Source organism: Capricornis sumatraensis, chromosome 2, assembly GCF_032405125.1.
Source record: "Capricornis sumatraensis isolate serow.1 chromosome 2, serow.2, whole genome shotgun sequence".
Lineage (NCBI taxonomy): Eukaryota > Metazoa > Chordata > Mammalia > Artiodactyla > Bovidae > Capricornis > Capricornis sumatraensis.
The window spans coordinates 104,724,972-104,797,060 of NC_091070.1; the positions used below are offsets into that span (position 1 = coordinate 104,724,972).

The 72,089-nt window shown below is 43.0% G+C and overlaps 1 protein-coding gene across 1 annotated transcript; it reads right to left on the minus strand.

The window, feature by feature from the left end:
• Positions 1-12,115: 12,115 nt before the first annotated feature.
• On the minus strand, positions 12,116-34,394 carry MGST3 (microsomal glutathione S-transferase 3). The gene is made up of 6 exons (XM_068965831.1): positions 34,318-34,394; positions 17,816-17,939; positions 16,618-16,691; positions 15,764-15,821; positions 13,132-13,204; positions 12,116-12,351 (listed from the first exon to the last, which is right to left on the minus strand). The coding sequence occupies exons 2-6, from the start codon at positions 17,930-17,932 to the stop codon at positions 12,215-12,217; spliced, it is 459 nt and encodes a 152-aa protein (XP_068821932.1). The 5' UTR covers positions 17,933-17,939; positions 34,318-34,394; the 3' UTR covers positions 12,116-12,214.
• Between the last annotated feature and the right edge of the window lie 37,695 nt (positions 34,395-72,089).

The window sequence follows — 72,089 nt, forward strand, 5'->3', positions numbered from 1 at the left end:
ACATGCGGCCCTGGGAGGGAGCTGTGAGAGAGGAAATGTTCCCTCATTCTGGGAAGCCCCTTCAGTGGCTGGGGGATCAGCCGGCACACACAGGGAGCTGCAGAGGCTTGGAGGAGAGTGCAGCGGCTGCACCGTGGCAGGCGGAACAGAGACCTGCGCAGACGGTCCTGGCCAGGGCAAACTGAATAACGAAGAAGGATGAATAAGTGATCTGGAAGATGAAATAATGGAACTCGCCCTATCAGAACATCAGACAGATTAAAAAAATGAAACCAATATTTGAGACCTATGGGAGAACAAAGTGAGCCAATCTACACATGATAGGGATCCCAGAAGGAGAAGAGAAAACGGGGTCAAACATGCAACTGAAAGAAATTAGCTGAAAACTTCCCAAACCTAAAGAAGGAAACACATATCCAAGTATAGGAAGCTGAGAGAGTCCCAGACAAGATGAACCCAAACAGACCTCCCCCAAGATGTAATTGAAATGACAAAAGGTAAAGTGAGGGTCCTAGAGGCAGCAAGAGAAAAGCAGTTACAAGGGAACCTCCATAAGACTATCAGCCAGAAGGGAGTGGGGAGATAGACTCAGGGTCCTGGGAGAGAGAAATCTACAACCTAGGATACTCTACCCAGTTAGAGTATCATTTAAAAGTGTTGGGCTGCACCCCATGGGCCCACAAGCCCTGCACTTGCCCATCCTTGAGACCAAAAATGAGCCTGGAGTCAGTGACTGACATCAGTGGTTTAATGGATGGGGGATCTTACATGTCTAAAGCAAGCTCCCACCGAGTGCAGCAGAAAGGGGGCAGGACATGGTGGCAGTCTTCACTCCCGAGGGGAGGATACCAGTTATGAAGGGATTGAGGTTAGGTTAGGTTGTCTTACCTGTTACCAGGGAAACTAGCAGAGGGCCATGCTCCTCACCGCTGCTTTGATAAGCGGTCACGGAGGAGAGACTCTGATCTAAAGATTAGAACAGTCACTAGCTGCTGTGGGGGCAAGGGTACAGGAAGGCCAGTCATGTGAGTAGGGTGCAGGCCCTTGTCGAGCAGGGGGTGTACATGAAGCAGGAGAACAGCCGTCTTGGGGACCTGCTTGTACACTCCATGCCTACATCCCCTGCGTGACCCACACAGTCCATGTCCACCTCTCTTCCGTGATCCTGGGACAGGTATGTAGGGGGCACTGCAACCAAATACCACAAACACAGATGGCAGCAGCCAAAGGGTATCAACAGTAAGCTACCTGGTGTGCCCAGAACAGTCATTTGCCAGAATGGGGACAGATTTTGGAGCCAAGCACTTACTGGGTTAGCAGAGAGGAAGCCAATAGGAGCAGCAGTGCCCTGTCTGCTTACAAGAAAGGTAAGGCCACCCCTGGTATTCACAAACCCAGAGCCACTCGCATGGGGCCGGGAAGACCCTGGCTCTGAAGGAAGTATTCACAAACCCAGAGCCACTCGCATGGGGCTGGGAAGACCCTGGCTCTGAAGGAAGCATTCACAAACCCAGAGCCACCCGCGTAGGGCCGGGAAGACCTTAGCTCTGAAGGAAGCATTCACAAACCCAGAGCCACCCGCATGGGCAGGGAAGACCCTGGCTCTGAAGGAAGCATTCACAAACCCAGAGCCCCCCGCCTGGGGCAGGGAAGACCCTGGCTCTGAAGGAAGCATTCCAGTGCTCTAGCCAGAAGTGTTTTGTTAGCAGTGCACACATTAGGTCTTCCCAAATGAAAAACAGTTATTGCTCCCAGTTGGACTTGTGTGTCCAGCCCTATTCCAGCCCACACAGCATAGCCTGGGATAAGGGGCTCATGGGCAGTCACCCTGGCAAAATGTGAGCGGTACTGTGTGGTAACGTTTGCTGACAGGTCCTTCTGGCATATTGGCATGTGTGAGCAGGAGCTGGTAAGAGTATTCCTCCTCCCCTACGGTCAGTCCTCCCCCATGTGGTCTCATGAGCCAGATCAGGTTTTCACAGAAGTCCAGAGGAAGACAACAGTGGCCTTTTGCAATATCCCTAGCAATCGGATTGATTTCTCAGTGAGGTTCTCAGACTTCCTCTGTTCAGGCTAGGGATGAGATGTAAGACGTCTGACAGGGACAGCACAGGGAAGATAGGACTGTTAAGCAAAACACAAGCAATGTCCACATTCTGAGAGGATACCACAGCTGTCCTGGTCTGGGCTGCAGTTCAGAAAACTCAGGTTTTCAGTAATATGCAGGAACATGTCCAAAATCACATCTCCAGTGGCCACCTAGCCTTACTTTGGGTGTCTGAGCCACAGCTCCTCCATCTGGACTTTCAAATGTGTTCTCCTCCACAATGGCCAAAGCAGCTGTGCCATGCAGGTTCCACTAGTCAGTAAAGTTTAAATTAAACCATAGATAAGTCATAATGACTTCTCCATATATCTGTATGTGAAGATTTTTCCCATCATTTCCCTTTTTGATTGCAGTTTTCTGATAAATCAAAGTATAAGTCCTTCAAAGCAAGGGCGAATGCTGCCTGCACTCCTGTCCAGACCATGTTCCTGCACCCAGGCCTCCTTTATACTTCTCTAGTTTGCTACATTGCCCGAAAACTGATCAGATACTGTTGATAAGCTCTGTGGTATGTTGATGGGGAAACATTTTAGAGGCTACGTGCTTTGTCAGTTACACCAAATTGTTACCAATACGGTTTCTGTGCTTTTAGCAATAGCTTAAAGCAAGTAGTGTTACATATAGTGAGTAGTTATACTCTGTGACAGCTTCACTACAGAATTTTCTTTTCCTCCTGAACATCAGGGCAAAAGTGTGGCTAACAGAATAACTTTCATAAATCTAGACTTCAGTTAACAGTTCAGTTCAGTTCAGTCGCTCAGTCATGTCCGACTCTTTGCAAACCCATGAATCGCAGCACACCAGGCCTCCTTGTCCATCACCAACTCCCAGAGTTCACTCAGACTCATGTCCATCTAGTCAGTGATGCCACCCAGCCATCTCATCCTCTGTCATCCCCTTCTCCTCCTGCCCCCAATCCCTCCCAGCATCAGGGTCTTTTCCAATGAGTCAACTCCCTGCATGAGGTGGCCAAAGTACTGGAGTGTCAGCTTCAGCATCATTCCTTCCAAAGAAATCCCAGGGCTGATCTCCTTCAGAATGGACTGGTTGGATCTCCTTGCAGTCCAAGGGACTCTCAAGAGTCTTCTCCAACACCACAGTTCAAGTGCATCAATTCTTTGGCGCTCAGCCTTCTTCACAGTCCAACTCTCATATCCATACATGACCACTGGAAAAACCATAGCCTTGACTAGACGGACCTACTAGAATTTAATATCCCCTGAAATGTAGTATTTTTCTCTCCAAAATTACCCTCATTTCCACTAAACACAGCCAAATCAAGACAGATTTGTCAATTGACTGCACAGGCTCCTCGAAACTGGCTGTGGTGGAACTCCTCAGGCATCTCAGACTGAATTCCCAAAAGACCTTTCGAAGCCAGGAAAGTCAAGCCAGGGTCGGCTATCAGACTCTGCCTCAGTGGAATCCCCTCTTACAGACAGCCCCCAAATACTGAGATTCTTGAACATGCCAAGAGAGTCTCCTATTCACCTGATAAGGTTGCTTGGAACCCAAGAATCTCCAATTTCTAAAGGGACCAGGCAGAAAGGAAGAATGTTTCAGTTCTACCCATAGGTATAGTTTACCAAATTGCTAAGTTGCTAAGTCATAATTAACTTCAAGGAAGGGCTTCTCTATAACTGGAAAACACAGATCATACTCCAGATTAAAAAAAAAAACCCACAAAAATTATAACCATTTTCACCAGTTAACTTAGCTACCAATCTTTCAGCTTTTTATGAAGTCATCAGGTTTTCCTTTAGGATTCTCTGGTTACTTACCCAGTTCAGCAATATGATCTAAGATTTAACAGAGACCTGCACTTGTCAAAAAGTCCTTCCTCTGAATCTTCTTGAAGTACTTTTTGAAGAAGCATCAGAGTACAGCAATAACTGCCTGTAAATGACAGAAGACTGTAAAAGGCCCAGTTAAACTTGATTATGATGTAATCAATACAGGAACTCAGTTACAATAACTAGAATTATGACTGATTATAATCTTGTGCTTTAAAAACCTTCAGTTCAGTTCAGTCACTCAGTTGTGTCTGACTCTTTGCGACCCCATGAATCACAGCACGCCAGGCCTCCCTGTCCATCACCATCTCCCGGAGTTCACTCAGACTCACATCCATCGAGTCAGTGATGCCATCCAGCCATCTCATCCTCTGTCGTCCCCTTCTCCTCCTGCCCCCAATCCCTCCCAGCATCAGAGTCTTTTCCAATGAGTCAACTCCTTGCATGAGGTGGCCAAAGTACTGGAGTTTCAGCTTTAGCGTCATTCCTTCCAAAGAAATCCCAGGGCTGATCTCCTTTAGAATGGACTGGTTGGATCTCCTTGCAGTCCAAGGGACTCTCAAGAGTCTTCTCCAACACCACAGTTCAAAAGCATCAATTCTTTGGCACTCAGCTGTCTTCACAGTCCAACTCTCATATCCATACATGACCACTGGAAAAACCATAGCCTTGACTAGACAGACCTTTGTTGGCAAAGTAATGTCTCTGCTTTTGAATATGCTATCTAGGTTGGTCATAACTTTTCTTCCCAGGAGTAAGCGTCTTTTAATTTCATGGCTGCAGTCACCATCTGCAGTGATTTTGGAGCCCCCCAAAATAAAATCTGACACTGTTTCCACTGTTTCCCCATCTATTTCCCATGAGGTGATGGGACCGGATGCCATGATCTTCGTTTTCTGAATGTAGAGCTTTAAGCCAACTTTTTCACTCTCTTCTTTCACTTTCATCAAGAGGATCTTTAGTTCTTCTTCTCTTTCTGCCATAAGGGTGGTGTCATCTGCATATCTGAGGTTATTGATATTTCTCCCAGCAATCTTGATTCCAGCTTGTGCTTCTTTCAGTCCAGCATTTCTCATGATGTAATTTGCATATGTTAAATAAGCAGGGTGACAATATACAGTCTTGACGTACTCCTTTTCCTACTTGAAACCAGTCTGTTGTTCCATGTCAAGTTCTAACTGTTGCTTCCTGACCTGCATATAGGTTTCTCAAGAGGCAAGTCAGGTGGTCTGGTATTCCCATCTCCTTCAAAATTTTCCACAGTTGATTGTGATCCACACAGTCAAAGGCTTTGGCATAGTCAATAAAGCAGACATAGATGTTTTTCTGGAACTCTCTTGCTTTTTTGATGATAAAAACCTTAGTCTCTGGCAAAAACCAAGGAGCAAGTAATTGTGAACTGGTTTTCATTCCAGCATTTCCTGATTGGAAAACTTATGCTTTAGTGTTCCTCTCTTAAGCAGGCGAAGGTAGGTAAGCCTAGACTCGGCTAGCAATTAATGTTCCAATATCTTATCCTATTTGAAAGGACCCAGATAGTCAATGAATTCTCTTCATTTATCTTAGTTTAAATTGTCAAAACCTGTTTTAGACAAGCATTCACAAAACATAATTATTCCTAGGGAGTTTACCCAAAAGCTCTTATCTCATGTACATTTCCTCAAAGTTTCATCATATTAAGTTGTTTTCCTTGCAGACAGATTTGCAACAGACATAATAAGGTCTTATTTGATCTCTAGTAAACCTAGGTATACAACAGAAGTAGAAGTATCACATTTATCACTGATGACTCTAAAGACATATCTGTATTAATCAAACCAACAAGCTTAAGTAGCTTCAATACCAGCTGTCGATTCAGTACTGAACATTTCCTGGGTCATGTGAACCTGAAATTGAAATTCATTCTAGCCAGTTTCTTTTATACTTCTGAAAATTTATTTAAGTGCTTAATTTCTTTTAAGCCAGTTAAACAGAGCTCATCCAGAAACCAATCTTGGCCATGCCATTTGGAGACACAGACATGCCAAAACCAGTTTTAGAATGTCAAGAGTCTCATCTTGGGCGTCTTCAGGGTTTTTTGTTTTTGTTTTTTTTCCAGTTGCTAAATAGCCAATTCAATTAAAACAAATAACAGTAATAGTAATACATATCACTCACATTCATATACATCAGTTTCAGAGGAACATGAATCGTCATTCAAGTTACTAGGACTTCCAACAAGGGTCAAAACCAGGGAGAGACAACAGGACTTAGACTCAGGTACTGGGGACTCATGTGCACACACCCAAGGTAAAAGCCAAACCAGTTACCAAAGGTTCAGTTGGATAAAATAGCCGAGCCATTAGGGGCCATTACTCTCCATAGTCTCTTGGTGGCTCTCATTCATCAAAGACAGCCACTCCTAGGATTGGCCCACAACTTTCAGGATTACCCCTGCAACTTTTGGGCCCCACACGCTAGTGGACAGTCTCCCTCCAACTTCCACTATTCATCCTTATTTCCCAATGTCTGTGCTCATGGGAGTTGGGCTGTATGTTGCAGGCCTGCAAGCCCTATACCTATCCACCCCTGAGACTGAAGAAAGAGCCGGAAGTCAGCGACAGAGACCTCAGTGTCTTAATGGCTACGAGGATCTTACATGTTTGAAGCAAGGTCATGGAGTGATACCCCACTGTGTGCGGCAGATCGCAGGCAGGACATGGTGGCATGGGAAATTCTACCAGGCAAAAAAGAACTTATACCAATCCTTTTTATTTTATTTATTTATTTTTTACCAATCCTTTTTAAACTCTTCCAAAAGACTGAACAGGAGGGAAAACTCCCAGAGTCATTCTATGAAGCCATCATCACCCTGATACCAAAACCAAACAAAGACATTATCAAAAAAGAAAATTAGAGGCCAGTATCTTTGATGAATATAGATGCACAAAATTCTCGACAAAATATTAGCAAACCATATCCAATAGTACATAAAAAGGATCACACACTGTGATCTAGCTGCATTAATCCCAGGGTCCCAAGGATGGCTCAACATGTGCAAAGCAGTCCACGTTTGATACACCACATCAACAAAAGACAAAAACTACATACCATTTCAAAGGATGCAAAAAAAGCATTTGATAAAATTCAGCGTACATTTATGATAAAGACTCTTACCAAAGTGGGTATACAGGGAATATATCTCAACATAATAAAAGGCATTTATGACAAACAGCTAACATGATACTCTAATGAAAAGCTGAAAGCCCTCCTGCTAAAATCTGGAACAAGGGAAGGATGCCTATTCTCACCATTTCTATTTACAACAGTACTGGAAATCATAGCCACAGCCATCAGAAAACAAAAGGTATTCAAACTGGAAGGGAAGAGGTAAATTTGTCGTTATTTGCAAATGGTATGATAATATATGTATGAAATCCTAAAGATTCCACATGAAAAGTTCTAGAACTGATAGATGAATTCAGCAAGGTAGCAGGATAGAAGATTAACATACAGAAATGAATTGCATTTCTTTACACCAACAGTGAAATAACAGAGAGGGAAAGTTTTGTTTTTTTAAAAAAACATCCCTCTTAAAATCACATTAAAAAAATAGTTGGAAATGCACCTGACCAAGAAGGTGAAAGATTTATATGCTGAGAACTATAAAACATTGATAAATGAGAGTGAAAATGATTAAAAGAAATAGAAAGATATCCCATGCTCTTGGACTGGAAGAATTGATATTGTTAAAACATTAGGCCATTGTGCCCAAAGCAATCTACAGATTTAATGTGAGCCCTATCAAATTACCCATGATATTTTTGACAGAAATAGAACATATAATCCTAAAATTTATATGGAACCACAAAAGACCCTGACTTGCTGAAGCAATCGTGAGGAAAAAGAACAAAGCTGGAAGCATAATCCTTTCAGCCTTCAGACAATACTATAAAGCTACAATAATCAAGACAGCCAGACATCCTGGAGTGTAAAGTCAAGTGGGTCTTAGGCAGCATCACTATGAACAAAGCTAGTGGAGGTGATGGAATTCAATTGAGCTATTTCAAACCCTAAAAGACGATGCTGTGAAAGTGCTGCATTCAATATGCCAGCCCATCTGGAAAACTCAGTAATGGCTACAGGACTGGAAAAGGTCAGTTTTCATTCCGATCCCAAAGAAAAGCAATGCCAAAGAATGATCAAACTACCCCACAATTGTACTCATCTCACATGCTAGCAAAGTATTGCTCAAAATTCTCCAAGTGAGGCTACAACAATACATGAACCAAGAACTTCCAGATGTTCAAGCTGGATTTAGAAAAGGCAGAGGAACCAGAGATCAAATTGCCAACATCCGTTGGATCATAAAAAGCAAGTTCAGTTCAGTTCAGTTCAGTTGCTCAGTCGTGTCTGACTCTTTGCGATCCTGTGAACTGCAGCACACCAGGCCTCTCTGTTCATCACAAACTGCCAGAGTTTACCCAAACCCACATCCATTGAGTCGGTGATGCCATCCAACCATCTCATCCTCTGTCGTCCCCTTCTCCTGCCTTCAATCTTTCCCAGCATCAGGGTCTTTTCCAATGAGTCAGCTTTTCACATCAAGTGGCCCAAGTATTGGAGTTTCAGCTTCAGCATCAGTCCTTCCAATGAACACCAAGGACTGATCTCTTTAGGATGGGCTGGTTGGATCTCCTTGCAGTCCAAGGAACTCTCAAGAGTCTTCTCCAACACCGCAGTTCAAAAGCATCAATTTTTTGGTGCTCAGCTTTCTTCATAGTCCAACTCTCACATCCATACATGACCACTGGAAAAACCATAGGCTTGACTAGACAGGCCTTTGTTGACAAAGTAATGTCTCTGCTTTTTAATATGCTCTCTAGGTTGGTCATAACTTTCCTTCCAAGGAGTAAGCATCTTTTAATTTCATGTCTGCAATCACCATCTGCAGTGATTTTGGAGCCCAGAAAAATAAAGCCAGCCACTGTTTCCCCTTCTATTTGCCATGAAGTGATGAGACCAGATGCCATGATCTTAGTTTCCTGAATGCTGAGCTTTAAGCCAACTTTTTCACTCTCCACTTTCACTTTCATCAGGAGGCTCTTTAGTCCCTCTTCGCTTTCTGCCATAAGAGTAGTGTCATCTGCATATCTGAAGTTATTGATATTTCTCCCAGCAATCTTGATTCCAGCTTGTGCTTCTTCTAGCCCAGCGTTTCTCATGATGTACTCTGCATAGAAGTTAAATAAGCAGGGTGACAATATACAGCCTTGACGTACTCCTTTTCCTATTTGGAAACAGTCTGTTGTTCCATGTCCAGTTCTAACTGTTGCTTCCTGACCTGCATATAGGTTTCTCAAGAGGCAGGTCAGGTGGTCTGGTATTCCCATCTCTCTCAGAATTTTCCACAGTTTATTGTGATCCAGAGTCAAATGCTTTGGAATAGTCAATAAAGCAGAAATAGACATTTTTCTGGAACTCTCTTGCTTTTTCGATGATCCAGTGGATGTTGGCAATTTGATCTCTGGTTGCTCTGCCTTTTCTAAAACCAGCTTGAACATCAGGAAGTTCACAGTTCACGTATTGCTGAAGCCTGGCTTGGAGAATTTTGAGCATTACTTTACTAGCGTGTGAGAGGAGTGCAATTTTGTGGTAGTTTGAGCATTCTTTGGCATTGCCTTTCTTTGGGATTGGAATGAAATCTGACCTTTTCCAGTCCTGTGGCCACTGCTGAGTTTTCCAAATTTGCTGACATACTGAGTGCAGCACTTTCACAGCATCATCTTTTAGGATTTGAAATAGCTCAACTGGATTTCTTCCTCTACCTTTGTTCGTAGTGATGCTTCCTAAGGCCCTTGACTTCATATTCCAGGATGTCTGGCTCTAGGTGAGTGTGAGTGATCACACCATTGTGATTATCTGGGTTCTGAAGATCTTTTTTGTATAGTTCTTCTGTGTATTCTTGCCACCTTTTCTGTGTATCTTCTGCTTATCTTAGGTCCATACCACTTCTGTCCTTCATTGAGCCCATCTTGGCATGAAATGCCTTATCTCTAATTTTCTTAAAAGAGATCTCTAGTCTTTCCTATTCTATTGTTTTCTTTCATTTCTTTGCATTTATTGCGGAGGAAGCTTTCTTCTCTCTCCTTGCTATTCTTTGGAACTCTGTATACAAATGGGTGTACCTTTCCTTTTCTCCTTCGCTTTTCATGTCTCTTCTTTTCACAGCTATTTGTAAGGCCTCCCCAGACAGCCATTTTGCTTTTTTGTATTTCTTTTTCTTGGGGATGGTCTTGATCCCTGTCTCCTATACAATGTCACGAACCTCCATCCACAGTTCATCAGGCACTCTATCAGATCTAAGCCCTTAAATCTATTTCTCACTTCCACTGTATAATCATAAGGGATTTGATTTAAGTCATACCTGAATGGTCTAGCGGTTTTCCCTACTGTCTTCAATTTGAGTCTGAATTTGGTAATAAGGAGTTCATGATCTGAGCCACAGTCAGCTCCTGGTCTTGTTTTTGCTGACTGTATATAGAGCTTCTCCATCTTTGGCTGCAAAGAATATAATCAATGTGATTTCGGTGTTGACCATCTGCTGATGTCCATGTGTAGAGTCTTCTTTTGTGTTATTGGAAGAGGGTGTTTGCTATGACCAGTGTGTTCTCTTGGCAAAACTCTATTAGCCTTTGTCCTGCTTCATTGTGTATTCCAAGGCCAAATTTGCCTGTTACTCCAGGTGTTTCTTGACTTCCTACTTTTGCATTCCAGTCCCCTATAATGAAAAGGACATCTTTTGGGGGTGTTAGTTCTAGAAGGTCTTGTAGGTCTTCATAGAACTGTTCAGCTTCAGCTTCTTCAGCGTTACTGGTCGGGGCATAGACTTGGATTCCCGTGATACTGAATGGTTTGCCTTGGAAACAAACAGAGATCCTTCTGTCGTTTTAGAGATTGCATCCAAGTACTGCATTTCTGACTCTTTTGTTGACCATGATGGCTACTCCATTTCTTCTAAGGGATTCTTGCCCACAGTAGTAGATATAACGATCATCTGAGTTAAATTCACCCATTCCAGTCTATGTTAGTTCCCTGATTCCTAGAATGTCGACGTTCACTCTTGCCATCTCATGTTTGACCGCTTCCAATTTGCCTTGATTCATGGACCTGACATTCCAGGTTCCTATGCCATATTGCTCTCTACAGCATCGGACCCTGCTTCTATCACCAGTCCCATTCACAACTGAGTGTTGCTGTTGCTTTGGCTCCATCCCTTCATTCTCTCCGGGGTTATTTCTCCACTGATCTCCAGTAGCATATTGGGCACGTCCAAGGTCAGGGGTGGCAGCTGAGAAGAGCTACCCCACGTCCAAGGTCAGGGGCGGTGGCCGTGAAGAGATACCCCATGTCCAAGGTCAGGGGCGGTGGCCAAGAAGAGCTATCCCACATCTAAGGTAAGGAGCAGCAGCTGCACTTTGCTGGAGCAGCCGTGAAGAGATACCCCACGTCCAAGGTAAGAGAAACCCAAGGCAGCTAAAGCTGTTTAAGTCTTCTGTATTTTGTTGCTAAGGGTGTCCTCCATTTGTACCTATGCAATCAGATCTTAGCATACACACGCAGAAAATTAGACCCATCTTTATCAACTCTCATAATCTTAGTCTGTCACTTGGTGGCTCAGACTGTAAAGTGTCTGCCTACAATGTGGGAGACCCAGGTTCAATCCCTGGGTCAGGAAGATCTCCTGGAGAAGGAAATGGTAACCCACTCCAGTATTCTTGCCTGAAAAATCCCACGGATGGAGGAACCTGGTAGGCTACAGTCCGTGGGGTTGCAAAGAGTAAGACATGACTGAGCAACTTCACGTTCAGTTTTTAACTATTAGAAGCAATCTTCAGGAGAGATTTTTTAAAATCCTATTGTCATTCTATATATTAGCAAGTGATAAGAGAATCTTACATCCCAACTAGCACAAAAAGACTTTCCCTCAAGCCTCAGGTTTTCACTGCCATGTCATGATTGCGGGGGCCCTTCCCAGGTGGCTCAGTGGGCATGATTACAAATATTTTCACAATTAGACATTTTCTCAGCTCACACCTTAAGTAAAGATCCTCTGGCAGGGTAGAAGGGGTGCTTAATTCCTGTGGCCCCTCGCTCATTTAGTAGGAACAGGATACTTATATTTTAGATAAAGACTCAAAAAGAATTAAATGAGAGAGTCAGGGTTAGGTAGGAGGCTCACGCCAGCGAAGATTTTATTCAAGAAAAAAAAAAATGTAACTGAAAATAAAAGTCACTCAAAATGAATGAGAGTTTCCCAAAACCCTATAATTCTTCAATGGCAGCTCTTGCACCCACTGTTCAAGCTGGTTCTAACCCAACCAAGGTGCTGGAAGGCAGAGCACACGGTGGTGCCCATGAGGCCAATGAGGGCGATGAAGCTCAGGGCTCCCCGCTGCCGCTTTCTTGGTTCTAAAAAAAAGAGGAAAGAACAGAAGTTACTGGGGACGCTCCACAATTACAATGCTGTCAACATCCACCAGCCATTCTATCAAGGCACTTGGGGTTGTACATTAGACCATTTGGTCTTAAGAGGTCAGGCAACTCTTTAGCCTAAGCTGTCAACTGTCAGATACTGCATGTAAAGCGTCACAATAGTATTGGACTTTAAAACAAATTATAGGATAATAATTAGAGCACCTTTGCTTTAGGATCTTTGGGAACCTTTTTCCTCTTCCGAAAGGTAAGCACAGCCAGAAGAGTCCCTTCCCCACTCGTCTCTCAGAAACACCATTTATAGTACTGCTGAGGAGCAGGAGACCTAAAGTCTGCCTGCCGGGGTTTGAATCCTGGCTTTCCAGTTTACACTTAGTAGCTATGTCTTAATCTTTCTAAGCCTGTTTCCTCATCTGTATATTAATACTGTCTATGTCATGGAATTCTTATAGGGCTAAACGACATATGCTGAGGTCGTTTATAGTGTTCTAAGGAAGAGCAACAGACACACTGAAAACGTTCAATAAAAATGAGCTTTGTTATTAAATTCTATTCAAAGGTTAACAAAAGTAAAGAAGATAACCAGTCTCTCAGCTTGGTTATCAAGTTACTTTGATAGCTACAACTTGGTTATCCAGTTACAGAAAGACAAAGTAAATTAAGGTACTTTGCTTTCTGAAAAGCCTTGCTAAGCAGGAAGTGCAGTAGCGCAGGATTTTAACTTTGTCTCCTTGGCAGACAGCAGCGTGTCCTTACCTCCAGTGTAATAGCCGTAAGCATAGAGGACTCGTCCAACGATCCAGGCCAAGCCCAAGCCAGAAGCTACACGCTAAAATAGAAGGGCTCTGTCAGCGTTTGCATTCAAGAAACAGGCAGATGTTTATTGACATCGAGGATTGATTACACACTTTAATAAAAAGTTAACGATTTCACGATATGGTAAAGTACTCCCTACCCAAGTGAGGGTAGAATGAAATTGCTTTCAGTCAGGAGAATCAAAGCACTGTGGTCCTTCTGTGCACTGCTCGCAGACCTGACTGCTGGCCTGCTCCTCGGGAGGTGGGATGGCAGGAAGCGCCGGGCTTGCCCTGGAGGAGCCAGGGTGCTAGAGCACGGTGCCTCTGCTCTGGAGAGGCAGGCCTAGGGGCTGCAGGGCAGCAGGAGAGGAAGCCAACGGAGGGGCAGGGCTGGGGGCAGCGCTGTGGGCAGCGGCCTGGGCGCTCCGCTGCTGAGTGCTGCTTCATCAGTGGGGGCCCCAGAGCGCTCCGAGGGGCTACGCTGCGCCCTACGCCTAAGTGTGGGGCTTGCCCAGAAAAAGCCAGAGACGGTGCTATGTTCTGAACCCCAGAATATGCAGCCTTGTGGGGGGACAGTCTCCCTGTTTCCAACACCCTTCAGAAGACAGAGGAAAAACTCATGAGAGATGGAAAAATCCTTCCATTTGGCCGCCCTCCTGGGGTGACGAACCATGTGGTCCAAAGGAGGCCAGGGAGAAGAGAGAAGAGGTGAGGACGTGAGTCACTGGGTGCCACAGTCCTCAAGCATCTTTCCAACTCAGCACTGTCGTCAGTGGGGTGAGGTTCCTACTTCAGGGTTTTTATTTATTTGTCTCCATGATTTTAGGGAGTGTTAAATATTGGTAGGCGTATGAAACAACTATCAATAAACACCCAGGCACATATGTCTCTATCTAGGAGGTCTGTAGCCTCTATTAGGTTACTCTGTAAACCCAGGAGCTGCATTAGGCACTTGTCCTCAGAGTAGTCTCAGAGTATTTTTAAAGAACTAAGCTCAAGGAATGGGATCCTGGGGTGCAGGACAGGAGCAGAGGCTTATGAAGTCTCAGAACCCAAAATGTGAGGTACCGGTCCTCTGGTCACAACCCAGTGGAGGGGACATTTGGCCCGTTGAAAGGAAAGTTTCTGTCCAAAGCAAGACCCAAACAGCAACTAACCAGAGAACCTTGCTTTATTTAGATAAGGTGCAGTACAGACCAAACCTAGGGCTCACAGGGCCACAGCAGCCTCCAAGGCGCCGAGGTCCCCCCTCAGTCCTGCCCTCACCCTCAGCCCACCGCCGAAGCCGTGCTGCTCACTGCACACCAGGCAGACCAGACCGGCTCCTGCTCCAGGGCCTCCCCTGCCCATCCCCGCCTGGGGGTGTCTGGAGGCACATGCTCCCTCCAAACTGCCTAAGTGTCACCTTCGCAGCGAGGAACCCCTCCTGACTGCGCCGCTCAGCACTGGCCCCCCAGCATTCCCTCTCCACCATCCCCGCTTGTGCTTCCTCTGTGGGGTGCACCACTTTCTAACATACTACACGGTGCATGAAGCTGAAACTCCAATACTTTGGCCACCTGATGCGAAGAACTGACTCATTGGGAAAGACCCTGATGCTGGGAAAGATTGAAGGTGGGAGGAGAAGGGAACGACAGAGGATGAGGTGGCTGGATGGCATCACCGACTCAATGGACACGGGTTTGGGTGGACTCCAGGAGTTGCGGATGGACAGGGAGGCCTGGTGTGCTGCAGTGCATGGTGTCGCAAGGAGTTGGACACAACTGAGTGACTGAACTGAACTGACATCATGTATTGGGTTGGCCAAAAAGTCTGTTTGGGATTTTCTATAAGCCATGTGGGAAAACGCAAATGAACTCTTTGGCCAACCCAATACTTGCATTACTTTCTCATCTGTAACCCCAGCTAACAGTCAGTGCATGAGACCAGGACTCTGCCTGTTTTGGTCGCTGCAGTAACCTCAGGCGTCCAGGAACTTTCTGCTGCCTGAATAAACACAGCAAAGGAAAACTCAATAAACATGAACAGGAGCAGACAGTCCTGGGTTCAAATTATGACTTTTTTAGTCTAGTTATTTGATCTTGAGAAAGTTATACAGTATTCAGGAGGTTTCTCATCTGTTGAAAAAAAAAATGGGAAAAATTCTAGCTGCTTTAAGAAACTTTGTAAGAAGTGAAAGTGAAAGTGAAGTCGCTCAGTTGTGTCCCACTCTTTGTGACCCTGTGGACTGTAGCCGATCAGGCTCTTCTGTCCATGGGATTTTCCAGGCAAGAGTGCTGGAGTGGATTGCCATTTCCTTCTCCAGGGGATCTTCCCGACCCAGGAATCGAACCAGGGTCTCCCACATTGCAGGCAGACGCTTTACCGTCTAAGCCATCAAGGGAAGCTTCTTGTAAGAAATAACAGAATTTAAGTCTTTAAAAATATGTGGTGCCTAGACATCAAAGATGTTCATTAAATGTTCATTTCCTCTTCTCTCCCCAAAGGCTCAGTGAATTAAATCTACTAAATCTAATTGGATGCCTCCCTCCTCTACCTACCACCCCCCTCAAAAAAAAAAACCACCTGTGCTGTGTGTGCTCAGTACTTACTGGGTGGTAAACACCTCCGACAGCTAGAAAAAATAAGAAGGGAGGGTACACTTCCAACCTGGAATAGATAGAAAAAAACTTGTTTTTAAGAAAAGCACCCTACTTAAGTATGTCCATGTAAAACTAAGAACTTTTTACATTCTTACTTGCCAAGTTAGAAATTTGAGAGTAAAAATAATCACTGAGTAGAGGCGGAAGGCCAGACCACTAAGATCATCCACCTTCTTTTGCTTTGCTTGGCATTAGAAGTAACTCAGAAGACAGTGAATCCAAGACCTCAAAGCTAACAAAGTGATGAGGTGAATCAGAGTCACTTGCTTACAGAGCTCAAAGCCTCTCACCCCTAGGCTGGGACATTCAGCATCAGTTTAGAGAAGACTTGTTGCAAATACTGCAGAAGAGTACTGTAGTTTTAAAGACATGTTGGGGGAGGGATGGGGTGGAGGTTAGGGTTAGCAGATGTCAGCTATTATATGCAGAATGGATAAACAACAAGGTCCTATCGTATAGCACAGGGAACTGTGTTCATAGTCTGGGGAAAACCCTCATGCAAAAGAATGTAGGTATAACTGAATCACCTTGCTGAAAATAACACAGCAGAAATGAACACAACAAGGTAAATCACCTTCAATTTAAAAAAAGAAATGGAAAGAAAACTTTTACCCAGTCTCTCACCATCCTAACAACTCTTAATTCTGCTTAATATTTAATCTGTTCATAAACACATTTTACGATACTTTTAATGAGTATCCATGATCATCATCGCAATTACTCAGCAAACCAAGGGTTGAGGTGTAGGACAGAAAGCACCCACTCTGCAGATGTCTCAGGGGCCCAGCAGGGCCAGCACTCACGTGTTCTGGTGAGCTCGCTGAATGCAGTTGAAGATGTGCCCGTTTTCGGGGTCAGTGCTGTACATGGTAGGATACTGTGAAAACAAAGTGCGTGTGATCATATGGCCAAGAGTAGCATTCAGTGTTGAGAGTTAAAATCAGTCTTAAAGACAGTGTATCCCAAAGCATCTTCTGTCATAACTTTGGTAGATGATCATTCAATTTCTGCTTAAATACATGCAGTGAGAGAGGTCTCGTTCTCAGAGGCAGATTCAGCCTGGGTCTATTAATATCCAGAACAAGGATGTATGTCTGTGCCATTCAAGGGATGGAGGCGGCATGCGCGAAATTCAGTGCTCTCGTTGACATTATGCCGCCACTGGTCACTTTGAGATGTACTATGAGCAGCAACTGGGAAACAGCTCTGTGCCAGCAGTCAATCAGACACCACATTCTTTAAGGTTCCCTTACTAGGGGAACCGAAACTGTGTGTGAGAATGGTAATGGATGTGTGCATTGAAAAAAAGAAACTAGACATGGGAACTTTAAACGGAGTTCTACTTAGGGAGCCCAATTATAATTTTTCAACAGAGTAGACATTTCAAGCTGCTCTCCAGGGACCGCTTCAGTCACTATCCCTTCTGGATGGGCTGGAACTAAAGGACGCATTCGGTAGACCTTCCCCCTACGTCTTAATGTCCACGCACGGGATAACCGTGGCACCACGTGCTTCTTTGCTACTCGGGAGACAGGAAAATCACCGGAAGACATCGTTTGAAACTGGCACACCAGAAAACAACTGCTATTTACCGCCACCCCCCCTTTCAAAATGTTATTTTGTCTTTGGCCACACCTCAAAGGTTGTGGGATCTTAGTTACCTAACCAGGGATTGCAGCCAGGCCCTCAGCAGTGAAAGCATGGAGCCCTAACCCATTGCACCACCAGGGAGTTCCCTCCTTTAGGAAATAACTCTCTTCCCAGCAAAGAGGTCCAGACAAAAGCACACCTGGTTTTTCTACAGAAAAGACAAAAGGGAAACCAGGCCGAAGCGACTCTCTAGCAGGGGCCTGTATTCCTTTCTTTGCTGCTGCCAGACAGGGGCAGAGTTTCTAACAGGGACAGCGCCAGCGCCACTAGCATCCCACCTCTCTCTCCGTGGCTGAAAACAGGTTCTTGCCCCCGACACGCCTATAAGGGCACCACTGTGTTCCCACTCACCTCCACTTTGTACTTCTTGCGGGCCTTGGAAACATTGATGGCTAGATGAGTTACCATCAAGAAGCTGGCAGCACCAGTTAGAATCACGAAACCATATTCCTTAGAGAGCACGGCCATCCTGACTCTGTGGGAGAAAGAACACATTAGGGTGCTGCCCGGCACCGTGGGCGCTGTGCCGCAGGAGGTCTCAGGAGTGTGATGCTCTGTTACCAGCAAGTGTATCCCTACAGATGGAAAAGAGGTGTGAGTGATCTGATGGCTCTAAGAGGTAGTCAGAGATATTAACCACCCAGCAGAATCTCTAAAAAAATGACTGACGTCTGCAGTATACGCGCAGAAAAGTTCACGATCACATGCTCTTCTGTGCTGGAGTTCCTTTGATCAACACTGCATTTGTGAGATTTATCTAAACCACTGCAGGGGTCATTGCCACAGGATGGTCTGGCCACTAAAAACCACAATTTAAAGAAATATTTCATAAGGCAAAATGCTAAAAGATTACCAGAAGGAGACAGACAGACGAAAAGGGAAAAACAGAAAGAGAGAGAGAGAAACGGAGTATAAACCAGTGAGTGCAAGGTGACTCCAGGCTTTCGTTTGTCTGGTGGCATGGGGGACACTCTGAGGGCAGGAACCTCTAGGCCTCCCTTGGATCCTGAGGCACGTGCAGCAGGAGCATCGCACTGGAAGGGAAGGCATTGTTTTTAGTGCTTCGAAAGCAGAACGGGGCTCTGAGCAGCTCTTGGAGAACCCAAGGTGTTCGTCAAATCAATACTTCAGAACTAACCCCATGCCGTGTCCTGGTGCCTGCAATGCCACTTACTTTGAAATGTATCAGAAATGACAATATAAGCTAATATAGCAAAATATTAATTCTAGAACCTGTGTTAGATATATGTACGATAAATGTACAATTTTTTCAACTTTTCTGCATGTTTGAAAAATTTTCTTAATGAAATGTTTGGAGGAAAAAAAAGCTCATCTCAGCATTTTTCAGTATTTGGCAGTTTCAGCTCTTTGAGTTCCTGTCCTGCCCCAGGAGGGAAAGAAGGAAGGCCAAGGAGAAGAAAACTAGGGGGTTGGGAAGGAGCCCTAATAATTTCAAAGTAGTTGGTGCTACCTCCAACCTCTCTGAGCTTTATCATCAGATGTCCAAAGAGCACGGCAGCACAGAGAAAGAGCAACAACGCTTCCCGAGCTCTCAGCCGCTGGCCCGCCACGTGCACGGATGCCGCAGGCCGACAGCTCCTTTGTGTGTTCTGCCTTCAGCTAGAGCTTCCATCCCTGCTAACAGTCTGGCTACCATCTCTCCCGTAAACCTGGAAGGGTTACCCTGCTCCAAAACGTTTCCAGTCATCCTCACTAACAACCCTACCAGATGGTATTTTCCCCATCTTCCAAAGAATGCCCATCGATTAAGTAATGTTCCAAAGGTCTAAAAGAGAAAGTAGCAGAGTTGGGATTCAAATTTAGATTCCGATTAGGTTCCAATGTCCCCTTTCAATTCCACTTGACGATTCAGAGCTGAATTGACACTAGAGTCACAGCATCTTTCTCAGTGTGGAATCTGGGGCCTGTAAACAGCTCAGCTCTTTAAAAGTTTAAGTTTCCCTTAAATCTGCAAAATAACATTTGAAAACAAAATCCTAAAATCTGCTCACTCCTCACCATATTTCACAATAATTTCCATCAGCTTCCCTTGCTATATTCTTTCTTCACCTGGAGCTGTGCGCTGAGGGGTACCCACCACCCTCTTCTTTGGGACTGTGGACACATTCTGCAAAGGGCCATTTCCATGACTCAGCGCCGAAGTCACCACCAGGTCAGCCTCTCCTGGGCCATCACGTGTGGCTGCAGAGAGCAAGGAGTCTCTGGTTGCCCTCCAAGCTCCCCTGCCCTCATTCTCTTCTAGAGTTAGTCATTTTCAGAGTTTAGAAAATCAGCTTGGGGAGAAAGCTTTAGTAGTAGATAGTAAAACAAAAATATGGAGTGAATACCACACCTCTTTGAAAATTAAAATAAACACGACTGCCTGATTACCCTGGAGTTCAACACGTCTAGGCCAAACAGGCTACTGAAAATGAAGCTGTCTCTGACTATGCCAAAAGCTGCCTGTTTAAGAATTATACGGTCAGGCTCAGCTGGTAAAGAATCCGCCTGCAATGGGGGAGACCTGAATTCGATCCCTGGGTTGGGAAGATTCCCTGGAGAAGGGAAAGGCTACCCACTCCAGTAATCTGGTCTAGAGAATTGCATGGACTGTATAGTCCATGGGGTCGCAAAGAGCGACTGAACGACTTACTTCCCTATCTGGTTTAGATCAAAGTTTCCAAGCTGAAAGTCCATTCAGACCTCAGCTTTGGATGGCAGGCTGGGCTCCCTCACAGCCTGGGGTCACCCTGTGACTTTTCAGCATGTTTGTAATCTTCCCCCAAATCCCGTAAGTTCCATTTTACAGAAAAGGAAATAGAGGCATAGGTAGGGAGGGGAAGGCAGCGCTAAGACCAGAACAGGCTGTAGAATTTTCCCCCAAATACTCCAACTAGCCCTGGCAAAACATTAGAATTCGTGGCCAAGTCACTGGCCTCTGTTTCTCTGGCCTGTAAGGGTTTGGGTAGAAGAAGGTAGTTGGCAGGACAGAGTTTTGAGCAGATGTTTCTACTGCTGGCAATGAACTTGGAAAGGCAACTGCTCAAAAATCTGCAATTTGGGGCTTCCCTGGTGGTCCACTGGCTAAGACTCCATGCTCCCCGTGCAAGGGACCCAGGTTCGATCCCTGGTCAGGGAGCTAGATCTCACATACTGCAACTAGGGGTTCTAATGCTGTAACTAAAGACCCTGTATGCCGCAACTAAGACTCAGTGCAGTCAAATAAATAACTAATACATAAATGTTTAAGAAAATCTGCAATTAGAAATTAATGGTCACTACTGTGCTCCTCTTCCAAATATACATGCAATTTTGGAGGACATGCTCAGGCAGTCACACCCTAATGAAAGTGCGTCTCCTCACACGCTGCTGTGGTGATAGGTACTGGGGGGAAAGGAATCGGGGTGGGGGCAAGCAGAAGCAGGAGCAAGACATTTGAAGGGCAGAGAATTTACATTAAGGGGGACCTAGAGTCCGATGCTAAAGTAGGTGGTTTTCAAAAGATGGTGTAATGGGTCAGAAACTGTAAATGTGCCAGGGGCAGGAAGAGAGAGGAGGCCCTCCCCGAGGCTCTCCCTGCAGGGGCCACGGACACACCTGCACAAATGCCGGAGCCAAGCCTGTTCAGCCCACCCAGACACCTCCATGCACTTTTACCCAGTGAGGAGTCCTGCTTCACAGGCACTGCAGCCAGCACTTCCCAGCTGGTGTGATCAGGACTAGAATAGAGAGAGCAGCCAACTGTCCAGCATCCTCCGTGCCAAGCACAGAGTGTGTGCTTATAGAAAGCTGTAGAATAAACGAAGCAAGCTGTACGTCCAGGTGGCTTTCAAAATGATCCCTCCACTCGGCACAGCGCCTGGCATCAAGTATGTGCCTAATCCATGTCAGTTTCCTTTTTATTCCCCTTAAGGTATCTACTGAAACAATGGAAGCAATTGGATGTATGAATTCCTGGAGAAAGAGATCAGAGCACAGAGAAAAGCTCTGTCACTATAGCTGATGAAGACACAAATCCCATGGGGACTGAAAATGCTTACAGCTTGTTCTTTAAGAAAAGAATCCATTTACTTCACGTAGGGGTCAAAAAAAAAAAAAAATCTTCATTTGACGAATCCCTATTTTCTGAGAAATCCAGGACAGAGAGCTGGACACTTGCAACCTGTCGTGGGTTCGGGTGTGTGCACTGGGAAAGGGGAGGCACTTCAGTTCACAGCAGCCGTGTGCCAGGCAGCACCAGTCACACCCAAGGCTGGGCCACCCGCAGCTAGTAGATAGCTCCCAGGCACAGGCTTGAGAAGCTGATATGTGGAACATAAACCTCCCTTTGACAGGAGCACTCATTTGGACTGCACACCACGGTTCATTGATTATATACCTGCTCTGTGTCACCAGCAACCCATATATCCACCCAGCAAGATAAGGTTCGTGGGGTGGGAACTCTGCCCTAGACTTTGCCTTCTACATGATGACAGACACATATTGGTCCTTTTGGAACTGAACTTTCATGACCAGTATAGATTACTCTAACTATCTTGGTTGTATAATAGCACTTGTTAATTTTCATGCAGTTTTCAAGGTTAGTCACACACCAGCTGTAAAGATTAAAATTTATGATCTGTACAAATAAAAATTTAGTTAGTTACTTTGCAGTGTTACATGCTTCTGGGGGACATGTAAAACAGAACCATCTGGACAACAGCCTGAAAGCAGGTAGTATGCTTTATACTGTTCATATTTTTAAAATGCTTAATAATTCTACTGAGAATCCTAAGGGAGTAATCAGGAAGGCAAACAGATATGGTTCAAAGACATTCACTTCAGCACTGTTTATAACAGCAAAAACATAAATGGTACAGTTGTCCAAACAAAGAGGACTACCTAAATAAATAAGATGGCCATAAAATAGAATATAATTATCAAAAATAGTGAAATATTTCAGACGGTGAAACAGATTTAAAATACAGAATGTTAGGTTAAAAAAAGACAACAAAGTGTATATCTTAGTTTTCTCAATAATAGAAAAAATTAAAGAAGAAAATATCAAAATCATAAGCATAGTTATTTTTAGATGGCTGAATTAGATTTTCCTTTGTACCTTTCTAGCATGTCTAAAATGAGCAAATATATGCCCAAAAGTTATATGAAAAATGGCCTAACAGAAGACCTAAACAGACATTTCTCCAAAGAAGACATACATATGGCTAAGAAACATGTGGGAAAATGCTCGACATCACTTATTAGAGAAATGCAAATCACAGCTACAACGAGGTTTCACCTCACACCGGTCAGAATGGTCATGATAAAAAAAATCTGCAAACAATAAATGCTAGACAGAATGAGGATTAAAGAGGGAACCCTCTTGTACTGTTCACGGGAATGTAAACTGATAAAGTCACTCACTATGGAGAACAGTATGGAGATTTCTTTAAAAACTAGGACTAAAACTACCATATGACCCAGCAATCCCATTATTGGGCACATACCCTGAGAAAACCACAATTCTAAAAGACACATGGACCCCAGTGTTCACTGCAGCACTGTTTACAATAGCCAGGACACGGAAGCAGCCTAGGAGTCCATCGGCAGATGAATGGATAAGAAAGCCGTGGTACATACACACACACAACGGAATATGACTCAGCCATGAGAATGAACAAATCTGGGTGAGTTCTAGTGAGGTAAATGAACCTAGAGCCTGTTATATAGAGTGAAGTAAGTCAGAAAGAGAAAAATATCATATATTAATGCATATATATGGAATCTAGAAAAATGGTACTGATGAATCTACAGCAGGGCAGCAACAGAGATGCAGAGGGAATACACCTGTGGACTCAGTGGGGGGAGGAGAGGGGGGATGAACTGAGGAAGTAGCTCTAGAGCATATACATTGCCATATGTAAAAGGGAAGGCCAGCGGGACTGCTGGCTGAGCAGGGAGCTCGACCTGGTGCTCTGTGACAACCTGGAGGGGTCAGGTGGGGAGGTTCAAGATGGAGGGGACATACGTTACCTACAGCTGATTCATGCTGATGTAAGCAGAAAGCTGCACAACATTGTAAAGCAATTATCTTCCAATTAAAAATAAGTAAATTTAAAAAGAAACCAGCAAAAAGAAAAAAATGGTCTGACGATAATTAGTAATTGAGGAGACAAAGGAACAGGCAGTATGTTATAATGGAGTCAAAGAGTCAGGCCTGACTTTTAGCTTGAACCCTGTTACTTACTCACTAAGTGCAGTACACAGCCTTGCAGGTAAGGGTGCAGTTCTGAAATCAAATTGTCTGGGTTTAGAACCTGGATCTCATACTCCTAGCTGTGTGTCCTCAAGAAAATTACTCAGTGTCTTTCAGCAGCCTCGACTTCCTCGCCTGTTAACTGGAGATGATCATGGCACCTACCCCACTTCATACAGTAGTTGTAAAGCTAAATAGGGACACTGTCTCTAAACATCCATCAAGCTACCTGCCACATAGTAAGTACCCAAGAACGTTATATATCAGGTTACACTATGTGTGCTAATGTTCCGTTAACTGTCTTTGCTCTGATTCAGTGATAAAAGGTGATGGCAATGGCACCCCACTCCAGTACTCTTGCCTGGAAAATGCCATGGATGGAGGAGCCTGGTAGGCTGCAGTCCATGGGGTCGCAAAGAGTCGGACACGACTGAACGACTTCACTTTCACTTTGAATGCATGATGATAGGAAATATTTAAGAATTTATAATTTTGAATTACCATTTTAAGAGAGCAAACATAGCTTATAACTGCACACATGCCCCTTTTTTCCAAACTCTTAATAGCCAGCATGTTATAACAGGTTATCTGAGAAGCAGGAACGTCCAGAAGGAAGCAGGCTTCTAGCACAGACCATGGAAATCAGCAAGCTCTAGTCATGCAAGCCCCCCCTGTAGCCAGACCCCTCCTACTGCATGGGGCTGAGCGCGTGTTCATTGACTTGTCGGGTTCACTGCGTGCCTACTACGGCTGCTCCATGGGCTGGTGTAAGAGAGAAGATGATACACTGGATTTGGCCCCTGCCCTCAGGAAGTTCATGTTCTATTGGAGGAAGTAGGCAAATAAGAAAACAAATATTCAATTCCAGATTTTCCCCTCATAGCAATAATCAGAAACCAGGTACAAAAACTCCCCACCAGGGCCTTCCCTCATGGTCCATTGGTTAAGAATCCACCTCTCAATCAATGGGATGTGGGTTTGATCCCTGGTTGGGGAACTAAGATCCCACATGCCAAGGGGCAACTAAGCCCGCACTACAAAAAAAAAAAGATGCTACAACCAGGCCCTGATGCAGCCAAAACAAATATTTTTAAAAACTCCTCTCAAAAATGAAGCTAAAACAAAAACAAAAAAAAAAAATGAAGCTACATGGGTTGGGGAAAGGCAGAAATAGGACAGAAGTGTTTCTATTCTCTCCTCTGTAATTACAGAGGTATTTGCTTCTAGTTAACTGCTTCCTGGCACACTTAAGTCAAAACAGTTGAGAGAACATTAAACTGAAGGTTTACAAAGAATTAGTTTTCCTTTTTATTTAGAAAATTCTTGTCTCTTATTTAATAGCAGAAATCCTTTTGGGAATGTTTTTATTCCTAGCAGACTTGAATACTGTTTATGATTTGTCTTCTGCTATGGGAAAATCTAAGGAAGCACAGACAGTGAGAATGCTGCAGTTAGACTCATGTTCAGACCCCACCTCTGGGAGCCTGTAAATGCTATTTAATTTCTCTGTGAAATTGGAGAATACTTTTTACTTCACAGGATGGTTTGAGGAGTTAAATGAGATAAGCTAGGCTAAGCATCCGGTATGAACACTTATTAAATGTTGATCCAAACACAAAGACATATCATACGTCCTGGCAAGTATACATATCTGTCCATCTATGTGAATACCTCCTAAGTAAGGAGGATATCGACTTTTCTACAAATCAGTAATGTGCTCTGACTTAGGAATTAATTCTGATAGTTTGGGATAGATTCAAATTTGGCAAAAAGCTGGTCTGTTAGATTCCTAATGTGGACAGCATAATGACAGAAGAAGTTCATTTGCTAGTGTGGACAGCATGAGAACATTTAATTCATTTATTCAACCACAGTATACAAAGTGTCTGTTCTATGCCAGGCACTGTTTAGGTGTTGGAATATAGCAGTGGACAAGATGCCATCCCTGATCTCAACGCACTGACATTCTAATGACAGAGGACTGACATGAAATACGCAAAGTCAACCTGAGAGAGCAATGACTGTGTGTGTGTGTGTGTGTGTGTGTGTGTGTGTGTGTGTGTGCGGCCGCATCAGGTCCTAGTTGCATCATGCAGGACCCTTCATTATGGTGCACAGATTCTCTAGCTGTGGCATGCAGGCTTAGTTGCTCCACAGCATGTGGGACCTTCGTTCCCCAACCAGGAACTGAACCTGCATCGCCTGCATTGCAAAGCAGATTCTTAACCAGTGGGCCGCCAGGGGAGTCCTCAGCAGTGACTATTACGGAGAACACACGAGGCAGTGGTGAAAAGGGGACGGCTGGGGGAGGGGGCTACTACAGCAGGCCCTTCTGCGGGAAGATCGCTTTTCTGCAGCCAGCCTCTGCTCCGACACATGAATGTAGAAGAAACAGCCATGCAACACTGAGGAGAAGAACCTTCCAATCAGAGGGAAGAGCAAGTGCAAAGAAAGGCTCTGGGTAAGGAAAGGCCTGGACTCCAGTGAACGGTTAGAACAGCTGGAGACAAGGTTAGAGAGTCAGGTCCAGACTACGAGAGGGTCTTTACACGCCATGTAACGTTTCAATACTTCCTGCTTCTCCCTCAAGGGACTAAGATGAGATGAGCAGAAGAAGAAAGCGTATGCAACTGTTAAGTGTTGGCAGAGGAAGCATCACTTTCCAAAGGGAAAGGCGCTTGATTAAGCAAACATGACCATCGTTAACCACGTGAGCCTTGGGGTGGATTCAACCCCAACACATGGAAAGAGCTTTCCAGGTGTGAAAACGGAGAGACCCTAAAGGTAAGGAAGAAAGAATTCTGAAAAGAAGTGGACCCCTCTGTGAAGAATCATGAACAGAATATGCCCTTGACTTTGGTGAGGGGGACCCTGTGCGGCCAGGCTTTAGGGGAATAGTAGAAAGTGGAGTCCATGTGTCGAAGGTCAAGAGACAAGTGGGCTGTAAGGGAATACATCTCGGGCAGCGCTCCCTCCTGAATTCGCTCCCACTGTCCAATCCCGCCAATACGGCCTGTGTGAGTCCTACCCCTTCCCAGGCAGCCTTTCTTCCCGATGGACCCTCACCAGCCTCGGGCTCTACCTTTTGATGTTTCATATTTTGAGAATACCTTAGAAACCAAATCACTCCTATAATATATATATTTAAACAGCAGCATTTCTGTGTGTAACTTTTTTATTTATTAAAATGTTTATTACTGGCCAAACATAACTTTCTGAGCACATATCAGGTTGGAGGGAAAAAACCTAGGAAGCGTAGTTAAGCAGGTGGGGCATGGGAGCAGACCAGTGGGTTTCTAGGGGGAGATCAGAAAACACTGGTGCCCTGGTGACTGGTGGGGCCTTGACGTCTGCAGTGGAAGGGGCAGGACTTGGAGCAACAAGTCTTTGGTACAACCAGTGAATAGGCGTGGGTTTTTTAAAAGCTACAAGGCACCACCGTCAAGTCTCACTTTAGGACTCAAATGAGGCTGTGTTGTCTCACCCCTAGAAGATACGCTCTTTTCCAGTGCCTGAATGCATGGGGTTCATAATGCTATCTGGCTTAGGTACTCTCCTCCAGGAATGACTGGCTGACTCGCCGAGAAACACCACCACTGCAGTGCTTATACTTCACTTACTATTTCCTCCGATTCCCGCTTCTGCCAGCACTCCCCTTATCTCAATGGGGCAGGGGTTCCTTCAGTTACAAAAGGATTAATCAGAGAACTTCCTGAACTACACTCAGCAGAGTACTCCTGGGGTAAAGCTCTCCTTCACTATTCACTCCACTCCCTCTGAGCTGCCAACAGAAATTCCCCAGCCACAATCAGCCATGCGCAAATGGAGCAAAAGGCAAGCTGGAGCATTGGGCAACAGTCTCAAATAATTTATGACTTTTGAGTCATGAAGTTAAAACAACTTACCTTTTACTAAATGAAAATCAATCAAATATTTCAAGGGAGAGAGCATTTCAACTTTCAACTCCCTCTCTGCCCTCAAACAAATAAATAAAAGCCAGAGTGGGCAATGGTAACCCCTACTTCCATTTGCAAGATTGCTCTTCTCCATCGGTACAGCAATTTCTCAAGTTTTTATTATTATTATTATTATTATTGTTAATGTACCAGGAGTGGGCCAATGCTAGAGCACCGACAGCTGACTGGGCGCCATTCCCCAGGACTTCATTAAAATCCTTATTTGGCTGCCTGTGCTATTAATTCAATCTTCCTTACTTTACATTTTACGTGGTATTTTTTCATGAGAATAGTACAAGGATGGTAACTTAAAGGGCTTCATCTGACCATATCAAATGGACTTCTATGAGTACCCAGCACTGGGAGGTGGTTCCAAAAACTCAGAAGTTGTGCCAGAGGTCTACTCAGCCTATACCCTTTTAATGAAGTAGTCATCCAGCCTCGTTTCTGCCTCCAGATGTATCTACAAAGGAAAAGGCCTCAAAATTATTTCCAGGCAAGACAGCTGAGCCCATATAAAGCTCCATGGAGAAAGTTAAGAGCTTGGAGAGAAGTAGCGCAAAAGTAATTCTCTATTTCCATGACGGGAGAGGAAGAAAAGTTTCTTTGGGCTCACCCTACATTTTTGAAATGCCAGTCTGGTAACTTCTATGCTAAACTGATGGTAAAATCTGTTTGAGAGTCAAAGTTTCAAATGGCAGCTAGATTTTAAAAGGAAGACATGGACAGTGAAGAGAAGGAAAGAAGAACTATTCTCCACAATTGTTTTGCATATTCAGTAGACAATTCTCCAAGGGCTAAAAATGAAAAGTCAGTTGAATAGGCAGGCCATCACTTCTCCAGTCTCAATTATTAATTCAAGTGAGGCAAACAGCAGAGGCAGATCATAAAGGGGGTCTCTCCGAGTTTCTCACATTCTTTAATTCCTCATCAACACTGCTAGCAGAACACTCAGCAGGTGGAAGTCAGCTATAACTCAGGGGAATGGAAGAGCTGTCTTTTTAAGAGATAAACGTCCTACGATCCAAATCCATTCCATTGAAGATTAAGTAGCCACAGCTTGGAACATAAAATATTCAAGTTCCACAGGCCATTAAAAAAATACCTATTTATCTTTTTCAGCCGTGCTGGGTCTTTGCTGCTGTGCAGGCCTTCCCTACTGTGGCAGGCAGGGGGCTGCTCTATACTTGCAGTGTATGGACTTCCCGTTGCAGTGACTTCTCCGTTGTGGAGCATCAATAGTTACGACATGTGGGCTCAGTCGCTGCAGCTCCTGGGCTCTAGAGCTCAGGCTCAGTAGTTGTGGGGCAGTGGGTTTAGTTGCTCTGCAGTCACGTGGGATCCTCCTGGATCAGGGATCGAACCCATGTCTCCTGCATAGGCCGGCAGACTCTTTACCCCGGGGCCATAAGGAAGCCTCACAGATGTCGTTTTAATTCCAGTGTTTTGGTGAACTGTCAGAGCTGAGGACACATGGCTATACCACTATACTCGCTGGGAGCAGGAGAGGGGCTGGTGAAGGACCAGCTTGATGCTCAAGTCTGAGTGAATGCTTCCTGGTTATGTTGGATGAGCCTGCACTGACAGGCACACTCTGTTAAGTGAAGTCGCTCAGTCGTGTCCGACTCTTTGCGACCCCATGGACTGTGGCCTACCAGGCGCCTCAGTCCACGGAATTTTCCAGGCAAGAGTACTGGAGTGGGTTGCCATTTCCTTCTTCAGGGCATCTTCCCAACCCAGGGATCGAACCTGGGTCTCCCCCACTGCAGGCACACGCTTTACCGTCTGAGCCACACTCTGTTAAGGTCAAAGCAAATTACTTGCTCTCTTCTTCTCTGGAGTCTGACTTCAGCGTGAAAACACACTGAACACACTCGCCTAATGGAATTGCCCTTGGGAAGAACTGCTAAGTCAGCTCATCAGGAATCGAAGAATACTAGACTATAAGACTGAACAAATCCTGGGTTCCCTTGTTTGTGCAGTGATGAATTCTCCCAAACAGATTCTTGAGCCAAGAATTATTGACCCTACGGGCGAGAGTTCCTTGATGTGCTGGCCTAGAAGCCTTGAGCCACCATGGGCCATCTGGAGCCCGGCCTCCAGGGAGGCGTGATCCCAGGGACAGGCTGCAGAACATGTCCCATGGTCGAAGGGCACCAACCTCAGAGGACAGCGGAGAGAATAGGGAGAAGTCATGGGACGCAGAAGAGAATAAAACTCTAGTAACAACGCATTCCCCCAATGCTGGGAGAGGCAAAGAGAGAGAGGGCGGCAGAGGATGAGATGGTTAGATAGAGTCACTGACTCAATGGAAATGAGCTGGAGTAAACTTCAGGAGGTAGTGAAGGACAGGGAAACCCGGTGCGCTGCACTCCATGGGGTTACAAAGACTGAACAACAGCAATTCATTCAAGGGAGCTGATCTGATACAATCCATTCAGAACAAACCATTTCATCGGAAGGAATGCTCACTTTGTAACAAAGTCCACACCTACTTACTTCCTCAGTATTGCCTCAAGATGAGGTCTTCCCCGTGTTACCCCCTACTGAATGCTGGGTACCACGTGCAGTGCAGGGTCACAGTGCTCATCAAGACAGAGAAAGGAGGTCCTGACATTCCAGAAAATGGAGTCAAAAGGAGGAAGACAGCTTGGGAGGAGGGGAAGAGGCTGAACGAAGGTCTCTGAAGGATGTGATGTGAGATGTGAGAATATAGTAGAGAAAACAGCAAGTGCAGAGGCAGAGAAAGGAAAGGGCTTCACTTGTATAAGGAAGAAAAAGGAGACCAGTGTTGGCTGGAGAGTAGTGATACAGACTAGACAAAGAGTGGTAGGAAAATCAATGATTATTAATAACATTGTTATTAGTATTTGCATTATTTACTATGTGTCAAACACAGTTCTAAGTAGTTCATCAATATTAACTCATCTAAATCCTCACAGCATCCCTATGATATATTATTACTCCATTTTGCAGATGAGGAAACTGAACATGAGAAGGTTAAGTCATTTGCCCAGAACACGCAGCTATCACAGAGAAAGCCTAGATTCACACACAGCCAGGTGGTCTGGCTCAAGAGTCATGCTCTAAACCCTTGGCTATATATCCGTTCTCAACAAGGTTGGGGAGCAACTTTTTTACTTCCCCAGACCCTCTCCTGAGGATAAAATACATTAACGAGAATAGAAAGCTAATAATTAACTCCAAGTCTGTGACTGATTAAAGCCCGAGAGCTTTCTAATTGCAAGAAGAAAAAAACTTGGAAAAGGTCCAAGTTTGTTTTTTTTTCCTTTCTTTTTAATGAGTGTTAGCACTGAAGTTGGAGAAGGCAATGGCACCCCACTCCAGTACTCCTGCCTGGAAAATCCCATGGACGGAGGAGCTTGGTAGGCTGCAGTCCATGAGGTCGCTAAGAGTCGGACATGACTGAGTGACTTCACTTTCACTTTTCACTTTCATGCACTGGAGAAGGAAATGGCAACCCACTCCAGTGTTCTTGCCTGGAGAATCCCAGGGATGGGGGAGCCTGGTGGGCTGCCATCTATGGGGTCGTACAGAGTCGAACATGACTGAAGCGATGCAGCAGCAGCCGCAGCAGCAGCAGCAGCAGCAGCACTGCAGTATGACAGAGGAGATATTACAGAAAAAAAAAACAAACCTCTAATCTTTCAGGTGTACAGGTTTGTAAGGAGCAAAGCAGCACGAAATTGGCACTTCTTATATTATGATTCCCATACAGCCTGTCCCTTAATTAGCATTATATAGGATCGGAGGGGCAGAGTGAAACTAAGCTCTGACTTCTGAAGAGGAACAAAAAAACCTCTGAGTCACACTGACACCACTTGGATTTTCCATCACAAGAAATGTGGGTGGTATGTAGGTAATTCTTAGCAGTTGCTGAGTTCCCGTGAGTCTCCATTCAGAGTCCCTCTGAATGAAGGAATTGCACAGGCGGCAGCGCTTGTCTGAAACAAGTCTAACTCTTCAGGCCTGTCTGTACTTAGACTGAAGCTGTGTCACAATCATTCACATTTCTTAGGCTGGAGAAGTAAAAACAGCATATAGATAAAAATAAATTTCTTAGGCTATTAAATAAAACAGATTGAATTAAGGCATCAAAATATTAGAATACAAGTTCCAGTTAATGAGTAAGTGGACTCAAGAAAGAACTCAGAGGGTAACAGAGGATTGATGATTCTAATTGCCGAAATCCTTAAAGGTATTTGCAAATATATTTGGAAGGTAGTATAACTTCCCCATAGGAAAACAGGTAGACAACATAAGAGACAGGGTAAGGTAAAGTGAAGTCGCTCAGTCGTGTCTGACTCTTTGCGACCCCGTGGACTGTAACCTACTGGGCTTCTCCGTCCGTGGGATTGTCCAGGCAAGAATACTGGAGTGGATTGCCATTTCCTTCTCCAGGGGATCTTCCCGACCCAGGGATCGAACCCCGGTCTCCCGCATTGGACGCAGATGCTTTAACCTCTTAGCCACCAGACAGGGCAATACAAAAATTCTATTTTACATAGTAGTAACCTACCTGGTAACTTCTGAATTCTTCTTTTTTAAAAGGATGGTATACTCATAAGTAGTATTATAAATATACTCATAAGTAGTATTAATGAAACCAGTTGCAAAAAACCGTAGCAGTATATTCTTTTAAACAAATATTGCTTTTAAAAAAGGTAAACAGTTCATGATCAATTGTGGTTGGCAAGGCTGTTCTGAATACAGATTCAGAATATTTAAATAGAAATATAGGGAATATAGATTCCCCGGTGGCTCAAATGGTAAAGCGTCTGCCTGCAATACGGGAGACCCAGATTCGATCCCTGGGTTGGGAAGATCTCCTGGAGAAGGAAATGGCAACCCACTCCAGTATTCCTGCCTGGAGAATCCCAGGGACGGAGGAGCCTGGTAGGCCACAGTCCATGGGGTCGCAAAGAGTCGGACACGACTGAGACTTCACTTCACTTCATAGGGAATATATTTAGATATTGCTATCTGTGCAGCTGGCACTGACTTACTTTTTGATGGATTGATTTGTCATTCACTTCATTCCAGATTTCTCCATGTAGGTTCAGCTCCTTTACTATTCTCCAGCTTAAGAGGTTCTCCTTCACAAACTGCATCTCTGCAGAACCCTAAACTGGCAGGATTAAGTCTAAATAAGGGGTAAGACTGCCCTTCTCCAGCTTTGTTCCTTATCTATGGAATAAGCCCCGAAATGCGGTTTCTGTGACTGGACACAGTACCTCTACCAGTATCTCTGTTTTATATATAGTAACATCATTTGGGAGTGGGGTGGGGAATGGCTTGACAAAGTTTTCTATTTCTGTAACACTGTGTCAGGAGGGAAGCTTAACAGAATGTCTTTCCCGGCAGAAAGTATTTGTTTGGATTTTAGATATAAACGTATTAAACTCAGTTAAATTTAACTTCTGTGAGAATAAACAATTCCCTGACTATGGTACTATATGCTCATTACTGAATTGGTTGACCTAAATTAAACACAGACTGTAATTTTGACCAGTAACCTTGGGTGCTTCCCAGAAACTGTAGGCTCCCGATGATCTACAGATTTCCCATGGGGTGCCCTTGCTCCAGCTCCCACGGACAAAGAAATCTAACATCTGCGGCAATTCCACACGACCACGCCCAGGTCTACAGCACCTGCAAAGAGCCACATCTGCAGGGCAGTTGGGAGTCCTTCCCTCGAGAACCCTTTTTCTCTGTTAGAGGATTAACGCCACAAGCCCGAGGCTCTTCTCCTACCCACACTCTTTGTCTCTGCTTTTCTTTTACCTCTTTTCCCACACTCTGGTCCCCGAAGCTACAATGTAGCGGTAAACTTCGTGAGGAAAGTGTTAGCAGAAGCCGGAACATCGGGGAATAAGCTACCAATCAGCCCCCAGCCCCTTCCACCGCCCTGCAGCTGCCCCACCCCTGGGGCCCTAGGGCTCCCTGCATCCACATCAGACGAAGGGCTCCTCTGAAATTCAAGACAGAATCTAAACGAAGATTCCGCCTCCTCTCTTGCTTTAAGGCGGCGGTAGGAAATGACCCACTCGTAGGTTCCAATACAAACATACGGAAAAATGTTTCTATGAGGCCAGAGGAAAATAAACACAATTCCCTGGGAGGCCCTCCCGGAAACTTCCTAGCAACACATGCACAGCCGCAGCTGGCGCAGCGCTTGCAGGCCACTTTAAAAACCTGTGTCACCCATCAGGCCTGCACTGCCAGCTGCTCCTGCAGTGCCCTGCGCGCCCATCCTGTGCACCAGAGATGCAGTTGGCAAAGTCGGGTGGGCTCCGGGAGGCAGAAAGAAAGCGCCCGGGGTCAACACAGCTCAGGGAACGGGGGAGAAAAAAGGAAGTAACTGAGGAAGCGTTGACCTTGAGAATCTCCCTGAGTTTCAGATAGCGAGGCTAGCCTGACTCAGACGTTCCACTCACTACATCATAGGGAGGATGGAGGGCAAAGGGGTTGGAAAGGTAGAAAAAAGAAGGGAGACAGCGAGCAAGCTGGCTAGGGTTGGGTTCAGCTAGAGATGGCAGAGATACGGGCAGTGCCCAGCGCAGAAGCTGAAGTGCCCCCCCCCCCCCCCCCCCGACCCCCGAGGCCCACTCTCTTCGCTGCCCACAGGGGCCGGGACTCACCTGGATCACCTTCGCTCACCCGGTGCAGAACGTAGTGCGCAGCGGAACTGTAGGTGCGGCGTCCTTGGCCTCTATCAGAGTGGGGCGTGGCCCGGAGCAGTCCCCGCCCCAACCCCGGGCAGCACAAGGCCACACCCCCAAGGCTGGGCTCCGGGTGCCCGAGAGGGACTTCAGTACCCCCCGCCCCGGGCCCCTGGTTTTGAGGCAGAGTCTAAATTTTCTTCCTCCTTACGGTTGTCTTCCTCTGTCCATGGAATTTTCCAGGCAGGAATACTGGAATGGATTGCCATTTCATTCTCCAGGGAGATTTAACCCTCCCACCCCCAAATACATTTATCTGTTCCTTTCTGCAAATGCCGTCGTGGCCGCCTTCCTAAACTCTCCCAGCCAGTTCATATTTCTCGGGTTGCATTTGCTGCATGAAGTGAAGTGAAGTTGCTCAGTCGTGTCCGACTCTTTGCGACCCATGGACTGTAGCCTACCGGGCTCCTCTGTCCATGGGATTTTCCAGGCAAGAATACTGGAGTGGGTTGCCATTTCCTATTCCAGGGGAACTTCCCGACCCAGGCTGCATGGTAGGACCTTAATAATTTATCCCTAGCAGAGCCACCGTAGTTCGCTTCTAGGCGCTCTGCGGTGAGGGCGGAGGGGCGCGTGCGCGAAGTGGGAGGGCGCCCAAGCAGAGGTTACCTGGGAGGGGTGCGTATGTTCTGGCTGCGTTTAGTTTGGGGTAGGCGCTCACGGTCCCAGATTGCTGCATTCACCGGATGAAAGGGTTTAGGGATGTTAGAGCCGGTGTGTTTCCCTAATATTGTTAGTTTTTCCAAAATCGGGCACCTAGTACTTCGAGCGTGATGGCCGCACCCATTCGCCCCCCTCTTCACACACACTGCCCGCTCGCCCGCTCCAGCTCTCCGGAAACGAGACCGCACTGCCTCAGGGATCCAGAGATCCTTGATAGCGAATTTCTGCCCCAATTAGGCCCTCTAGTCTGGGCATGGTGCGGTGAGATTTTAAGTGAGGGCTGCAGGCTGGGTCAAGCTGGAAAGAGTGGAGCTTATTTAAAAGTGCTGTAAGCTCAGCCCCGGAACAGTCTACTGCAGAAAGCACCGGTTTCCAGTTTTCACGTGTCTTCAGTGGGCCCGTCACCCCTTTACTCTGGACACCACATCCTACTAGGGGATCGCCGCATGTGAGCCAACCCTAGTGTCTTTGATGTAGGGGTACTTCCTCTCTCTATGAGAGCCTGTGCTTCCAGGTTGAGGTGTAGAAAGGTTGGAATCTTGATCTTGGAAAGGCTCTAGGGTGGGTGTTTTTTTCCTTTTAAGTAATTTTTCATATTCACGTACCCAGAAGTATTTTGAGGGCTCATAAAATAGTTACTATTGTCTCAACAACTTCCAACCAGTCTCACGCTTTCAACTTCTTCAGTAAAGGGAAAATGAAGGTGTTATTCGCTCAGTCCTGCCCAGAGTCTTTGTGACCCCATGGACTGTAGCCCGCCAGGCTCTTGTGTGTTCATGGAATTACCCAAGCAAGAATATTGGAGTGGGTAGCCATTCCGTTATCCAGGGGATGTTTCCAACCTAGGGATGGAACCCTGGTCTCCTGCATAGCAGGCAGATTCTTTATGTTTGACCCACCAGGGAACCCCTTGTATTTTAGGGTTTCTGGCAAAGAACAGTTTTCATTGAACACTGCAAATAAAAAGGTAGGAAAGCATTTGTACATTATTGAGGGGCATTTCCCCGCTCCTTTGCTTCCATAGATTGAGGGTGTTCTTTGTTGGAGTCTTTTGGTCTACCTCCCGCCCCTCCCCCACTCCTCCCTGCTCCCACCTCATTTCATATGTTGAAACCTAATCCCCTCTCTGAAGGTATTCATGGGTTGGGCCTTTGGGAGCTATTAGTTCATGAGGGTTCAGTTCAGTCGCTCAGTCGTGTCAGACTCCTTGCGACCCCATGAACTGCAGCACGCCAGGCCTCCCTGTCCATCACCAACTCCCGGAGTTCACTCAGACTCGCGTCCATTGAGTCTGTGATGCCATCCAACCATTCATGGGGGTGGGGCCTGCACAAATGGCATAAGTGTCCCTGTAAAAGAGACCCCAGATCGCTCCCTTGGCTCTTCTGTTGTACGAGGACACAGCCAAGACAGCCATCTATGAACCAGGAAGAAGGTTCTTATCAGACACTAAATCTTCTCGCACCTTGATCTTCACCTTCCTAGGCTTCACAATTCAGAGAAATAAATGTTCACTGTTTAAGTCACCCATACTGTGGTATTTTTGTTATAGCAGTAGGCCAGCAGTAAGACACTTGGTGACTGTTCCATGTAAGAAAAGGCAGCCTGAGGTGGTAGAAGGAATGACTGAAGAGTCAAGAGTAATTCTGGCCATTCCCTTCCCAGTTATCCCTGTTTGACACAAATAAGTACTTAATCACACAGATTGTTGTTGTTTAATTGCTAAGTTGTGTCTGACTGTTAGAGACCCCATGGACTGCAGGACCCCCAGGCTCCTTTGTCCTCCAGTATCTCCCAGAGTTTATTCAAGTTTATGTCCATTGAATCAGTGATGGTATCTATCTAACTCTCATCCTCTGTTTCCCCCTTATCCTTTTGCCTTCAATCTTTCCCATCATTGGGGTCTTTTTTTCCAGTGAATTGGCTCTTTGTGTCAGGTAGCCAAAGTATTGGAACTTTAGCAGCAGTCCTTCCAATTAACATTCAGGGTTGATTTCCTTTAGGATTAACTGGTTTGATCTCCTTGCAGTCCAAGGGACTCTCCAGCACCACAATTCAAAGGCATCAATTCTTCCATCCTCAACCTTCTTTATGGTCCAGCTCTCACATCCGTACATGACTACTGGAAAAACCATAGCTTTGACTAGGTGGACCTTTGTTGGCAAAGTAATGTCTCTGCATTTTAATATGCTGTCTTGGTTTGTCATAGCTTTTTTTCCGAGGAGCAAGTATCTTTTAATTTCATGGCTGCAGTCACCATCTACAGTGATTTTGGAGCCCCCCAAAATAAAGTCTGTCACTGTTTCCATTGTTTCTTCATCTATTTGTCATGAAGTGATGGGACCGGAAGCCATGATTTTGGTTTTTTTGAATGTTGAGTTTTAAGCCAGCTTTTTCATTCTCCTCTTTCACTTTGATTGAGAGGCTCTTTAGTTCCTCTTTGCTTTCTGTCATAAGGGTGGTGTCATCTGCATATCTGAGGTTATTGATATTTCTCCCTGCAATCTTGATTCCAGCTTGTGCTTCATCCAGTATGGCATTTTGCATGATGTATTCTCCATACAAGTTAAATAAGCAAGATGACAATATACAGCCTTGAAATGCTCCTTTCCCAATTTGGAAGCAGTCCATTGTTTCATGTCCAGTTGCTGTTTCAGCAACAGTTCTAACTGTTGCTTCTTGACCTGTATACAGATTTCTCAGGAGGAAGGTAAGGTGGTCTGCTATTCCCGTACCTTTAAGAATTTCCCACAGTTTGTTGTGATTCACACAGTCCAAGGCTTTAGTATAGTTAATGAAGCAGAAGTAGATGTTTTTCTGGAATTCTCTTGATTTTTTATATGATCCAGTGAATGTTGGCAATTTGATCTCTGGTTCCTCTGCCTTGTCTAAATCCAGCTTGGTCATCTGGAAGTTCTCAGTTCATGTACCGTTGAAGCCTGGCTAGGAGAATTTTGAACATTACTTTGCTAGTGTGTGAGATGAGTACAATCGTGTGGTAGTTTGAACATTCTTTGGCATTGCATTTCTTTGGAATGAAAATTGACCTTTTCCAGTCCTGTGGCCACTGCTGAGTTTTCCCAATTTGCTGGCATATTGAGTGCAGCACTTTAACAGCATTATCTTTGAGGACTTGAAATAGCTCAGCTGGAATTCCATCACCTCCACTAGCTTTGTTCATAGTGATGCTTCCTAAGTCCCATTTGACTTCAAATTCCAAGATGTCTGGCTCTAGGTGAGCAAACAAACCATCATGGTTATCTGGGTCATTAAGATCTTTATTGTATAGTTCTTCTGTGTATTCTTGCCACCTCTTATTAATATCTTCTGCTTCTGTTAGGTCCATAGTGTTTCTGTCCTTTATTTTGCTCATTTTTGCATGAAATATTCCTTTGGTATCTCTAATTTTCTTGGAGAGATCTGTAGTCTTATATAAATAGTGTTTGTTTTATAAAAGTAGTATTTGTTTATTGCAGACATTTTGGAAAATGTGGCAGGAAACCATAAGAAGCAAAAATGGAATCATACTGTATATACTTTTTGTTGTCTCTGCTTTTTCTGCTTCATAAATTATAAACCATTTACTCTTTTTTTTTCTTGAATAGTTCATTCTTCAACATTCGTTTGGTACTGACTGCACATCATTTCACAGCATGGACATACCAATCCCCTCGTGTTGGAACTAGCTTGTTTTCAATTCTTTACTATTACAGCCAGTGTACAACCTTGTAGATAAATCTGTCTGCACGCTCTTGATTATTCCTTTTGGCTAAATTCCTTTAAAGAGGAAGGGTCAGAGAATACATGTGTTTAAGGTCTTTTGCTATCTATTGACAAGATGTACTCCAGGAAAAGGTTTATAATCTCCAACACTGGGTATTATATCATTTCCCTCCATCTCCAAGTGAGGATAAGCTCTTTCTCACAAGGTTATTGTGAAAGTTCAGTGAAGTGAGGGCAGAAGTCCTACACTCCTTTTGACACAGGATAATGTAATTTTCAAGTTCCTTTACAGCAGCATGAATTCTGGAACACTTTAGTTCAGAAGTTACTTTATCCCTATTGCATTCACTATTGCTTCTTTTCTCCATTTACAGTGTCTTCTTCCAAGCTTCTCCATAAGGTTGCCTTTGATCTCTTAAGCTCTCTGTCCTTGGATTCTCAAACACTGCTCTCTCCAGATGCTTTTCTTCCTGCTTTCCTTTACTGGTTCCTCTTCATCGACTTGTATCTTAAAACTTATCCAGGATTCTCTAAAGCACTGTCCTTTATTTCATTCTCATTCTTCTCCTTGATGAATCTCGTCTTTGACTCTGCCTTATTGATTACACCCACTCCTGTCGTTATTTGGGTTGTTTAGAGTCCAAACCCTCTTCTCTTTGGGGAAAATCTCTCATTTTCTGTATGTTCTTTGGAGGTAGTGCTTATCAAAATATCAGAGTTGAATGGCAATTCTTCCTCTGCCTCATTTCAGAGGAGCTAAGGGGTTGGGCACATGTCTTCATCTCTCCCAGTCAAATATTACTCTAAGACTTCGACACTCAAGAGAATGAGCAGCAACAAGGGGACACTTGGAATTCTCATTCATTCATGTGTCTGTAGCAGTGGATGGACCAGAACTCTTGGAGAGGTTTTTCTGACCACTCCATGGACAACTGCAACTTCTCTCTCCTCAAGGCACTCTTTATCCCCCTTCCTTGGGTTATTTTCTACCATCTGACATATTTTTGGATTTAATCAATTGATTTATTTATGACCCAAGTCCCTCATTTGAATGAAAATTGCATGAAGGTGAGTATGCTTCTGGAATTTTTGCAGCTGTGTCCCCAGGGCTCTGAGGTGCCTGATACGGGGTACACACTCAATAACCATCTGTTTCATGAATATATAGATGGCTAGTTTTTGTTGCCTCATTGTCTGGAACTCCCTGGTTTCATGACCTTTTCATGGAGCCTGTCCCTCAAGCCTGCCACCGATTCTGTGAGTCTCCATAGCCTTTCAGGAAATATCCTGTTCAGTGAGCTAACAAGAGTCAGTTTCTGTTTCAGCCAGAACAGTTTACTGTATCACAGGCCTCTAACCTACAGGGTAACCAAAACCACTCTCATTACCTTCCCAGCAAACTTGTATGTATGCAAAGGACATCATCCAAACACTTATCTTGGCTGGATAATTGTCTTCCACTCCTTGTCCTTGGAAATCAGATACTCCTGCAATGGAATTCCAGAATAGTGTTTTATTTAGCAGTGTGATTCTGGGTGAGGTGCCAGGGGAATTGTATAAGTTCTCTGAAGCTTTTTTTTTTTTTTAAATGTAAAGTTAGTATACTAATGACTATTTTGCTTGGCTCCTGTAAAGATAGCATGAAGCCTGAGCCTACTAAGGGCACTTAATTAATGCTCTTACTGATTTTTGTTGATGACACCTCAAAGCAGTTACCTTTCTAGTCCCTCTGCCCTAGTTTGGGTTTCAAGTCTCCTCTAACCTAGACAATGACTGTAACCTTTTAACTGGCTTCTCTTTAAACATTCATCACCCAGAAACCGTCATAGTTACCTTTTCAAAGCAGACCTCTCCTTTGGTGACTGATGTGTAGCTTTAGAATGAAGTCCAAACTCTCCTACACAATATTCCAAGATTCTTTAACAGTCTAGTTTTAAACTGCTTTTCCAGAATCTTCTCATTTAACGTTAGTTTCGTAAGCATTCGTTGAGTGTCTACTAGATGCCAGGAAGTAATAGAACTCTACTTTAATAGACAGTGAAAGCAAGATAAGTCACAGATTGTGACTGAGATTTTAACCTGAAGCTTTAGGAGGCAGGAATGACTTCTGTTGTCTCTTTTGTGCTTCTGTCATCCACCATGAAAAGAACATTTTTCAGGAAGCATTGCTTCTTCACTCAGAGTCCCAGAATGGGATACATGGCTTGCAGACCCAAACCTGATTTGCAATATGGAGCCAAACTTGGCTGAAAACAAACAAGGTCAGCCAAGCCTAGCGCAAGCACAACCAGCTTGCCAACTTCTGCATGAGACATAAATATTTACTGTAACTCACTGCAAGTCTGAGTTTGTAAGTTACTTTAGCAAAACTGGAATAATACAGAGATAGAACCAAGAGAGCTTGCTTGTAGGCTGGATGTGTGGATAAGGAAAAGGAAGAAATCAAGGCTCTTGTCTTTCAGCAGAATGGAGAAAGAAATCAATTATCGAGGAATTATCAAGTTGGTGGGGGAAAGAATTTGGGTAAGGGAGTCAAGCTCAGCTTTTGACATCTCTAATAGTCTGGGTAAGCTAATTGCTGTTGAACAAGTAACCTCAAAATAGCAATGGCAGAACACAATAGAGTTTTCTTTTCTTGATAAAACAGTTCAATGTGGGTATTCAGTGGGTGATGTTTGTGTACTGACTCATGAATCTAAGCTCTATCTTGTGACTCTGTCCTGCTCTAGAGCTACATCTGGCTGCATGGGAAGCTAGGAAATGCTTGGCTGGGAGCTCAAGGGGGCTTCCTTGTTGGTCCAGTGGCTAAGACACCATGCTCCCAATGCAGGGGGCCCAGGTTTGATTCCAGATCAGGGAAGTAGAGCCACAGCTAAAAATTCCACCTGCCACAACAAAGATGGGAGAGCCTACATGCTGCAACTAAGGCCTGGTGCAGCCAATAAATAAACATGTATTAAAAAGGACTTGGTGACCAACCAGCTGGTCTCTTCCACTATGTCTTATTTTGAGATACCTCTTAGATATCCAGGAGAAGATAGTTACCCTAAGAGTCTGGCTCCCAGTGTGAGCGTGAGGCACAGTTTTAGAAATGAAAGACACGTGGATGGTATTTAAAGTCACACACAGATGGAATAGAATGGGGTCAGGATAGAGATCCCTACTGTTGGGCTCCTCGGAATATGGAGGTGGGTCAAGCAGGAAGAACTGGCATAGGAAAACAAGAAGGTAAGCATTCATTACCAATGAGGCCAGAGGGAAACCAGGAGATAATGACGTTACCAAGACGACAGAGGAGGAAGGAGTGGTCAGCTGGCAAATAGTGCTGAAAGGTCAAGTAAGGTTTGGAAAGAGAAGTGACGTGAATAAGGACAGCGTCAGAGGAGAGATGGAGAAGGAAGGAAGTTTGATTAAAGGTAGATTGAAAAAAGAATTGCAGATGAGGAAACAGAGATAACAGTGTATAGACAACTCTTTGATAATGTTTGGCTGTGAGGGGAAGTAGAAAAATAAAGGGTCTACAGGCTCTTTGTTATAAAAATAAAAAATATATATGTAAATGTATATAATTTATTATAAAAATGAGAAAATCTGATGCTGTAAGAAATGGTATGACTGAAGAAGGCAATCTTTGGCCAGCCAGGGATAGATGGAAGAAGTGGAGAGACTGTTTAATATACATATATTTAAACAGGAAGGGAGATAAAAAATAAAAATGATATCTTTTACTAGGGAAATAGAATCAGGAAAGCACACCTATCTCCATGCTCCTTTCCTTCCAGGTGGAGAGAGCTCGACTACTGCGGCTCCTGGTCCCCCTCTTTGCCCCTGCCCGGGCTGTCCCCAGGGAGGAAGAATGACTTTACCTGACAGGCGACTCTGGGAAGAATAAACTGAATGCAGCTGGCTCAACTTCTCTCTTCTTTCTCTTGGGAAAAACGAAAAATACACATTTATCAGTCAGGCAAATAAATGTGAGTGACCTCCCGTATTTTCATGTATTTATATATATACATATATATTTATATGATCTGTTTGGACTGCTGCAACAAAATACCACAGTCTGATGCCTGACATAAACAACAGAAATTTAGTTCTCACCATTCTGGAGGCTGAATGTCCAAAATCAGGGTGCCAGCATGGTCGGGGAGGGCCCTCTTCTGAGTCTCAGGTTTCTCACTTTATTCTTTCTGCCCCTCATGACCTAATCACTTCCCAAAGGCCCCATCACCTAATATCATCAGCTTGGAGTTAGAATTTCAACCCGTGAATTCGAAGTTTAGTTCAGTTCAGTTGCTCAGTCATGTCTGACTCTTTGCGACCCCAAGAACCACAGCACGCCAGGCCTCCCTGTCCATCACCAACTCCCAGAGTCCACCCAAACCCATGTCCATCGAGTCAGTGATGCCATCCAACCATCTCATCCTCTGTCATCCCCTTCTCCTCCTGCCCCCAATCTTTCCCAGCATCAGGGTCTTTTCAAATGAGTCAGCTCTTTGCCTCAAGTAGCCGAAGTATTGGAGTTTCAGCTTCAGGATCAGTCCTTCCAATGAACACCCAGGACTGATCTCCTTTAGGATGGACTGGTTGGATCTCCTTGTAGTCCAAGGGACTCTCAAGAGTCTTCACCAACGCTATAGTTCAAAAGCATCAATTCTTTGGTGCTCAGCTTTCTTTATAGTCCAACTCTCACATCCATACATGACCACTGGAAAAACAGCCTTGACTAGATGGACCTTTGTTGGCAAAGTAATGTCTCTGCTTTTTAACATGCTGTCTAGGCTGGTCATAACTTTCCTTCCAAGGAGTAAGCGTCTTTTAATTTCATGGCTGCAGTCATCATCTGCAGTGATTTTGGAGCCCAGAAAAATAAAGTCAGCCACTGTTTCCACTGTTTCCCCATCTATTTGCCATGAAGTGATGGGACTGGATGCCATGATCTTCATTTTCTGAATATTGAGCTTTAAGCCAACTTTTTCACTCTCCTCTCTCACTTTCATCAAGAGGCTCTTTAGTTCTTCTTCACTTTCTGCCATAAGTATGGTGTCATCTACATATCTGAGGTTATTGATATTTCTTCCAGCAATCTTGATTCCAGCTTGTGCTTCCTCCAGCCAAGCATTTCTCATGATGTACTCTGCATATAAGTTAAATAAGCAGGGTAAATTTGAAGAGGGGACCCAAATATTCAGATCATAGTATATGTGTATATGTATATAAATATATACATATACAAATATATACAAATGTTTATAACTTTGTCTGCTGAAAGGGTAATGACATCCAAGTAGCAAGGAACACACCTAGGACCAGATCTTGATTGTTTTGATTTCTAAATACCATTCCTGGGCTTTTCTGGTGGTACAGTGGATAAGAATTCGCTTGCTAAGGCAGGGGTCATGGGTTCGATCCCTGATACAGGAAGATTCTGTGCACCATGGAGCAGCTAAGCCCATGCACCGCAGCTGCTGAGCCCCTGCCCTAGAGCTGGAGAGCCAGATCATCTGAGCCCACACGCTGCATTTGAAGAAGCCCCTGAGCCCTAGAGCCTGCGTTCCACAGCTGCTGAGCCCCTGCACCTACAGTCTGTGCTCTGCAACTAGAGAGAGCCTCTGACCAGCAACCAAGACCTAGTGCAGCCAAAAAGAAATCAAATACAAAAATGCCACTCCCCACTAGGGGAAGCCAGGGACTCTGCGGAAACGGCTGAAGACCAGGGTAGCCTAGGAAATTTTTGTTGTGCTAAAAAGTAAAGACGTGGTAAGAAATTTTGATTTTTAACATAAATACGGATAGTAATAAGCTACAGTTCATTAAATAAGACTGTGAGCTGTACTGATAATATATAGATAATATGTAATATATACTTATATATATACATAGGAGGCATATGGGAGTTCTCTGTAATATTCTTAAAACTTTTCTATAAGTTTGGAATTGTTATAAATTTAAAAGTTGAAAAAATGCAACTACCACTATCCTTTCCCTGTTAAAAATATTTTTAAATATAAAATTTATATATGTACATTTAAATAAGTATAACTCCTATCTTATCCCCTCTTAACACTTTTCAACATCTATCATACTCTATAATTCATATATTCATCATGTCGTTTGTTATTGTTTGTCTTCCCTCCCCTACTGTTTCTTTAAAGAACGCAGGCTCCACTGCTCACTGCTACATGCTGGAGGGCCTGGAGCATTGTCTGGCATGCAGTAGGTGCTCAATACATATCTGTTGAATGAATGAACAGGTTAGAACTCTCTGGGTCTGGTAGGTCATTATGGCTGACTCTCTGTGGGACTTTCTCCTGGCTTCTCCAGCAGCATCTCTGCTGGCTATTCTCACAATACAGGTTATGTCCATCATTCTCTCAGCCTCTGGTTTTCCTGTGGTGTCTTTGGTCAGACTTTCAGTAGGCTTCCCACCATTCTTCAAGGAGACCCTTGCTGGTCAGAATTTGGATGGGCTGCAGCCCACTTCCTCTCCCTGTGGTGGCCTCCATGTGGTCCTCAACAGCACTCATTCACCATTTACCCTCATTAGGGAGGCAAGCTGGCTTCCAGTACAGTCTGCTCTTTCATCTACTCAACTTATCATTCTCCACACCAAAAAACACACAGCCCTCCCTCCAGGGAACATCTAGTAAGCTCTGAAAGCAGTGTCCTTAAAGGTGCTCCCACCATGCTTGAGGTACACGGGAAGCACCACTCGCTTATACACACCCCTTTGTTGTAGGCTGAAACTTCAATACAGAAGATTTTTCCTAAGTCCTTTCTGATCCTCAACCCCTCAAACCCTTTTGTACCTTTGATAGGCATTGCTCATTTAATTGGGTTTTGGAAGCCTGCTCACACCTTTCTGCATGATATTCTGTCTCTCCTTTTACTTTGCTATCTCATGTCTCAATCAAAACTTCCAGTTTAGCATCTTATTGCACATGTAAATCTATGACCCATCGTGGCTTCAAGTCGTGTTGCTACCAACTAAATAACTCATTAGTCAAAAAACAATTTCAAAATTATTCAGGTTCTTTTTTGCATTTCTCCTGAATACCACAAAGTGAACTTCAGTTTACAGTGTTACTCTGAAAAGCTTCATTTCCAACTTGTGTTTATATTCCTCATATGTCACAGATGTTCTCATTCATTCCTCTCTTCAAGATTTTCCCCAAATCCTTACCCTGGCCTTAACAGGGATCACTACCCCCTCCTTTTCCATTTCTGCCATATTTTGTTTCCCTAAAAATCCCAAAAAATAACCTAGCCGAGCTCATCCTTGGCTAGAACAAGTGTGATCAGGAATGTTGTACAGAAATGGTACATAAATGGTAGCTGGCAAAGATTGTCCAGCTCCATTTCATTTATTTTTATTTATTTTTTGGCCATGCCATGTGGTCTGTGGGATCTTAGTCCCCTGACCATGGATTAAACTCATGCCCTTGACAGTGAAAGCACAGCGTCCTGACTACTGGGCCACCAGGGGGTCCCCTATACTTCATTTCTTAACCTCTCTTGTGGTCAGGTGTGGCTGTGTGAGTGATGTAGTGTAAACAGAAGCTGAGGTCTGCTGTTTCCAGACCTGACCCAGAAGACTACCTGCACTTTCCTTTCTTGCTTCTCCTGAGCTAGAATGGCAATGACAAGAATAGCCTTAGATGGTAGAGCTGCTATCAGCCTCGGGCCCTGCATGATTCTATGAAGAGAGCTGCTTGCCAACCTGGAATAGCTTTCCCAGGATGTTACATGAATGAGAAATAACGGTTTATTTTGATTAAGCCATTTTCTTTGGTATTCTGTTTTATTGCAGCACTTCAGACTACTCTAAAAATATAGAAATTAGAATGAGGAGGAGGTGCTGCTGTAATAAAAGTCAAAAATATGTAGCACTGACTTAGCAGTTTGGCAGCATGCAGTGAGGAAATGGAGAGCTTTAGATCATTGTTATCTGAGGGAAATGCCGTTGGTACAACACTTTCTGATATAACCAGGAAGGCAGTTACAAGTTTCTCCTGAGCCTGTAGTTATGGAGGAAGCAGTTGGAAAGAGCCAGAATTTTAGGGTGAGTTGGCTGCTGCTTGCTCCTTTTAGCAAGGTGTAGATCTAAAAACTTTGGAGCCAGATGTGTTTGAGAATTCAGAATTTTTTGAAGTTTAGAAAGTTACTAGTACATATATTGTGTAGTATAAGACACCCTAGCAGAGTTGGGGGCAGCACCCCATAATCAAATACATTTCTGGTTCTGCAGTTAGATGTATGATCATTCACGTTAAGCAGGATAAATAAAAACTATATATAATCTACATCAATTTAGGCCAAGTTTCACCATTATAAAGTTATAGAAATGAGCCATAGAAAAACTTGGTTTTCAGAGATTTTTGGGTTTCAGAATTGTGAATGAGGCATTATGGACTAAATGATAAGAAAGATGGGACTTTGGGATAAGATGGCAGAGCAGGACTTGAGCTCACCTCTGCTCATAAGCTCATCAAAATTACAATTAACTACTGAATAACCATCGATAAAAAGACAGGAACTTACCAAAAAAGGTATTTTACCCCCAAAGACATATAATAGAAACCACACAAGATGGTAAATAGGGGTGCCCTTGTGATATAACCAAATGCTGTACCACCCAGGTGGGCCACCCACAAATTGGAGAGTAAATTACAGAAGTTCTCCATGGGAGTGAGAGTTCTAAGGACCATGTCAGGCTCTGCAGGCTGCAGGCCCAGCATGAGAAGAAGGAGCCACCAGCACATTTGGTTTTGAAGGTCTGTGGGGCTTGAACACAGGAGTCCATAGGACTGGGGGAATAGACATCGCACTCCTGGAGGGTGCGTGTATGGTCTTGTGTGCATAAGGACCTAAGGCAAAAGCAGTGACTTCATAGGAACCCGGGTCAGACCTCCTTCTGGTCTTGGAGGGTCTCCTGAGGAGGCAGAGGGTGGCTGTCATTTACCCCTGGGGCATGGGCACTGATGGTGGAGATGTTAGGAAGTGCTCATCTGCCTAAGCTATCATGGAAGTAGACATCTTGTGGGACATTAGCACCAAGACCTGGCCCCAGCCATCAGCAGACAGGCTACCTAAAGAATTCCGGAGCCTACAGCCACCTATAGACTTGCTCCTTGACACAGCCCTGCCCTGCTGGGGTCCTGCCCTGGTGGATCCAGGGAATTCGAAGGGTGAACAGCGTAGGCAAGGAAAAATTTATTTATTTAGAAATATAAAAGAAATTAAGAAGAAATAGTATACTAGGAAAATTTAGTGGAGAAAAGAGGCTGAATAACTTGATTTACATGGAAAGCCAATAAAACTTCAGGACAAGAAGTTTGCACCATCTGTGTTAGGCCACCAGCGTCTGTTTGAATAGCAGAGAGTGCCCCGCCTTGGGCTCCCTCTCTCATGGATCTTAGAAGCCGGGGCAAGTAAGTACACATGGCGAGCCTCCATGCCCCAGATGGGAATTCAGCCAGAAAATAGAGTAAAGAGGAGACACGGGGGAAACCAGCCCAGTGACTGGCCCATCCTCTATTGTCCAGAAAGGCCTCTTATACATTTTTTTGTACATAGACATCAATGGATAATATAAAATTATGCAGCATCAGCAGCCCTGACTCTTATTGAGACCAGGCTTTTCTCTCTGCATACTTAGTTGTATACACAAGTCTTAGGTGATTTACATCATCTTCTGGCCAGAAGGCCAATTAACATTTTACGACCCTTTTCTGATAAGGATTTGTCAACCAGAAGACATATTTTTCCTAACAGTGTTGTTCTTCCCAAAGTCTGGTGCCACTCTCAGAAAGCACTAAATAAAGTTACATTCTTACATAGCAAAGATACAACAATTTATAATAAGTAAAAGGAGTACAGTGATTTATAACAAAGAAAAGTAATTAACTCAAAAGTCTAGTGTTGCTAACATCAAAACTACTATATTCCTATTTCTATATCCCAATTACATGGATTAATATCCTTCAGGTGCCTAAAAGATAAAGAATATGGAGGCCTGGCAGCAGTCATTGACTCAACAGTGAAAACCCATCACCAATATAATTTTTAGCTCTTTAGAAAAGGCTCTGTATCTTTAAGATGCTTTAAGCTTTGTGCCTTTCTCGGTTGGGGGGCTGTAAGCAATTCACAAGTTGTAAAAAGTCCGGGGGAACCTGTCAGGCAAGTTAGAGAGCTATCAAAGGGGTTTGAGCTGATGCAGGAGACTGAAGCCCTGAATTAACTTTTTTCCAGAGAGTGTCAGAAGTGTGAAAAGCACAGTAATAAAGCAGACACACTCTGGTTTTTGGGGGTAGATGTTCAGAAAAACTCAGGGGGAACCCCCGAAGCCAGATCACGCCTTTGCATTTTGTCGGGCTTCCTTCCTCATGACCTTTGCCATGGGAGGGATTCCTCACGCTGGCTTCCGGCACTGCCCATCAGAGGGCCAAGACCCAGCTTCACCCACCAGTGGGCAGGCACAGACCTACCACACCGGAAAGCCTGCACAAGCATCTGGGCCAGGGGCAGACACCAAAAACAAGAGAGCGAGGAGCTTACAGCCTGAGGAATGAGTCCCCAAACACAGGGCTGAACTCACCCCGGGGTCAGCTGGCCCTTGGGTGATGAGAGGGGAGTGTATTGCTGAGCTAGATAGAACACCCCCATACAGAGGGCCACTTCTTCAAGGTTGGGTAATGTAACCTACCACATACATGAAAGTATAACTAGAAATTTAAAGAAAATGAGATGGCAAAAGAATATGTTCCAAGTGAAGAAACAAGATAAAACCTGAGAACAGCAAGAAATCTACCTAAGAAAAAAGTTCAGAGTAGCGATCATAAAGATGAGCCAAAATTTTAGGAGACGAATAGATGCGCAGAGCAAAAAGTTACAAGAAGTTTTTAGCAAAGAATTAGAAAATGCAAAGAGCAATCAAATAGAGTTGAACAATATAGTAACTGAAATGAAAACCACACTAGAAGGAGTCAATAGGGGAATAAATGAAGCAGCCGAATGGATCAGTGAGCTGGAAGAGAGGTGGAAATCATTGCCATGGAGTAGAATAAAGAAAAAAGGAATACATAGATGTAAAGGGAGTTTAAGAGACCTCTGGAACAACAGCAAATGCCCCCAAATTCACATTATACACATCTCAGAAGAAGAGAGAAGGGGCCTGGGAAAGTGCATGATGAGATAGCAGCTGAAAACTTCCTCAACATGGGGAAGGAAACAGTCACCCAAGTCTCACACAGGATTAACACAGTGTCCCATACAGAATTAACCCAAAGAAAAACATGCCAAGACACATAGTAATCAAGTTTATAAAAATCAAAGATGGAGAAATCATTAAAAATAACAAGAGAAATGCAACAAATAACATACAAGAAAATCCCTATAAAGCTATCAGCTGAGTTTTTCAGTAGAAATTCTGCAGATCAGAAGGCATTGGCATGATGTATTCAAAGTGATTAAAGGGAAAAACCTTCAATGAAGAAAACTATAAGAGTAAGTGTCTTTCAGATTTGATGGGGAATTAGAAAGCTTTACAGACAAGTAAAAGGAAAGAATTTAGCATCATCAAATTAACTTTATGACAAATGCTAATGGAAAATTTCTAAGCAGAAAAAAGGCCAGAGCTGGAAACAAAAAAAATTACAAAATGGAAAAGCTCACCAGTAAAGGCAAATGATCATGGCATCTGGTCCCATCACTTCATGGGAAATAGATGGGGAAACAGTGGAAACTGTCAGACTTTATTTTTGGGGGCTCCAAAATCACTGCAGATGGTGACTGCAGCCATGAAATTAAAAGACGTTTACTCCTTGGAAGAAAAATTATGACCAACCTAGATAGCATATTCAAAAGCAGAGACATTACTTTGTCGACTAAGGTCCATCTAGTCAAGGCTATGGTTTTTCCTGTGGTCATGTATGGATGTGAGAGTTGGACTGTGAAGAAGGCTGAGTGCTGAAGAATTGATGCTTTTGAACTGTGGTGTTGGAGAAGACTCTTGAGAGTCCCTTGGACTGCAAGGAGATCCAACCAGTCCATTCTGAAGGAGATCAGGCCTGGGATTTCTTTGGAGGGAATGATGCTGAAGCTGAAACTCCAGTACTTTGGCCACCTCATGCGAAGAGTTGACTCATTGGAAAAGACCCTGATGCTGGGAGGGATTGGGGGCAGGAGGAGAAGGGGACAACAGAGGATGAGATGGCTGGATGGCATCACTGACTCGATGGACGCGAGTCTGAGTGAACTCCGGGAGTTGGTGATGGACAGGGAGGCCTGGCTTGCTGCAATTCATGGGGTCGCAAAGAGTTGGACACGACTGAGCAACTGAACTGAACTGAACTGAACTGAAAGGCAAACCTACAGTAAAGGTAGGAAATCAACACTCACAATCTAGTAGGGAGGTTCAAAGGCGAAAGTAGTAAAAACCACCTGTATCCACAACAAATAATAAAGAGACACACAAAACAATTAGATGTAAAATGTGATATCAGAACCAGTAATCATGTGGGCTTGTTGTTTAGTCACTAAGTCATGTCTGCTGCTGCTGCTGCTAAGTTGCTTCAGTTGTGTCGGACTCTGTGCGACCCCATGGACTGCAGCCTACCAGACTCCTCTGCCCATGAGATTTTCCAGGCAAGAGTACTGGAGTGGGTTGCCATTGCCTTCTCCAAGTCATGTCTGACTCTTTGCGAACTCATGGACTACAGCACACCAGGCTTTCCTGTCCTTCACTATCTCCCAGAGTTTGCTCAAACTCATGTCGATTGAGTTGGTGATGCCATCCAAACAATTCATCCTCTGTGGCCCCCTTCTCCTCCTGCCCTCAATCTTTCCCAGCATCAGGGTCCTTTCCAATGATTTGGTTCTCTGCATTAGGTAGGAGGGTACAATGCAGGATATTTAAAATGCATTTGAAATTTGAAGATCAGCAACTTAAAACAATCATGTGTGTGTGTGTGTGTGTGTGTGTGTGTGTGTGTACAAATAGATTGCTATAATCAAACCTCATGGTTTTGGAAACCAAAAATTTATAGTAGATACACATATACTGTCTCTTGAGAGTCTCTTGGACAGTAAAAAGATCAAATCCTAAAGGAAATCAGCCCTGGATATTTGTTGGAAGGATTGATACTGAAGCTGAAGCTCCAGTGCATTGCCCACCATATCAGTCAGCTGATATGAACAGCTGACTCATTGGAAAAGATCCTGATGGTGGGAAACACTGAAGGCGGGAGGAGAAGGGGATGACAGAGGATGAGATGGTTGGATGACATCACTGACTCAATGGACATGAATTTGAGCAAACTCTGGGAGACAGATAAGGACAGGGAAGCCTGACATGCTGCAGTCCATGGGGTCGCAAAGAGTCGGACATGACTGAGTGACTAAACGACAACAACAATAACAACACACACACACAAAAGGATTTCAAACACAACACTAAAAATTATCATCAAATCAGAAGAGAAGAGAACAAAAGAGGAAAGGGGGGGAAAGACCCAAAAAATCCTAAGCAATTAACAAAATGATAATAGAAACATACATATCAATAATTACCTCAAATGCAAATGGATTCAATGCTCCAGTGAAAATACACAGACAGGATGAACGAATACAAAAGCAAGACCTGTATATTTGCTGTCTATGAAACCTGCTTTAGATCTAGAGACACACACAGACAGGAAGTAAGGGGATGGGCAAAGGTACTCCACGTAACGGAAAAGAAAAGAAAGCAGGAGTAGCAATTCTTATACCAGAAAAAACAGACTTCAGGGTAAAGACTGCTAAAAGAGATAAGAAAGACACTACAAAATGATCAAGAGATTAATCCAAGAAGATGCAACATTGTAACACTGTAACTCATTCACTGAAACCACCATCACTCTGATACCAAACCAGACAAGGATATCACAAAAAAGAAAATTACAGGCCAATGTCATTGATGAACATAGATACAAAAATCCTCAACAAAATACTAGGAAACTGAATCCAAAATGCATTGAAAGAATCATATACCATGATCAAGGGCGATATATCCCAGGGATCCAAGGATTTTTCAATATCCACAAATCAGTGTGATTCACTACATTAAAAAATTAAAGAATAAAAACCATATGATCATCTCAATTGATGCAGAAAAAGCTTCTGATAAAATTCCACATCCATTTATGATAAAAACTCTACAGAAAGTTGCCAGGGTCCAGCCCCGGTGGATCCAGGGAAATTCGAAGCGTGGACAGTGTTGGCAAAGAAAAACATTTATTTATTAATATAAGATTAGATTAGGAACAAATAGTGTGGTAGGAAAATGAGTGGAGAAAAGAGGCTGATTAACTTGGTTTAAGTGGAAAACCAATAAAGTTCCAGACAAGGAACTTGCACCATCTACGTTAGGCTGCCGACGCCCGTTTGAATATTGGAGAGTGCCCCGCCTTGGGCTCTCTCTCTTACGGATCTTAGAAGCCGGGACAAGTAAGCAGACATGGTGAGCCTCCAGGCCCCAGATGGGAATTCAGCCTGAAATTAGAGTAAAGAGGAGACACGGGGGAAACCAGTCCTTCCAATGACTGGCCCAGCCTCTATTGTCTAGAAAGCCCTCTTATACCTTTTCGATTGTACATAGAGATCAAGGGGTAATACGAAATTATGCAGCGTTAGCTGCCCAGACTCTTTCTGTATATCTTTTTGTATACAAAAGGTCTCAGGTGATTTACATTATCTTCTGGCCAAGAGGCTTGTTAACACTTTTTGGCTCTCTTTCTTAATGAATGTTAATCTCGTTTCCCCTGAAGTGTTTTTCTTTTAATCTGCATCTCCTTAAAGCACAAAAGTTACATCTCTATAGAACAAAGGTGCAGTGGATTATAACAAAGAAGCTACTTAACTCAAAGATCTAATGTTGCTACTTGTTTTTTATATATACCAACTATATCAACAAATAAAAGATATGAAAATTTGGCAGCAAGTATTGGCTCAATAAATGAAACCTTTAATCAATCCTATTCTAATGATTTTGACTCCTTGGAAGGCCCTACATTCCTAGGATGTTTTAAGCTTCCTGTGCCTCTGGAGGTTGGGAGACTGTAAACAATCACATGCACAGCTGTACGAGTCCTGCAGGCAGGCTAGAAAGACATCAGAGGGGTTTTTGGATTGAAACACTCATATTATGCCCAGGAAAATTATTATCTAAAAGCTCTAATGTTTTCCAGAAAAAGGTGGTGGGGGGACAGCCCCCTGTTAATGACAGAAGAGTAGGTGGAAAGCATAACATAGTAAAGCAGGCAGACTCTGGTCTTGGGGGGTGGATGCTCAGGAAATTCCAGGGGGAAGCCCTGAAGCCTGATCACGTCCTTGCATTTTGTCAGGCTTCCTTCCGCATGACCTTGTCACGGGTGGGATTCCTCACGCTGGCCCCCAGCAGAAAGTAAGCACAGAAGGAACATATCTCAACATAATAAAAGCCATAGAGTTAGCTCAGTCGCTCAGTCTTGTCTGACTCTTTGCGACCCCATGAATTGCAGCACGCCAGGCCTCCCTGTCCATCACCATCTCCCGGAGTTCACCCAGACTCACATCCATCGAGTCCGTGATGCCATCCAGCCATCTCATCCTCCTGCCCCCAATCCCTCCCAGCATCAGAGTCTTTTCCAGTGAGTCAACTCTTTGCATGAGGTGGCCAAAGTATTGGAGTTTCAGCTTTAGCATCATTCCCTCCAAAGAAATCCCAGGGCTGATCTCCTTCAGAATGGACTGGTTGGATCTCCTTGCAGTCCAAGGGACTCTCAAGAGTCTTCTTCAACACCACAGTTCAAACGCATCAATTCTTCGGTGCTCAGCCTTCTTCACAGTCCAACTCTCACATCCATACATGACCACTGGAAAAACCATAGCTTGGACTAGACAGGCCTTAGTCGGCAGAGTAATGTCTCTGCTTTTGAATATGCTGTCTAGGTTGGTCATAACTTTTCTTTCAAGGAGTAAGCGTCTTTTAATTTCATGGCTGCAGTCACCATCTGCAGTGATTTTGGAGCCCAAAAAATAAAGTCTGACGCTGTTTCCACTGTTTCCCCATCTATTTCCCATGGAGTGATAGGACCGGATGCCATGATCTTCATTTTCTGAATGTTGAGCTTGAAGCCAACTTTTTCACTCTCCTCTTTCACTTTCATCAAGAGGCTTTTTAGTTTCTCTTCACTTTCTGCCATAAGGGTGGTGTCATCCGCATATCTGAGGTTATTGATATTTCTCCCGGCAATCTTGATTCCAGCTTGTGTTTCTTTCAGTCCAGCATTTCTCATGATGTACTCTGCATATAAGTTAAATAAGCAGGGTGACAATATACAGCCTTGACGTACTCCTTTTCCTATTTGGAACCAGTCTGGTGTTCCATGTCCAGTTCTAACTGTTGCTTCCTTACCTGCATACAGATTTCTCAAGAGGCAAGTCAGGTGGTCTGGTATTCCCATCTCCTTCAGAATTTTCCACAGTTGATTGTGATCCACACAGTCAAAGGCTTTGGCATAGTCAATAAAGCAGAAATAGATGTTTTTCTGGAACTCTCTTGCTTTTTCCATGATCCAGCAGATGTTGGCAATTTGATCTCTGGTTCCTCTGGCTTTTCTAAAACCAGCTTGAACATCAGGCAGTTCACGGTTCACGTATTGCTGAAGCCTGGCTTGGAGAATTTTGAGTACTACTTTACTAGCATGTGAGATGAGTGCAATTGTGTGGTAGTTTGAGCATTCCTTGGCATTGCCTTTCTTTGAGATTGGAATGAAAACTGACCTTTTCCAGTCCTGTGGCCACTGCTGAGTTTTCCAACTTTGCTGGCATACTGAGTGCAGCACTTTCAAAGCATCTTCTTTCAGGATTTGAAATAGCTCTACTGGAATGCCATCACCTCCACTAGCTTTGTAGTGATGTTTTCTAAGGTCCACTTGACTTCACATTCCAGGATGTCTGGCTCTAGATGAGTGATCGCACCATCATGATTATCCGGGTCGTGAAGATCCTTTTTGTACAGTTCTTCTGTGTATTCTTGCCATCTCTTCTGAATATCTTCTGCTTCTGTTAGGTCCATACCATTTCTGTCTTTTATCGAGCCCATCTTTGCATGAAATGTTCCCTTGGTATCTCTAATTTTCTTGAAGAGATTTCTAGTCTTTTCCATTCTGTTGTTTTCCTCTATTTCTTTGCATTGATCGCTGAAGAAGGCTTTCTTATCTCTTCTTGCTGTTCTTTGGACCTCTGCATTCAGATGCTTATATCTTTCCTTTTCTCCTTGGCTTTTCACTTCTCTTCTTTCCACAGCTATTTGTAAGGCCTCCCCAGACAGCCATTTTGCTTTTTTTGCATTTCTTTTCCATGGGGATGGTCTTGATCCCTGTCTCCTGTCATGAACCTCATTCCATAGTTCATCAGGCACTCTATCTATCAGATCTAGGCCCTTAAATCTATTTCTCACTTTCACTGTATAATTACCAAACCCAAAGCTAACATACTCAACAATGAAAAGGTTAAAGCATTTTCTCTGAGATCAGGAACAAGACAAGGGTACTTACTCTCACCACTATTTTTCAACATAGTTTTGGAAGTCCTAGCCACAGCAATCAGAGAAGAAAAAGATATAGGAAAGATATAGGAGGAATTCAAATTGGAAAAGAATAAGTAGACCTCTCACCATTTGCAGACAACATGATACTATACCTATAAAATCCTAAAGATGCTATAAGAGAACTACTAGAGCTCACCAATGAGATTGGTAAAGTTTCAGGATACAAAATCAATGCACAGAAATTAGCTACATCTCTATACAGTAACAATGAAAGATGAGAAAGAGAAATTAAAAAAACAATCCTATTCACCACCACATCAAAAAGAATAAAATACCTAGGAATAAAGCTACCTAAGGAGGCAAGAGACCTACCTTTGCTCTGAAAACTATAAGAAACTGATGAAAGAAACTGAAGATGACACAAACAGATGGAAAGATATAACATGTTCTTGGATGAGAAGAATCAATATCTTTAAATGGCTATATATCCTTAGGTTCAGTTGCTCAGTCATGTCTGGCTCTTTGTGACTCCATGGACTGCAGCACTCCAGGCTTCCCTGTCCTTCACTATCTCCCAGAGATCACTCAAACTCATGTCCATTGAGTTGATGATGCCATCCAACTATCCCATCCTCTCTCATTCCCTTCTCCTCCTGCTTTCAATCTTTACCAGCATCAGGGTTTTGTCCAGTGAGTTGGCTCTTTGCACCAGGTGGCCAAAGTATTAGAGCTTCAGCTTCATCATCAGTCCTTCCAATGAATATTCAGGGTTGATATTCTTTAGGATTGACTTGTTTGATCTTCTTGCAGACTGAGGGACTCTCAAGAGTCTTCTTCAGCACCGCAGTTTGAAAGCATCAATTCTTCATCTCTCAGCCTTCTTTATGCTCCAACTCTCACATTCATACCTGACTACCAGCAAAATGATGTCTCTGCTTTTTAATATGCTGTCTATGTTTGTCATAGCTTTTCTTCCAAGAAGCAAGCATCTTTTAATTTCATGGCTGCAGTCACCATCCACAGTGATTTGGAGCCCAAGAAAATAAAGTCTCTCACTGTTTCCATTGTTTCCCCATCTATTCGCCATGAAGTGATGGGACCAGATGCCACGATCTTTGTTTTTTTTTTTTTTTTAATTTTGAAATCTTTAATTCTTACATGTGTTCCCAAACATGAACCCCCCTCCCACCTCCCTCCCCATAACATCTCAGTGGGTCATCCCCATGCACCCACCCCAAGCATGCTATATCCTGCGTCAGACATAGACTGGCGATTCAATTCTTACATGATAGTATACATGATAGAATGCCATTCTCCAAAATCATCCCACCCTCTCCCTCTCCCTCTGAGTCCAAAAGTCTGTTATACACAGCTGTGTCTTTTTTCCTGTCTTGCATACAGGGTCGTCATTGCCATCTTTCTAAATTCCATATATATGTGTTAGTATACTGTATTGGTGTTTTTCTTTCTGGCTTACTTCACTCTGTATAATCGGCTCCAGTTTCATCCATCTCATCAGAACTGATTCAAATGAATTCTTTTTAACGGCTGAGTAATACTCCATTGTGTATATGTACCACAGCTTTCTTATCCATTCATCTGCTGATGGACATCTAGGTTGTTTCCATGTCCTGGCTATTATAAACAGTGCTGCGATGAACATTGGGGTACATGTGTCTCTTTCAGTTCTGGTTTCCTCGGTGTGTATGCCCAGCAGTGGGATTGCTGGGTCATAAGGTAGTTCTATTTGCAATTTTTTAAGGAATCTCCACACTGTTCTCCATAGTGGCTGTACTAGTTTGCATTCCCACCAACAGTGTAGGAGGGTTCCCTTTTCTCCACACCCTCTCCAGCATCTATTGCTTGCAGATTTTTGGATCGCAGCCATTCTGACTGGTGTGAAGTGGTACCTCATTGTGGCCTTGATTTGCATTTCTCTGATAATGAGTGATGTTGAGCATCTTTTCATGTGTTTGTTAGCCATCTGTATGTCTTCTTTGGAGAAATGTCTATTTAGTTCTTTGGCCCATTTTTTGATTGGGTCATTTATTTTTCTGGAATTGAGCTGCATAAGTTGCTTGTATATTTTTGAGATTAGTTGTTTGTCAGTTGCTTCATTTGCTATTATTTTCTCCCATTCAGAAGGCTGTCTTTTCACCTTGCTTATAGTTTCCTTTGTTGTGCAGAAGCTCATCAATGAATATAGTAAGTTGCAGGATATAAAATCAACACACAGAAATCCCTTGCATTCCTATACACTAATAATGAGAAAGTAGAAAAAGAAATTAAGGAAACAATTCCATTCACCATTGCAATGAAAATAATAAAATACTTAGGAATATATCTACCCAAAGAAACTAAAGACCTATATATAGAAAACTATAAAACACTGATGAAAGAAATCAAAGAGGACACTAATAGATGGAGAAATATACCATGTTCATCAATCTTTGTTTTTTGATTGCTGAGTTATAAGCCAGCTTTTTCATTCTCCTCTTTCACCTTCATCAATTGGTTCTTTAGTTCCTCTTCACTTTCTGCCATTAGAGTGATCTCATATGCATATCTGAGGTTATTGATATTTCTCCCAGCAATCATGATTCAAACTTGTGATTCATCCAACCCAGTATTTTCCATGATGTATGCTGCGTATAAGTTAAATAAGCAAGGTGACAATATACAGCCTTAATGTACTTCTTTCCTTATTTTGAACCAGTCTGTTGTTCCATGTCCATGGTTATATATGGATTCAATATAATTCCTATCAAATTACCAATGGCATTTTTCATATAAAGGGAACAAAACATTTTTCAGATTTGTATGAAAACATAAAAGGCCTTGATTAGCCAAAGTAATCTTGAAAAGGAACAGAGAACAGAGCTGGAAGAATCAGGCTCCCTGACTTGAGACTATACTACAAAGCTGTGGTCAATTAATCTATGACAAACTAGGCAAAAATATAAATGGAGCAAAGAAAATCTCTTCAGTAACTGCTGGGAAAACTGAACAGCTACATAAAGAATAAAATTAGAATATTATCTTACACCATATGCAAAAGTAAACACAAGATGAATTAAAGACCTAAATGTAAGACTGGATACTATAAAACTTTTAGAAGGAAACATAGGCAGAATGCTCTGACATAAATTGCATTAATATATTTTTTAACTTATCTGCTAGAGTAATGGGAATAAAGGCAAAAATAAACAAATGAAATATAAACTTAAAGTTGCATAGCAATTTTGCATAGCAAAGGGAATCATAAATAAAATGAAAAAGCAACCTACAGAATGAAAGGAAATATTTTCAAATGATGTGACAGACAAGGAATTGATTTCCAAAATATATAAACAACTCTACAGTTCAATATCAAAGCAATAAACAATTCAAGAAATTGTTGAAGATCTCAAGAAATGGGCCGAAGATCTAAACAGACATTTCTCTAAAGAAGACATATAGATGGCCAAGAGATACATGAAAAAAATGCTCAATATCACTAATTATTAGAGAAATGCAAATCAGTACCACAATGAATTATCAATTCACACCAGTCATTATCAAAAAGTCTACAGATGATAAATGCTGGAGAGGGTATGGAGAAAAGAGAACCTCCTATGCTGTTGATAGGAATGTGAATTGGTGCAGCCACTACAGAGAACAGTTTCTTAAAAGACTAAAAATATTACCAAACAATCTAATAATATCACTTTTTGGCATTCATCCAGAGAAAAAATCTATTTAGAAAAGATTATGCACCCTAGTGTTCATAGCAGTGCTATTTACAATAGCCAGGACATGGAAGCAACCTGAATGTCCATCAATAGATGAAAGGATAAAGTAGATATGGTACGTGCGTGCGCGTGCACACACACACACACACACACACATACATACATATGCATACATATGTATAATAGGTTGTTGCTCAGTCATCAAAAAGAATGAAATAATGGCATTTGTAGCAATATGGATGGACCTAGAGATTATCATTTTAAGTGATGTAAGTCAGACAAAGGCAAATATATGATATTGCTTATTCAGTTCAGTTGCTCAGTCATGTCCGACTCTTTGCGACCCGGTGAATCGCAGCACAAGGGACTCTCGAGAGTTTTCTCCAACACCACAGTTCAAAAGCATCAATTCTTAGGTGCTCAGCCTTCTTCACAGTCCAGCTCTCACATCCATACATGACCACTGGAAAAACCATAGCCTTGACTAGATGGACCTTAGTCGGCAAAGTAATGTCTCTGCTTTTGAATATGCTATCTAGGTTGGTCATAACTTTTCTTCCAAGGAGTAAGTGTTTTTTAATTTCATGGCTGCAGTCACCATCTGCAGTGATTTTGGAGCCCCCCAAAATTAAGTTTGACACTGTTTCCCATCTATTTCCCATGAAGTGATGGGACCAGATGCCATGATCTTCATTTTCTGAATGTTGAGCTTTAAGCCAACTTTTTCACTCTCCTCTTTCACTTTCATCAAGAGGCTTTTGAGTTCCTCTTTACTTTCTGCCATAAGGGTGGTGTCATCTGCATATCTGAGGTTATTGATATTTCTCCCGGCAATCTTGATTCCAGCTTCTGCTTCTTCCAGTCCAGCGTTTCTCATGATGTACTCTGCATAGAAGTTAAATAAGCAGGGTCACAATATACAGCCTTGACATACTCCTTTTCCTATTTGGAACCAGTCTGTTGTTCCATGTCCAGTTCTAACTGTTGCTTCCTGACCTGCATATAGGTTTCTCAAGTGGCAGGTCATGTGTTCTGCTATTCCCATCTCTTTCAGAATTTTCCACAGTTGATTGTGATCCACACAGTCAAAGGCTTTGGCATAGTCAATAAAGCAGAAATAGATGTTTTTCTGAAACTCTCTTGCTTTTATTGGTGGAATCAAAAAAAAGACACAAATGAACTTGTTTACAAAACAGAAATAGAATTCCATAGATACGGAAAACAAACTTATGGTTACAAAAAGGGAAAATGGGGCAGGGAGAAATTAGGAGTTTGGGGTTAACAGATACATACTATTGCATATAGGTAACCAACAAAGACCTACTATATAGCTCAGGAAATTATACTCCATATTTTGTAATAGCTGATAAGGGAAAAGAATCTGAAAATAAAATACATATCTATCTGAATCACCATGCTGTACACCTGAAACTAACATGAGATTGTAAATCAAGTATACTCAAAGCAAAAAAATAAAAACTATTTTATAAAACTATTTTATTTTATAAAAATAAAAACATATATATGGATATAAATGTATATGGCATGCAGAATCTTAGTTCCCTGACAAGGGATTGAACTGCACCTCCTGCAGTGGAAGTGCAGAGTCTTAATCACTGGACCTCCAGGGAAGTCCCTATATTTTTAAAAATAAAATTATAAGGAAGCGATGAGTCCAAGCAAGAACTGACCTGTTTTCAAGTAGAAAATGACTAGATAGAGTAGATAGAGCCCAGAATTGGGGGCATTTCTTAAATGTATCTCAGACTGCAAGAGATCAGACTGTTCTTGTTCAGAGACTCCCTGTTGGGCTTTCTCTGTCAAAAAGAAGCTAGCTCTAAGGTCATTATCCAAGTAAGGCTATTGTTTTCCTGCTATGCCTTTGTTTCAGAGGGCCTTAAAAAAAACTTTTCATAGCTGCATGTCTATATTCATCTCTCCATGTAAATTTTTTTGTTTGTACAAGAAGGTTTCTACTAAATTTATGTTATTTGTTTTGCTTTTCTTAAAACATAATACAAAAATGTCAGAAATCTTTTCATATCAGCACTTAGAACATATTTTCTTTAAATTGTGGCATTTTTAATGCAGCAGTTGAATGCACTTACACTTTGTTTAACTAGCCCATTATGGCAGACAATTTAGTTGATTCCATTTTTTCCTCTATTTTGTGAAAAAGGCTGCAGTGAATATCCTTGAAAAGTTGAAAAGATACTCTGGCATATTTTGCCAGTATATCCTTAGGGTAAATACCTAGCAGTGGGATTGTAGGGTTAATGAGTCTGTACATTTTAAATATTGAAATCAACTGTCAAAAGTTTTCTCCAGGAGGTGTCGACAAATTTACCCTTCAACAACATTTCAGGACAATGTATGAGAATGACTGTATTTCATGTTCAACAACTCCAGAGGGAGTTATGGGTGTTCACAGCCTCCATGGATCCATGAAGCCACCCTACCTTCCTGCCAGTCTCATGAGAGAAATACTGTATTCCATCATCTTGGTTCTCATTTCTTTACCTTTGTGTAAGGCTGAAGATCCCTGTCCATCCATACTTTTATTTATTTTTTAACTTCTTGTAAAATCCTTTGTTTATTTATCTGTTTAGCTTTTGTTATTTGAATTTATTTTCTCTACCTGTATAACTTTTTACACAGATTAAGGATATCTGTTGTTTATTTTCCTGTACTTCAAATATCTTTCCCCAGTTTGTTAATGAGTTTTAGGGTTTATTTATTAATGTATTTATTTGTTTATCAAGGAGGAATTTATAAATTTGGTGTGGTTAAATTTATCAAACGTTTGCCTTATGTCTCAGTGCCTTGATATCTTTCTTGGAAAGGTCTTTTTCCACTCCAGAACCTACTGTAAATTCATTCATGCTTTATGTAGGAATTGTACAGATTTATTTTATATAAAATCTTTGATACATCTGTAAACAATTTTGTTATAAACAGTGACATATGAATCTGCCTTATTTTTTCCAATATTCTTCAATTCCTCAATACTATTTTATTTACCCCACTGACTAGATTGCATATAAATTCACTGATCAGAAATGACACCTTTATTATGAACAAAAATGCTATGCATATTTAGGTCTCTTTCTGGATTCTCTCTTCTGTTCCACTGATATCTTTTAAACAATTTTAAGCATGGGATCACTACTTAGACTTTAAAAAAAAAATTATCTTTTTGATTGGTGCAATTAATATGATTAATAGAGTTGGGGATGAAGACTTGACTGCTGAATGGTTGTAGCAATACTAAAGAACTTATCAGTGTGGCCAGGATGGCTAGGGCTGAGGATTTTACCATTGTGGTTGCTGTGTTGGGAGGGACTGGGACCAAAGGCTCAGCCAGCATGGTTGGGGCTGCCAAGGCCAGGGCCAAGAAGACAGCCTGAATAGTCAGAAGATTGCTTACACACTTGGGAACCGATTGAAGAGCATATGTGTTGGGAATAATGGAATTCAAGTTTCTCATAATCTGAGAAAGACATTACAATTATGGGAAAGAAGAGGCTGGAAAAACTTTGTGGTGTTAGTTTGGAATTGGAAGTATTGGTGTGAACTCATTGTTTTGAATATGTATAGGTAGAATGATATAAAAATAGATTTATATGTTATAGATATGTATTCATATACTTCTGGCTCTATTTCCTGTAAGGAACTAAAAGCAATAATATTCCAGTCACAATGACTGTAATTAGTGCCCACATCTTGGTTTCTAAATACTTTTTTTCCACTAAAAGCAATGATCCTTGGATAAATGGTTGATTCTGGATGTGGGGGGAAAAGTACAAACTGAACCTTGAAGATCCTTTTTGTGCCAGACAGTTAAAGTTGCTCAAAGCATAATAAGTGAAATGCCATAGAGACACAAGAATCAGCTTAAAACAGGTTCCTCTGGTTACATCAGTCGAAGCATTTTGCAATCACTGTAGTAATATCGTCACCCTGTTTATTTAACTTCTATGCAGAGTATATTATGTGAAAGGCTGAGTGCTAAATAATTGATGCTTTTGAATTATGGTGCTGGAGGAGACTCTTGAGAGTCCCTTGGACAGCAAGGAGATCAATCAGTTGTAAAGCAAATCTACCCTGATATTCACTGAAAGGACTATTGCTAAAGCTGAAGCTCCAATATTATGGCCACCTGATGTGAAGAGTCAACTCACTGGAAAAGACCTTGATGCTGGGAAAGATTGGAGGCAAAAGGAGAAGAGTGTGGTAGAGGGTAAGATGATTAGATAGCATCACCTACTAAACAATTTTGAGTGAACTCCGGGAGATAGTGAAGGATAGGGAAGCCTGGTGTGCTGTAGTTCATGGGGTCTCAAAGAGCAGATGTGACTTAGCAACTGAACAGTAACAACAAGAAAGTAACTGGCTTGCTCTCTTTAAAAATGTCAAGGTCATGAAAGTTGGGAAAGTTTGAAGAACTTGAGATCAAATAGACATGACAGTTAAATATTGTATATGATCTTGGATGAGAGCCTGAACCTATAATAGGAATTATTGGGATAATTGACAAAATTTGAATGTGATCTGTGGATTAGATTAGAATGAGCCCTTTAAAAGGTGAAACACCATAGAGACATTTTCCTGTTAGCCTGGAAGAAGATAAACAGCCATATGGTGAACTGGCAATGGAGGGGCCACATGGCTAAAACCCAAGGAAGACTTGGAGTCGAGGGTGAACCCCAGCTGACAGTCAACAGCAATCTCAGCCTTACAACAGAAAGGAACTGAATTCTGCCAAAACCGAGATAAACCTGGAAGAGGATCCAAAGCTCCACGTGGGACCATAGCTGAGGACACCTTGGTTCAGCCTCATGAGACCCAGAGCAGAGAACCAAGCTACGTTGTGCCAGACTTCTAACCTACAGGAACTATGAGACTGTAAATGCAAGTTGTTTAAGCTGCTAAATTTGCGATAATTTGTTATACAGCAATGGAAAACAAATACAGACACTCAGGATGCAATTGAACTGCTGGGAAAGTTTCTTGATGAATGGGAAAACTGTCAACCCTCTGAAACCTGGGAAAAATGCCACTAGATTACTTGTGTGGTTTGAAGTTTCTGCTGAAGCTAAATTGGAAAGGAACACTTTGCATACAGATAATGCACAACATAGAAAGTTAGCAACTAGTATGTTAGAGCTGTTATCCTGGGGAGGAGGTTTTATTTTTATTAAAAAAATAGTAGTTGCCATATAAAACTCCTAGAAGAGAACATAGGCAAAACATTCTCGACATAAACTGCACTAATGGTTTAGGTCAGTCTCTGAAGGCCATTGAAATAAAACCAAATAATTTAAATGGGATATAATCAAACTTACAAGCTTTTGTACAAGAAGGGAAAACATAAACAAAATGAAAAGACAACCCACAGATTGGGAGAAAATATTTGCAAATGATGTGACTGACAGGTGCTTAATTTCCAAAATATGGTAACAGCTCATAAAACTGAAAAACAACAACAACAAACCCAGCTGAAAAAATCAGCAGACCTAAATAGACATTTCTCCAAAGAAAACATACAGATGACCAACAGGCACATGAAAAGATGCTCAACATTGCTAATTATGAGAGAAATGTAAATCAAACTGCAGTGAGGTACCACCTCACACCAGTCAGAATGGCCGTCATGAAAAAGTCTACCAATAAAAATGGTCAGTATTGTGAGTTGAACTGTCTGCCCACCCCATGCCACCCTCATTTCTATGCTGAAGTTCTAACTTGTAATGTGACTATATTTGGAGATTAGGTATTAAGAGCAACAACTAAGGGTCAAGGAAGTGCTGAGGGTGGAGGTGTGATCCTTAGAAGAAGAGGAAGAGAGGCCACTGATCCCCCTTCCCCCAGGCACTTGTGGCGGAGAGGCCATGGGGAAGCCTGGCGAGGTGACCGTCTATAGAACCAGGAAGAGAGCCCCCACCAGGAAGAGAGCCCCCACCAGGAGGAGAGCCCCCACCAGGAAGAGACACCACCGATCCCCCTTCCCCCAGGCACTTGTGGCGGAGAGGCCATGGGGAAGCCTGGCGAGGTGACCGTCTCTAGAACCAGGAAGAGAGCCCCCACCAGGAAGAGACACCACCGATCCCTCTTTCCCCAGGCACGTGTAGCAAAGAGGCCACGGGGAAGCCTGGCGAGGAGACCGTCTATAGAGCCAGGAAGAGAGCCCCCACCAGAAACTAACCCTGACAACACCTTGGTCTCAGACTTCTCGCCTCCAGTATTGTGAGAAAATAAATTTCTGTTCTTTAAGTCACTCAGTCTGTGATGTTTTCTTAAAAGCAGCCCTCACCGACAAATACAGTAGCTGACTCATTAGTCGGTCTTATCTAAATAAAGTGGAATCAAGGTATGAGAATCCAGTTTTCAGGAGCTATATTGATAGTGGCCCAGGTTCTGAATGGAGAAGGAACTGGTTTGATTTTATTACTCACTCAAAAATGAGTCACTACCAATAGCTCAGTTATCTGAAAAGCTGAATGACTTTAAGTACTGAAATTTTAATCATTTCTATTTTTTCCTGGGATGGAGATTGCCACATTTCTCAACACTAACCTTATACCATTTAAAAACCTGACCATCTTTACACCTTGCTATTCTATGATGAACAAAGATTTATTTCACCTCCATTAATTACAATTTCTCCACCCTTTGAAAGGGTCCTACCACTAGTCTCAGTTGCTCAAAACATATATTTAAATCTCCACTTCATTTTCCATAAACAAGAGATAGTACTTAATTTCACACTTTGGATCTTGGTAATTCCACTACCTTTTGCCTCTCTTTACCTAACTTTCACTCCCTTTCTTTTGATAGCTATTGATCTATTTTGACAATATTCAGATTAATAGCATTTATACTCTGTTCTGAAACTATGGTTAATTTCCCCATAATTTGTCTGTTCTATAATTTGAAAGCCAATAGTCAGTGTTAATATTATTATGATGGTATAAATATCATCATAGAATAATAGAATGCTATATTTATGATAGAATCAAATATTGTGTTGGGCTTCTCTCTTTATTTCATTTCATGTTCCCTGTACCTCTCAGTGGATAATGATGCTAAACAGAAATATGATAAATATAAGTTAATGTTCCTTTGTAACTCTGGACCATAATCGTGAACTCCAAAAAATTTGCTTGCCATATGCTAGTGGTGTCCTTAGGGTTTAATGAGGCATACAAGATGGTTTTCTCCTAATATTAATTATCATTTATTGAATAACCACTAAATGTCATGCATTCTGATGTACAATATTTTTGTTTTATCTTATAACAACCCTGTATTACTCATATTTTTGCAGATGAGAAAGAATAAGATATTATCTGGAAAGACTGGATTTGAATAAAAGACTGATACCACATTGGGTTAATTTCCCACACTGAGCATGAATTCTGCATCTTGGGGTTTGCCTCCATTTCAGGGAAACTGGGGTTGGTGGTCACCCTATAAATCTAGACTATTTCCTAGAAATTTAAAAAATTATTAAAAGCAACACAATAAGAATAATTATTATTTCCATGGCTTGGAATTCACTGCTGTTCTGCTAGCCAGTTATTTCATTTGCTCATAGGTCATCTAAATTAGGAGCTCTTACCAAAGCCTGGAATGATGTGAAAACCGGGTCCATCTGCAGTGCTGAATGACAATTATACTTCAATATATTAAAGGATATTTTTCTCAGTTGGTTTTTATTGGATGGTAATTTTTCTATATGCGGCACACATCGGGAGCCTTCCTTTGCTGCTTCCCCCTCATATTCTACCTCTACCATAGAGCACACTCAGAACTCAGACCCTGAACCTCTTTTCTCTGTACACTTGCATGGTGATTCATTTACTCCCATGACATTAAATGTTATCCATTTGAGCTCATTACTCCTAAATACATATTGTCAATGCAGATTTTCCCTGGAACTCTCAATATAGATACTCAATTACCTATTGGATATTGCCTTTTAGATGTGAAATAGCTCAAATTGAAAATGTCTAAAGTGAATTCCTTCAGTTTCCTGGAAATCTTACTTCTCCCACAACCTTCTATATTTATTCCAAAAATGACAACTCCATCCTTCTAGTTGCTCAGGCCAACTTTAGAGCCACCCTTGACTCTTATTTCAATCTCTGACCCTAAATGCAATCAGGCAAATCCTCTAAGACACATCCAGAATCGAACCACCTCTCAGCACTTTCACTCTAACAACATGTCCAAGCCACGTCTTGCTCGGATTGTCGCTGTAGCCTCCTAATGGTATCCTCAGTTCTGTTCTTGCCCATCTGTAATCTATGCTCAGTGGAAATCCAGAGCTATTCTTTGATGATACATGTTGTGTCACTCCACTGCTCAAACTCCACAAGTTGTTTTCCATCCCACCCAGAGGATGACTTCACATTATGTGTTACATAATCACCCATCACTGTCCTGCCTCCATCACTAGTCTCTCTGACTTCCTTGCTTCTTGCAAACTCCAGATATGCTCTTTGTGATTCTTCTTTCCTACAAAGCTTATCCCCAATTATTTGAAAGTAGGATCCCCTGTATAACATGCAGGGCCAATACACTGAAAATCTTGGATTTCTTGTTAAAAACTGTTTTGTTGTTCAGTCACTAAGTCATGTCCGACTCTTTGCGACCCCATGAACTGCAGCATGCCAGGCTTCCCTGTCCATCATCATCTCCCAGAGTTTGCTCAAACTCATGTCCGTTGAGTCAGTGATGTCACTCGACTATCTCATCCTCTGTCATCCCCTTCTCCTCCTGCCTTCAATCTTTCCCAGCATCAGGGTCTTTTCCAATGAGTTGGCTCTTTGCATCAAGTGGCCAAAGTATTGGAGTTTCAGCTTTAGCGTCAGGCCCTCCAGTAAAAATTTAGTGTTGATTTCCTTCAGGATTGACTAGTTTGATCTTTTTGTTGTCCAAGGGAATCTCAAGTCTTCTCCAGCACCACAATTCAAAAGCATCAGTTCTTTGGTGCTCAGCCTTCCTTACGGCCCAACTCTCACATCCATACATGACTACTGGGAAAGCCATAGCTTTGACTAGATGGACCTTTGTTGGCAAAGTAATGTCTCTGCTTTTTAATATGCTGTCTAGGTTGGTCATAACTTTTCTTCCAAGGATCAAGCATCTTTTAATTTCATGTGTGCAGTCATCATCTGCAATGATTTTGGAGCCCAAGAAAATAAAGTCTGTCACTGTTTCCATTGTTTGCCCATCTATTTGCCATGAAGTGAAAGGTCTGTCTAGTCAAGGCTATGGTTTTTCCAGTGGTGATGCTTTTGAACTGTGGTGTTGGAGAAGACTCTTGAGAGTCCCTTGGACTGCAAGGAGATCCAACCAGTCCATCCAAAAGGAGATCATTCCTAGGTGTTCATAGGAAGAATGATGCTAAAGCTGAAACTCCAATACTTTGGCCACCTCATGCGAAGAGTTGACTCATTGGAAAAGACCCTGATGCTGGGAGGGATTGGGGGCAGGAGGAGAAGGGGACAAGAGAGGAAGAGATGGCTGGATGGCATCACCGACTCGATGGATGTGAGTTTGAGTGAACTCCAGGAGTTGGTGATGGACAGGGAGGCCTGGCATACTGTGATTCATGGGGTCACAAAGAGTCAGCCACAACTGAATGACTGAACTGAACTGAACTGAACTGATGGGACCGGATGCCATGATCTTAGTGTTTTGAATGTTGAGTTTTCAGCAGCGTTTTCACTTTCTTTTAATTAAGGGTTTCAAAACCCTTAATAGGTGAGGTAGTGTGTTAAAACAAGTATGGGCCCTTCTGAGCACGTGACCCTGTGTGAAAGTCTGAAAATCTGCCTAATCCCACAGTCATCTTCTCATTGAATTCTTCTTCTCTTATCACCGTATTTAAAATGTCAGTAACTCAGCAGTGGGCACAGGACTGGAAAAGGTCAGTTTTCATTCCAATCCCAAAGAAAGGCAATGCCAAAGAATGCTCAAACTACCGCACAATTGCACTCATCTCACATGCTAGTAAAGTAATGCTCAAAATTCTCCAAGCCAGGCTTCAGCAATATGTGAACCGTGAACTTCCAGATGTTTAAGCTGCTTTTAGAAAAGGCAGAGGAACCAGAGATCAAATTGCCAACATCTGCTGGATCATGGAAAAAGCAAGAGAGTTCCAGAAAAACATCTATTCCTGTTTTCTTGACTATGCCAAAGCCTTTGACTGTGTGGATCACAATCGACTGTGGAAAATTCTGAAAGAGATGGGAATACCAGACCACCTGACCTGCCTCTTGAGAAACCTATGTGCAGGTCGGGAAGCAACACTTAGAACTGGACATAGAACAACAGACTGGTTCCAAATAGGAAAAGTACCTGGGACCAGCCCCGGTTGAATCCAGGGTATTTGAAGTGTGGGCGGTGTAGGTGATAAGAGATTAATTTATTTAGAGATATAGAAGGAGATAAGGATTTATTTAGAGATATAGAAAGAGATAAAGAAAGAATGTTGCAGTTTAGAAAACAGAGGAGAGAAAGGGGCTGATATTTCTTGGTTAATGCAGAAAGCCAATAAAGTCCCAAGACAAGGGACTTACACCATTCACATAGGCCACGGGCGCCCACTTGAATAGCGGAGGGTGCCCCGCCTTGGGCTCCCTCTCGCGTGGGTCTTAGAAGCCCGGCAGAGAAGTGAACACAGCGAGCCCCTGCGCTCCAAGACATCAGCCTGAAAAGAAGAGTAAGAGAGAGAAAGAAAAAGAGAATTGACATGGGGAGCCAAGCAATGATGAGGCGAGGCCCCAAATTTTATTTTTCCAGGGGGCTTATATACCTTAAGCTGTACATAGAGAATAATGGAAAAAACAAAATCTTGCAGGGTCAGCAGCCCTGACCCTATTGAGACCAGGCTTTCTCTCAGCATACCTATCTGTATACACAGGTCTTAGGTGATTTACATCATCTTCTGGCTAGGAGGCCTATTAGCATTTTATGCCCTTTTCTGATAAGGGTCCGTCAACCAGAAAACTTATTTGCCCTAAAAGTGTTGTTTTTTCCAAAGTCTGGTGCCACTCTCAGAAAGCGCTAAATAAAGTTGCATTCTTACATAGCAAGGGTACAACGATTTATAACAAAGGGAGGAATACAATGATTTATAACAAAGAGAAAATTCATTAACTCAAAAGTCTAGTATTGCTAACATCAAAACTACTATATTCCTATTTCTGCATCCCAATTACATTGATTAATATCCTCCCAGGTGCCTAAAAGATAAAGGATATGGAGGCCTGGCGGCAATCATTAACTCAGCAATGAAACCCTTCACCAATATAATTCTTAGCTCTTTAAAAGGCTCTATATCTTTAAGATGTTTTAAGCTTCCCATGCCTCTTGCTGTTGGGAGGCTGTAAACAATCACATGCATAGTTGTAAAAGTCCGGGGAAACCTGTCAGGCAAGTTAGAGAGCCATCAGAGGAGTTTGAGCTGAGACACTCCTTTTATATGCAGGAGACTAAATAGAGCTCTAAGTTAACTTTTTCCAGAGAAAGGTGGTCGGGGATAATCCTGTTAATGTCAGAAGAGTGTAGTATAGCAGACAGTAAACAGACAGATTTTGGTTTCGGGGTAGATGCTTGGGCAGAGGACCCCTTGAGACCTGACTCGCCTTTGCCTGTCAGGCCTCTTCCTCATGACCTTTGTCATGGGTGGGATCTCCCGTGCTAGCTCCTGGCAGAAAAGAAGTGCATCAAGGCTGTATATTGTCACCCTGCTTATTTAACTTATATGCAGAGTACCTCATGAGAAACGCTGGGCTGGAAGAAGCCAGGAGAAATATCAATAACCTCAGATATGCAGGTGACACCACCCATATGGCAGAAAGTGAAGAGGAACTAAAAAGCCTCTTGAAGAAAGTGAAACAGGAGAGTGAAAAAGGTGGCTTAAAGCTCAATATTCAGAAAATGAAGATCATGGCCTCTGGTCCCATCACTTCATGGGAAATAGATGGGGAAAC

Bases quoted from the DNA above. Each gene is read 5' to 3' on its own strand.
- MGST3 (XM_068965831.1), bottom strand. From the start codon at position 17,932: ATGGCCGTGCTCTCTAAGGAATATGGTTTCGTGATTCTAACTGGTGCT. The intron at 16,692-17,815 runs GTGAGTGGGAAC...TTGTTTTCACAG, and splicing joins GCAAGAAGTACAAAGTGGAG to TATCCTACCATGTACAGCAC. The intron at 15,822-16,617 runs GTGAGTGCTGGC...TATCTATTCCAG, and splicing joins CAGCGAGCTCACCAGAACAC to GTTGGAAGTGTACCCTCCCT.